The sequence below is a fragment of the Ascaphus truei genome, chromosome 4 (genome assembly GCF_040206685.1).
Source record: "Ascaphus truei isolate aAscTru1 chromosome 4, aAscTru1.hap1, whole genome shotgun sequence".
In the NCBI taxonomy this organism is placed as follows: Eukaryota; Metazoa; Chordata; class Amphibia; order Anura; family Ascaphidae; genus Ascaphus; species Ascaphus truei.
This window is the reverse complement of record NC_134486.1, coordinates 86,957,544-87,029,632: the sequence shown is the minus strand read 5'-3', so window position 1 is coordinate 87,029,632 and position 72,089 is coordinate 86,957,544. Positions and strand designations below refer to the sequence as shown.

The window sequence follows — 72,089 nt, the reverse complement described above, 5'->3', positions numbered from 1 at the left end:
ACACATCTACACTAGTGTCAAAACACACAACAATAAACAATAATTCATTACCGTAGCGGCTATCCGCTTATGGTAAAGAAGCTGCATTAATGTAAATTTTAATAATAGTGTGCGGGAGCAGGGGGTCTCTTGAGCTGAACCGCATTGATTTCTGGCTCAGGGACCCCCTGCTTCCCGAGTTACAGGCCCCGGTATGGGGCATCGGATGCCAGTGTCGCCGCCATCTTTATAGCGTCCAAGACGCGACGTGGACGTTATAAAGATGGCGGCGACAATGGCACCGATGCCCCAAACCGGGGCCTGTAACTCGGGAAGCAGGGGGTCTCTGAGCCACAAATCAATGCGGTTCAGCTCAGGGGACCCCCTGCTCCCGCACACTATTAATAAAAATACATTAAAACAGCTTCATTACCTTAGCGGCTATCCGCTAAGGCAATGAAGGGGTTAAGGCACAATAGCATGTTTATTGGGGACAATTGCCCCCAATAAACATTGCAATATACAACACACATCCTTCCCTCTTCCCCCCCCCCCCCCCCCCGCCCCCTAACACATACAGTACAGTAATGGGCAAAATTACTATTATCCACATATGGATAATAATGCATTTGCCCATTTTAAATACATGAATCACAATAAATACAGTAACTACATATTACACTTACCTTTTCCAGGCACCCATGATGAAGGCCATCTTCATCCTCATCTTCATCCTGCTCATGTCCCCTCCGGTGCTGCAAAATATACAAAAGAATAAAAATAGCCAATGTAATGTCCCCTAACCCCTTAATCACCTTAGCGGTCATTAACCGCTATAGTCATTAAGGGGTTAACCCACCCTCACCCACCACTCGGGAGGCCTATACACGCTCCCCCACTACCCACCCCGTGAGGCCTAACCACCCACCACCCACAGGGAGGCCTACCCAGCCTGGCTTGGGGACAATACCCACTTCCCCCACCCCCATTAAGCACAATAAACAGCACTATATTTAATAAATAATACATAACCCACCCTCTGTGCCCCCCCATAAATACCTGATTTATTCTTATACATACAGGGTTAACACCCCAGGCCCACAGGAGTCCCCGGTGGTCCTGACGGGTGTCCGTAAGCCTCACAGTGGCCCAGCAAAAGGTTTCAAACAGGGTCTGGAGGCCTACTGGTTGTTCCCGCCAGGCGCCGTGGTCCACCAGGTGGTCTCTGCGGGTCACTGTGGGCCCCAAATGGGTTCTCCACGGATAGGCCCGCAAGTGTCTGGGGGGCCCCGGGTCAGACCCGCAGGTGTCTGAGGGTCCTCGGGTGGTTCCCACGTGGGTCTGGGGGCCCTCGGATGGTCCCTACGCGTCCGCGGTGTCCCCACAGATGTGGGGCCACTGGTTCTTCCCCGCAGGTGTCCTCCGTGGACCCGGCAGCCTTGTACCCGTGGGAAGTGCGAGAAGACCTCAGGTGGTCTCCAGAGGTCCCTGCAGACCTAAGGAACCAACCCTGTATGTAAAAAAAATAAACCTGTCCTACACATTGAAATAAATAAATTCTCCCCCCCCCCCCCCACCCCCAACACATACAGTACAGTAATGTGCAAAATAACTATTATCCAGATATGGCTAATAGATTATTTGCCCGTTATGAAACACATGAAACAGCATAAATAAAGTAAATAAATAGAGTTCTATTTACCCCCTGGCAATGAGATGGGCAGTCCGGTCATCAAACGGGCTCCGTTGGCAAAAAAAACATTGCAAATATTTTCAAAGGCCAGTTAACCCCTTATTCACCTTAGCGGTTAATAACCGCTATAGTAATTAAGGGGTTAACCCACCCTGCACCGATACCAACCCTTCACCCATTCATTTGTACAGTGGGTATTATATATATATATATATATATATATATATATATATATATATATATATATATATATATATATAAAGCAGAAAATAGCCGTGTTAGTCCAGTTGCGATAGTGCAGAATAAATGAGTTCTTCAGTATTAGGTGATACCTTTTTTATTGGACTAACAATTTATGTCATAGGACAAGCTTTCGAGAGTATGTCAGTATTGCTTGACCTGAAGAAGAGAGGATAACTCTCGAAAGCTTGTCCTATGACATAAATTGTTAGTCCAATAAAAAAGGTATCACCTAATACTGAAGTACTCATTTATTCTGCAATATATATATATATATATATATATATATATATATATATATATATATATATATATATATTTGGAGTATCTTTTATCTTTATTATTGAACTTTTCACTTTGGAGAACGGAGAAATTATCTTTGTACTGTCGGGACTCATTGCGATCACAGCGTTTGCTGCACTGTCAGTGTTTAGGCTGACCCGGAAGCCTTCCATGGATTCTACGCATTGCGAGTGAAGACGCTGACCCGGAAGCCCGCTACAACGAGTGAGACACTTGAACAGCGAGGAGGTGACTGGTTAGCTTCGATACACTGAAGAATTACTACCACGGATTCCCCCCAACACAGTGACATAAACGGCTTTCTATCCGGAGTTGCAGTCGAGTTCCTACTCTACATGTTGGCGATTGAGTATATATCTCATACATGCGATTTATTATTCTCAGTTTGTGAGTGAACAGTTCATATTTTACCAGTCCCATATATAAAATTGTTAACCTTACTACACTATGAGTGCGCCTGTTTTTTATTTTTTTTCTCCTTTATATATATATATATATATATATATATATATATATATATATATATATATATATATATATATATAAAACACCAATATATATATATAACACCAATATACAAATAAATGTTAAAGGATTACATAAACATGTATAAATTAAAACATGGAATCTTAATCTCAAAATCACCACATTGCATCTTAAAATTAAACCAGCAGCACTTTAAAAAATAAATTATATCTCCTCTCCCAACAAAGCAGCACCTAGACAAATATATATCAAATGTCAAACAATTGCATTTTAGTGTGTACATGATGCAATTAATCTGTGCATCATGTAACACTATGCAAAATCAAAGTTCAAAATAAAATAAACTATGAACAACATATAATGCCATCCACAAAATCAAATACAAACTAAGCAAGTAAACATAAATACATTTACCATCAAGCAATGAATCAATTTCTAAAACCAATTACAATACAATACAAATCAATTATACAATTCACTATTCAATTCCTAAATCAAAACCATTGAGAAAAAGATTCAACTTCAAAGTAACCACCATCATACAAATCTAACTACCAACAATAAGCCATTATTACAAAGCAAGCCCCTGAAATAAACTATTGCAAAATCATGATATACTACAAGTAAATAAATATCAATTACATGACACACAACAATTCCTAACCAAAGCTTCCAAATACATGTTAAAAACATAATTAAACATTTGCAATACAATCATTTATTTTCCCTGTATGTTTACCAAAAATAGCTAAACATTACATATAGGGGCAATAAATGAGCATAAAAAACAATGACATTACATCCAAAAATCCAATACAATACAGCCATTTAGTGTCCCTGTATGTATGTATGTATATCCATAGGGACATACATACATTCAGGGGCATTAAATGGACATGAAATAAAACACATGAATAAAAAATAAAAAAAACCCCGTAAAAGTAAAATAATATATACTTTTCTTTTGTTTATTTATCATTAGATGGCCGACACAGCGAAATCCAGGGGAACCGGTAGCACTCGAACCAATCCACAGGTAACCATAAAATAATAAACCCTTACAATCCACAACTGTGTCTTCTTTCTTCTATTTGTAATCCATTTCGTCAAAGGGGGTCTTCATCTGTATTCTTCTTTCGCTCTCTTCCGAGGTCTTCTTCTCTTGTACCGCAACGGCCTGGTCCTCTTCTTCCTTGAGGAGGTCAGTCCTCCTCTGTGACTGGCTTCAAAATGAGACGACATAGGCTTTTATAGGCCTATGACGTCCCATTTTCGTCAAATGGTTCCCACGGCCCTGATTGGGCCGTGAAAACCATGTGAATTTGTATAAGAAATTAATAAATTGATGACATCATTTAAAAGGAATGAAGCCAGCCAATCAGAATGGCTGAGCTTCAATTGCCTTTAAGATGACATCATCAAAACAAAGATGGCCGGTGACAAATGGTACGGTAGCCAATCAGAGCGTGGGAACGAAATCCCAACTCTGATTGGCTGAAGCAAAGCCTCTGTCACATGGTCTACTAGAGCCAATCAGAGTTGGGATTGAGTTCCCACGCTCTGATTGGCTACCGTACCATGTGTTGCCAGCCCCAGAGGGTGGGTTAATGACCGCTAAGGTGATTAAGGGGTTAGGGGACATTACATTGGCTATTTTTATTCTTTTGTATATTTTACAGCACCGGACGGGACATGGGCAGGATGAAGATGAGGATGAAGACGGCTTTCATCGTGGGTGCCTGGAAAAGGTAATTGTAAAATGTAGTTACTGTATTTATTGTGATTCATGTATTTAAAATGGGCAAATGCATTATTATCCATATGTGGATAATAGTATTTTTGCCCATTACTGTATTGTATGTATTAGGGGGCAGGGGGAGGGTGGTGTATTTAGTTAAAAATATGGTTTATTTTTTTGGAGGCACAACATTGGTACCGCAGGCCCGCGGGGACCCCGGGACGGTCGCGGGGACCCCTGGACTCTGCGGGGACCCCCGATTGGTCAGCCGGGGACACCCACGGGACCCCCGGACACCTGCGAGACCCCCGGCCTCCCTCGGGGACCCCAGCGGGGTCAGCCGGGGACACCCGTCGGCCTGTTGTATGGGTGTTGCGCCTGCAAAAATGTAAACAAAGAAATTTTTCTAAGCCCTGCTTTTTTTATCACCAGCCTTTAGCTGGTGAGCTTTGTTCAGCGCAACTTTCAAGTACGATAAGTTTGCGTAGCTTAGTAAATCCCGCAGAAGGGCAGAATCCAGCGCAAACAGCTGATCGTACGAGCAAAGTTGGACTTTGAAAAATTTCTTGAAAAAAGTCAGTTTTAGAGCGCAAAGTGATCCTCCAACAAATCAGGGGAGCTGATAATGTATCACACATAATGTATATTTATAACATCATAAGAAATCTTTATATATCAATCCTTAAAGAAACACTCCCAATTCAATATCCACATTGAGCCCCCCTGGAGTTAGGGTTTTCAATGTGAAAATCCAATAGGTTTCTCTTTTTGTTAACTGGACATTGCGATCCCCTCCCCTCCAATGGGGTGAGACTTTTTCTAGGACCGTAAATGTCAACCCTGTGGGATTTCCTTGATGGTACTTAATGAAATGTTCTGACAGGAGATGTGTATTAACCCCCCGCCTGATGTTTCCTAAATGTTCTAAAATTCGTACATCTCTTGAGGTTTCCCCTATGTACTCCAGGGGGGCTCAATGTGGATATTGAATTGGGAGTGTTTCTTTAAGGATTGATATATAAAGATTTCTTATGATGTTATAAATATACATTATGTGTGATATTATATTAATTATTAATTATGTTTTCTTTTATGTCTCCTTTTTTTGAGAAATACCACTATCGTCGTTAATGAAGTTAAAAATAAAGTTAGATTTAGGTTTGAGTTTTTATCATTTTAACAATTTTTTATAAATTTTATATAATTTATTATGCTGTTTTTATATGCCACATTAGGCTATCATTTGTATAAATTGTACCTCCTTTTGGAATCATAAAAAGAGGTTGTTTTTATTATATGTGCCGATTTAGGCAAAAATGTATGTAAACAATGCCCCATTTTTAAATGAATGGAGGTGTATGTACCTAATCAACGCCCACTATCTCTGTTTGCATGTGAGTCATAATTGTTAGGCCAATAGAATGTTACAGAGAGGGAGGGCCTTAGAGTATTTAATACCCAGTTTAGCAGCCAACAGATACTCCTGATGAAGCCGTAACAACGGCGAAACATGTAGAGTGTTTCAGCCCATACTGAAGAGGAAGAACAACTGAGGTCCACCCCTGTCATCAGATCCGGAAGTTCGCTTAACAACCGGAAGTGACGCGAAGGGAGTGCCTGGCGTGGACGAGAGAGTATTGCGGTGGATACCTATAATATCATACTGCCTACCTCGATCATATGAAGTGTAAGCCTGCATTTTTTGAATCCCTTTTAATACTAAATACCATCTGCACTATATGGTCTCTTTTCTTCTTTTTTTCTCCTTGGAGGTTGGGGGCTGGTGGCTGCTGTATACACAGGGAACATCCACCCCTTAAGTTGGATGACTGCCTGAATTTGACTGCTTTATTGTGAGTAGTCATTTTTGAGCTTTGTTTGCACAAATTTATTCACAACTGTATTACACTATGTAGTGTTTCTTTATTTCATAACTACGAGACGAGCTCCCCTGATTTGTTGGAGGATCACCTGGTGCAAGACGAGTGGAACAGTCTTTATCAAGGGTTGCAGTTTGTTTCTAAGTTTCTTAATTTTTTCTTTAGATCACTTGATTGTTATTATCACACTGCTTTATTATTTACACATATGTGGTTGAATTGTATATTGTCACATTTAGGGTGTGTTTAGAGTGCTATTGTTAGTTTTTTTCACTTAGAGCGCAAAGTGCCTGTTAGCACGGCTCTGTGAATCGCGCTCAGTGGAACATCACATTCTAAGAGCACTTTGCGCTCTTAAAATGACTTATCACAGCTTAGTGCACAGCCCCCTATGTGTGAGAAGTTGCTTTTTTATATTACCAATATGCTCTAAGATGCAGATTTTTAATGGACGTATGGCCAGTGAGATCTAAATGTCGGTAAATATATCTCATAACGTGAAGGGTCTGAATAGCCCGGGTAAACGACGTACTGTATAGCATTAGCAGATTACAAAAAGAAACATGCAGATATCATTCTGCTCCAAGAAACACACTTTAGTAAAAAAAAAAAGCCCCCCCAAATATTTTGATAAACATTTCAGACAATACTTTCTGTCCTCTGCGGGCTGCAAAAAGAGAGGAGTGGCGGTGGTGTTCCACAACAGGTTCACCTTCTTAGTGGACCAGGTGAAGAGAGATAAAGGGGGCAGGTTTTTGATATTAGTAGGCACAATCAACAGTCAATCTCTGATAGCTAATTTATATGCCCCCTGTGAGCAGGACCCTTATTTTTTCACGTCGTTCTTTAACATTCTGAACTAAATGGCAAAAGGATCCATAGCCGGCTGTCCAATAGGAAAGCTTCTTCTCCTGCACCGGTCACATGGTCCCAGCTCACAGTGCAGTATGGAGTCCTGCAGCTCCCGCGAGGGCTCCACATTAATGTGTTGCCGCCCCACCGCCCCCGCACCTCTGCTTACCTGTTCAGATGTCCGCGCGGGCTTCCAGCAGGTAAGTAAGAGATACTTTTCAACTACCCTGACATTACCCGGATACCCGGCGCCGGGTCCACTTTCCAGCTGCTGGGTCCGGGTAATTTCCGGGTAGCTGAAAAGCCGCCGGGTAACGCCAGGTACCGGGTAGTACCCGGTACCCGGTACATCACTAATCTACACTCCAGACGGGCCCACGCGGCTGTGGGTTGGTGTTTATTTAATCCCCACCTCGGCCTCGCGGTCACGCCTTGTTTGTGGTGAGCACACTGTTACAAAGACCCATAAGACTGCAAAAGTTACAGACCAATCTCTTTAATAAATACAGATATCAAAATCTATGCTAAAATGTTGGCCAACCGATTAGGTCACGTCCTTCCTAGACTAATTCACCCAGATCAAGTCGGATTTATTAAAAATAGGCGTGCGGCAGATAATACGAAACGAATCATTGATCTAATAGAGATAGCCAATACAAAAAAGATACAAGTTATGGTGTTAAGTCTGGACGCAGAAAAGGCATTCGACAGGATTGACTGGCTATACTTAAAAGACACACTTGGAGCATTCGGTTTTGGAGGTAGAATTTTAAGAGCAGTCCTAGCGCTGTATTCCAGTCCGGCTGCAAGAGTTATACGTCGGGCTTCCCATTGGATATTTTGAAAATCAAAAGTGGTACGAGGCAGGGGTGCCCACTCTCCCCTATTATTTGCCCTTTGCATAGAGCCGTTGGCCGCCCAGATACTTAATAATCCAAATATAGCCTAGCCTTCCGGCACCTACTTCTTTTTCCTGGGCCTTTCCAGTGTCAGTCCTGTAAGGCAGCGGTGCGCAAACTGGGGGGGCACAAGATTATGTAGGGGGGGGCGCAGGCTGCGTGGCGGGGAAACCTGTCGGCGGGCAGAGCTGTGCACGGACGGCCATAAGCTCCGTGCAGAGGCTGCTTCCAGTTCCCTGTCTGTCTGCCTGCAGAGGGGCGGGGCCTTGCTGCGGGGCCTTCCCTGCACACAGACAAGCCCTCCTCCTCCTGTCTGTTACCCGCCCGCCCGTTTTCAGCAGCACATGGGGGGACCAGAGCAGGTTTAGTTACTCCATCCACCCTCCAGGTGTGTGTGTGTGTGTGTGTATATATGTGTATATATGTGTGTGTGTGTGTGTGTATATATGTGTGTGTGTGTATATATGTGTGTGTGTGTGTGTGTGTGTGTGTGTGTGTGTGTGTGTGTGTGTGTGTGTGTGTGTGTGTGTGTGTATGTGTGTATGTGTGTGTGTGTATAGATATGTGTGTGTGTGTGTATAGATATGTGTGTGTGTGTGTATATATATATATATGTGTGTGTGTATATACACAGTTACTGTGGAGGGTTTTAGTCACTTTTTTTACCCACCATAACCTTAATAGTCGTGGTGATTACCTACTCTTATCTCATTTGAGCAAATGTCAGTAAGCCAACTCACACTGATGAGACCCATCAAGGTTGAAACATGTCTGTGAGTGGGTTAACTGACTTTGCATCTTCCAAGTCCTTGCTTAAAAGCTGTGTCTAAAGCAGCATGCATTGACTAAGGGTTGCTCATGTAATGTGAGCATGAGATAAAAAGTGGCACTGTGTGCTCATTTGCATGTCACTTCCCAGAATCCTTGCTGCAGTGGAAGTGCTGTTTGCTGGGTGATAATGGTGAAAGACAGGGTTGCAGACCTGTCTAAGACATGCAAATGAATATACAGGAATATTTACAGTTGCTATATATATATATATATATATATATATATATACACATACATATGTGTGTGTGTGTGTGTGTGTGTGTGTGTATGTGTATATATGTAACGGGTTTCCCCCCCCCCAATCTCACATTGGCCCGGGTAGTCTAACCAATCCCCATTACGTGTTCGTGTTTGGTGGTGCACCTGTAGGCAACAGGACTCCTGAGTCTCCCGCTTGTTGGCATTAGGGGATGTCATCAGGACAGGTAGCTGAGGTAGTGGGTGCGAGTTCAACTTACATCATGTGCTGCGCCTCCACCTCATCAGGATCTGTGCTTCCGCAGGGGGATTGTCCTGGTGAGGAACTCCTTCTTGGTGGTGACTGCCACTGCTGAGTAATCTCACACTCACACAGTGGGGGTTTCATTAACAAGGTCATCTTTATTGTAGATTGGGATGTAGCAGACTGCCCCATGCAGCTGCCGGCTCTAGCCGCACATCTCTTCGTGCTGTCCCTTTGCCAGGTACGCCCTCCTGTATTGAAGTGGGATTCCCTCTTCTCCTAGGGAGACCCTCTCTGTGCCAGGTCCCTGGACACAGAATGGCTTAGACAGGCTTGATTGGTCAACCTGTACCGCTAGTTACTGCACTAGGGTCACAAAGTGTTCCTACAATCCCTTATGCAGGAGAATACAATTTACCAGCTACTTCACACAACTGCTGGAACCCCTCTATAACTGACTGTGTTGTGCCTTATATACTTCAGGAGGCAGGCGCATCTCTGATGTCACTATCCAGGGACTCAGAGCATACAGCCACTCCCCTCCATACATAGGGCACCTCACCAGGGTGTGAGGGGAAACCTCCATAACTACTGCTGGCATACCGGTATTTATCAGGACTTACTGCCAACAGAGAGGAAAGTAGTATACCATTATTATGCTTGGCTATATACTCCCCCTGGTGAATCCCCACCGTCCCGGCTGGGTCTAAATTTGGTGTACCTTGCGCCAGGAAACACTGTGAAAGAACACACAAATTACATATAGAACATCATCACGGTTACATAATAATGTCAGAACATCACGCTCACTGACCAGCAGGGCGTTAAAGAAAAGATCAGACCACCCTTGTCCGGAACCTAATAATAGTGTCGAGGGTCTGGTTTCTTCACCCCCCGTCCCGCTGCATCGGTGACTGTCACACTATACTCTCGAGGCAGACCTCTCTCATTACAGTACACCGCTTTGTGCATGTAAATACTGCGCCCGATTTTCCAAACCCTCATCAGTTGAGAAACCCTCTGCTCAGGCTGAACTCCCTTAATGGCCCCTCCTTATTGACAATGTAGTACTCTATGTCAGTACGGAGCCACCTCTCTCGATTATCCTCTATTTCTCGCATCAGAGGTTCGGGGACATAAGGGTACTCAAGCCCATGAGACCGCTTATACTTCGCCATAATGGCTCGTTCAGCTCGGCAGGCCCGAGTCAATTTAGTTTGCCCAGCCCTTCCCGGTAACACCCATGACAGGGGCTCGTCTGACTCCACCAGATCCTCCAACCCTTCGGAACCCTTGGGTTTAATAAAACCCCCTTTAATCCGGTTCCACCTCACTCTCAACTCTCTGAGGTATGCCTCATCACTGAACTCCCCAGGAGCCCACCAATGGTCCACTATCCCATCCCTTTCTAAAATGAAATGGGTGCGGTCTATCCATGCGACATAACCCTCATATAGTGGTGCCCACCATCCAGTTTCCCGTACCTCCTCTGAGTTGGATTCTAGTGGCTCTTCCTCTTCAGGCCCGCCCGATGATACCCCTGAAGTACCCTCAGATGGCATAACCTTTCCCCGAGGCTGTGATCTGTGTCTACCCGTGGTACTCAACACACTAGTACAATCACTGGGTACCGACCCGTGTCGGGAAATCCTCCCCCCACCCTCCGATCCATCATCAGAAGTTCCCCAGTCCAGGCTTTCAGTCCAATCCTCGGTAGGACCCCGGGAATCCCCTGACATCCCCAGGCTAGAAGTAGACCCGAATGAACAAGTGACAGGGACAGGGGATTTAACTAGGGCCTTGGGACTAACTCTGGGAGTGGACAGGGTTGGGGGACGGGGCCGGACGGTAGGTATCGGCAGGGTTACGACCTGCTCCTCAGCAATACCTGACTCGCTTACGCCACAAAATCCGTTCTTTTCTTTGACAGCTGGGCTCCTCTCTCTCCGGCTCGAGCGCCCATTCCGTCTGTCAGTAGGGGATCGACTTCCACTGCTCGACCGCAGAGGCGCGATCATCTCCCACTCGATACCGCTCTGGTCGTCCGGAACGGCCTCTGGACACGCACGTGCTGCGACGCCATCTTGGGTTGGGTCCCCAATCGAGACCTCTTCCTCCACGAGGACATCCGGCAACGCCCGTCTGCTACGTGGTCCACCCTGGCCCTAGATCCGCTCTTCTTTCACCTCCACCCCCTGGGTCTGCGACAAGCACTGGGCTGGCCTACTGCTTCGCAGCGTCGGGGTAGATCGACCTCCTTCCGACCCGCTAGTCACCACGGCAGTGGAACTCCGGCGATCGGGTTGTCGCGGTACTGGAGACACTCGACTCCGTGTCTCCACACCACGCGGGATAGCATCTCGCCAAGGTGTACCACTGGTATGGTACTCGGTTAACAAGTCCTGGGTATCAGCCAGTCGGGCACACTCCTCGTCCGAGGACTCCAACTTACAGTTCGGGCGGGACATTCCAGTAGGGGACCGCCGATGGGCTCCTTTCCGGTCACCTCTCCGATGGCTGCTTTTCTCTGCCTTGAGAATCCGGTCTGATTCCTGCTCCGCGGGACCTGCACTCTCCCTCCATAGTGCACCCGGAAGCTCTGCTGCCGACATCGGGGTAGAATCTTTCACTCCCACGGCTTGTACCGGCACAAATGTTGTCATGGGCCACATATACTGCAGTCCACAGTGAGGGCATCGAGCCTCGCTGCCCACAGCTCCACCCGGCAGTCTGCACTGCAGGCAGAGACAGACCACTGTCTCCACACCCTCTACGCGGATAATCAGGAAGCCTCCTGGAACCGAATAGGGATGGGTAGAGATCAAGGGACTCTGGTCCACTTTCTCAGAATGTTCAGCCATAATCACCAACGGAGGCACTCGTCTTAGAGGTCTGTATCGATCAATGGCTCTTCGCAACTGAAGGGCAGGGGCTGGTTAAGCAACCCCTCCTCCTACTTTCTCCATCGGCATCCGGCAGAACTGCAAACCACTCCCCCTGGTTGAAACTAGGGGGATGTCTCGTAAACTTGTAGGCTGACCCAGCACAGGTGCAGAGTGAGTCATAGTCCATGAGGGCGCGGCTCCAGCTTTCGCGCCAAACTCCCCAGCAGGGTGGAGTTTTCTCGTTGCCGCCAATCCTGGCCAACAATTAGCAAACTGCAAAGTTGCAAGACTTTCTGCAGCTGGCCCACGCGGTGGCCCGGGAACGCGAGAACCGCCATTTTGGTTAGTACTGTCTTTCTTCATATTTGAGGTAGCGTCTGGCTGTTTGTGTATTGGTGTATAACAAAGTCCATTTCGTTCCTCCCATCTCGCAAGGCTGTCATCCTTACTAGTCTCGAGGGTACTTTCCCGAGAACATAGACAGGACAAACACGGCGCAGCCACGGCTTTCACGCCATTCCATAACAAGCTCACAAAAGTCTCTTCTGTAGCTTGTTCTTCTTCCTCAGTCCGGCATCCTGGACCTTCCGCTCTTTGCAGATCCTCCATTCTGACGGTTGTTTCTCGATCACTGTATACCGGATTATTGTACATGGAGCTCCGCTCTGCGGGGCAGCTACTACATCAGTACAATAAACATGCCTTGTGCACCACCTTATGTACCTAACGTAGATCTGACTCGTGTTTGCACTACCTCAGGCTAGGCTCACTCTCTCAGTGTCTACTGTATCTCCGTCCTCCCAGTCTGTGCTCCCTTCGGTAAGTGATCTGGAATGGGCTAGAGTACTCTGGGGCTTCCATGCAGTACTTGGGCGTCTACCTCTCTTGGTCAGCCTAGTGCAGACCCTCTCCAGGATTCCTGACCACGTTAACAGGCTATCCCTTTAGGCATCCTACCCCCAGCGCTACCTCAAGGTGACTCGGACAGCTATAGCCCCTCTCCAGACCCACTAACTCCTCTCAGGTTCCCAGGTCGTCCCTGCGGTTCCATCCCAACACAGCACAAAGTGGCAGGATACACGTTCCCTGTTTCCTAGCGTGTGCCTAGCAAAAGCCTGTCCTATTAATAGGTCTATCATCTCAGCAGCGCCTCCAATTGTAACGGGTTTCCCCCCCCCCCAATCTCATATTGGCCCGGGTAGTCTAACCAACCCCCATTACGTGTTCGTGTTTGGTGGTGCACCTGTAGGCAACAGGACTCCTGAGTCTCCCGCTTGTTGGTATTAGGGGATGTCATCAGGACAGGTAGCTGAGGTAGTGGGTGCGAGTTCAACGTACATCATGTGCAGCGCCTCCACCTCATCAGGATCTGTGCTTCCACAGGGAGATGGTCCTGGTGAGGAACTCCTTCTTGGTGGTGACTGCCACTGCTGAGTAATCTCACACTCACACAGTGGGGGTTTCATTAATAAGGTCATCTTTATTGTAGATTGGGATGTAGCAGACTGCCCCATGCAGCTGCCGGCTCTAGCCGCACATCTCTTCGTGCTGTCCCTTTGCCAGGTACGCCCTCCTGTATTGAAGTGGGATTCCCTCTTCTCCTAGGGAGACCCTCTCTGTGCCAGGTCCCTGGACACAGAGTGGCTTAGACAGGCTTGATTGGTCAACCTGTACCGCTAGTTACTGCACTAGGGTCACAAAGTGTTCCTACAATCCCTTATGCAGGAGAATACAATTTACCAGCTACTTCACACAACTGCTGGAACCCCTCTATAACTGACTGTGTTGTGCCTTATATACTTCAGGAGGCAGGCGCATCTCTGATGTCACTATCAAGGGACTCAGAGCATACAGCCACTCCCCTCCATACATAGGGCACCTCACCAGGGTGTGAGGGGAAACCTCCATAACTACTGCTGGCATACCGGAATTTATCAGGACTTACTGCCAACAGAGAGGAAAGTAGTATACCATTATTATGCATGGCTATATATATATATATACACACATATACATATGTGTGTGTGTGTATGTGTATGTGTATATATATATATATATATATATATATATATATATATATATATATATATATTTTTTTTTTGTAGCCCGGGTGGTGAAAAAGTGATTCCACCTCAAAAACCGTGCTCGTGATCCACGCTGTGAGATCAGGTGCGCTCCACTTGTGACTATAGGCTCCGGAGAGCTGCAAGTCCATGACATAGTCAGTCCTCTTCAGCCACGATGGCCAGGAAAAGTTCTGATGTTACACCGACGTCGTCATCCGAAGAATCCGACGTCCATCCTGTTCCCTCCTAGTGCAGCAGACGCCGCAGGAGGGTCCAAGTCTTTAGGGCTTTCGGCTGACGCCTACTCGCCCACCGCAATCTTCTCCCGAGGGATGGCGACCACCGACCAGCACACAGTCTTGCATTCTCCGAAGAAAATTAGGTGACTGATAACCCAAAAAAAAGGAAAACAAATTGATGGTGCGAGTGCTCCAGTGCGCTGTGTGATGCAGTGCAGGAGGTGCTCAAATATATATATATATATATATATATATATATATATATATATATATATACCATAATACTGAGTTAAGTTATGGTGAGTATAAAAAGTGACAAAAACCCTCCACAGGAAAGCAAATATGCAAATACAACTGTATGCTCATCTGCATGTCTTAGGCAGGTCTGCAACCCCGCCTTTCCCCATTATCACCCAGCATACAGCACTTCCACTGCAGCAAGGGATTCTGGGAAATGACATGCAAATGAGCACACAGTGTCACTTTTTGCCTCAAAAAACATTTTTAACATGGTTCCCTATAGGCTTAAGCTTGCTGCATGGTCACAGCTTTGAGCACAGCCAGGGTTAAGTTGCATACCCAGAAAACCACCCACAGACAGCTGTTTCGACCTCGATGGGTCTCATCAGTATGGGGTTGATTTTAACTGGATATGCATAAGAGGCTATGGGATAGGCTATACCATAATACTGCACCTTAACCCTGGCTGTGCTCAAAGCTGTGACCATGCAGCAAGCTTAAGCCTATAGGGAACCATGTTAAAAATGTTTTTTGAGGCAAAAAGTGACACTGTGTGCCCCTTTGCATGTCATTTCCCAGAATCCCTTGCTGCAGTGGAAGTGCTGTATGCTGGGTGATAATGGGGAAAGGCAGGGTTGCAGACCTGCCTAAGACATGCAGATGAGCATACAGTTGTATTTGCATATATATATATATATATGTATATATGTGTGTGTGTATATATATGGACTGCAGTGTGTGTGTGTGTGTGTGTGCGCGTGTGCGCGTGCGTGTGCTGTGCCTGTTGGTTGTCTGTGTGTGTGTGTGTTGTGATTGAGTGTGTGGGTGTTGTGATTGAGTGTTGTGTGTTGGTGGTGATTATGTGAGTGTTGGTTGTGACTGTGTGTGTGTAGTGATTGAGTGTGTGCTGTGTTGGTTGTGTGTGTTGTGATTGTGTATGTGTGGGTGTTGTGATTGAATGCAGCGTTGCACAAACTGAGGGGGGGCGCCCCAGGCGCAAGATTATTTAGGCGGGGGGCTTGCAGCAAAACCTAGCTGCGCAGGCAAAAAAGATGTGTGCGCGCGGTCAAACAGAATAGTGCAGGTGGGGCCACGTGATTCGGAGGTACGGGGGAGGAGCACGCCCCAGCGCTGTGATGTCAAACGCCCCTCCCTCCGGTGTCTGCCCTACAATAGCGCTGTGTTCCTGCTCTCCTCCGCTGGCAACCTGCTTCGCTGCGATCCTCTGCAAGTGAAAGGGTCGGCTGCACCTATATCAATCATACTATGAATGTACAGAATTAAGGTAAAAAAAAGTGTAAACACTTCCCCGCTCGTGATTACAAAATTATGCAGGACACCCTGTGCTCATGCTTGGAGAGTTGGTGATGTCACCGCTCTCAGCGGCAACGTGGACGCAGCCTAATTTTGCAAGAGCGAGCTGTTGAAGTATGTAAGTATTTAGGCTGCGCTTATAGTGCCGGCAACGCGACTTTGCCCGAAAACAAATGCATTGTCGCCGCCGCGTGCGCTTATAGTAAGCGTGACGTGGCGACACGATTTTTTTAAACCGGCAATATTTGATTTTTTAGGGGCTGTCGCCTCATGTGACAGCCCCTGAACCAATCAATGGCCTGGTCGCCCACGCCGCCGCAAAGCGAAATACAACTTTCGCTAGCGGCGACGGGTGACGTTGCGGGCACTATATGCGCGGCCTTAGACATATTTGTATTTACATTGTATACCGTTTAATAAAGGGTTTTTTTTTCATGTGATTTTGATTATATCAGGCAGGGGGGGGGGGGGGGCCGAGAAATTTCATGGATAAAAAGGGGGCTCGGCATAAAAAGTTTGCTCACCCCTGCGTAAGGTGCAGGCAGTGGAAAGTTTAATTCCTTCTTTAGGCCCGGTGTGTGTTACAGCCTTGGGTGATGTCATCAGCATCCAAGGGCGGGTCTAGCAACTGTCAGAAAATGTCAACCTGAGAGAGGGATACTGGTTGGTTCATCTAGGGAGAGTGATCAGTATTCAACCTGCCTTGTTAAGGGGCAGGGTTACAAACTACAGCTCTCTGGTTATAAAAAGTCATTCTCCAAAATTAGCAGAGCCCTGGAAGATTCTACCTCCTCCTCTGAGGAGTGAGCACCATCTAAGCCCTGCACCTCACCAAGGAGATGGAGGAGGGGTACAGCAGGCCCGAGAGGGGTTTAATTCCTTGCTCAGGGCACTGCCTGTCTTTATCAGAGAAAGCCAGGAAATACATGTCTGTGATCTGTAACATCTACCTGCAATAAAACCAAGAAAGACAATGCTGTCTGTGACTGTTTCTGCTGTATGGAGGAATGACAGTAGGGGCTCATCCCCTGGTCAACCACAGAGGATCCCTGCTGGCTGGAGGCGCTGCACCTATGGAGAACTAAGGTAAAACCTGTCCCTCCTGTCCTGCTTCTCCCCACACCATCGCGGAGCACTCAGCCTTCCTATTGCCAACAGGTACACATCACCACACAGAGTAGTCAGGAAAAGGCATACCCACCACAATCTCACTTAGGGGTAGGGGTAGATGGGCTACACAAACATTCCAGGAATAGATATTAATCAACAAACATACAAGGTAGCTCTTTATGCGGACAATGTCTTCTTGATGTTATTTAGGCCCCTCACCTCTTTGCTCAATCTGTTTGACCTTTTAGGGAGATTTAAGACAATATCAGGCTTCAAAATTAATCAGAAGCCCTAAACATAAATTTACCAAAGGAGATAGAAAAATGAATAGCCATTAATTTCAATTTCAATTTCAATAGGCAGCACAAATATATCAATTATAGTATAAAACCCTCTACAAGGCGAACTTCCCCAAACTTTTACAAAAATTGAGAGAGGACATTAGAATCTGGTTGACCCACAATATTTCTTGGATTGGTAAGTGTGACAATAGCCTGTCACAGGTATTAAAGTTACACAAATCACTGGGTTGAACTGAACGAGTCTTAGATATAATAAAGTATATTTATTCCTTTGGATAGGTGAACACACGAATAATACAGTAACAAACAAGAAGTACACTTACTTTGGGGTTGGGGAATGAGAAGTATGAAGCATAGCAATTCTCTCGCAATTAGGTAGCATTCAGATGATATCAGAAGACAAAGGATAAAGGGTGAACAACAGTTTATAAACCTTTTGTGCCCTATCCTTAACATTGAGTACCGTGGATTGGTTTTCAATTACCTCTAGCCACTCGTTAACGTGGGAACACTTTTTGACACATGCCCCCCTGCTAGTTGGTACATGCGCAGTAGAGCTCTGGGGTCTCATTTCTATAACCCCTCCTCTACATCAGGAATGCCAGCTAGTCTACCAGTTTGGGGTCCTGGCAGGATATTCTTTGTTGTGAGGTGTGAAATGGAACACTTGAAGACTTTGAGTAATCTCCGCCCTCATGCAAACAGTGGAGGTGACAAACTCCTTTGAAACATACTTAAGTCCTAGACATTGGGTCGCCTTTCTGGCCATATGCTACCCTGGTATGCAAAGGAATTTCCTCTGGGTTTTACCCATACATTGAAACACAGTATGATAGATAAAACATGAACATATTAAAATATCCGGTTCTGTTAGGTCCAGCAGGTCCAAACTTCCCAGTTCTCAATGCCGGAACTGGGACACCCTATGGTCCAATTTGCAACTTGCTACGACCTTCGGAACCGGAGATACACAAATACACTTAAAACCGTTTCACATTTTAATACACAAATCTCCGCTGTAAATGAAATCACGGTTTTTCACTAAATCCCCATTGAAAACAACGGGCTTCGCCGCCACAGGCTTTCAATGGCAAACCGCCGCTGTTGGCGGCTATGGGAATCCCCGCCATAGACTTTCAACGGGGCGACGCCGCCGCTGAAGTCAATGGGGTTTTTCCGCCGTAGCCGGCCAATGGGGTTTGGCCGCCATTGGAGTCTATGGGAAAAATCCCGAACTTTCAAGGGGGTCCATACTCCGTCGCGTTGGTCCAAGAGGGTCAAGGATGGTTCAGCAGCGATGCCGGAGCAGTGGCTACAGATACCCCAAACCCTGATCCTCTGGGCCCTCCGGAACCGTAGCTATGGATTACCAAATTTCAGCTTTTGACACTTAGCCGTTTTCCTGAGCCGGTTCTGCCGCCGCCATTGGAACCTATGGCGCGGCCCGCTCTTATCGGTTCGACCCTTATCGGGGGTCCATGATACGGGAACCCGGTTGTGGTCGAGTGGGGGGAGGTCTAGGAACTAGGGACAGAAAGAATTTTATTTCTATGTGCCCTAGAACTGTTTATTCCCACGCCACTTGTCGTTGAACTTGACTTGTAAGTGATCAAAGCTCTCCTATTGAAAATGTATCCGCTTTGCGGTTAAGCGGTTTGGACGGCAGCCAACTCGTTCCCGGAAAGCTCTTTCGAGGATTTCTCCATTGAAGTCAATGGGCCCATTGACTTACAATGGGAAACCACCGCTCTCCCTCTCGGACGCCATCTGCTGGTCTTCTCAGGAAACAGGACTCAACAGCAAGATTCGCCATTGAAATACATGGAGTCCCAATGGCGGCCTATGGGAGCCTGCAAAATGGTGCCTGAAAGGCGGGAAAATTACACAAAGGGCTATAATCACTATACAACTATTAACCCTTGTGCTCCCGGATGGATCCTAGCGTGTGTGTGATGCAGACACTAATCAAACCAGATGTTACAAATAAACGGGAACAGGGGAATACACATTTACATGTCATAACGGGTAAAATCACAGTCCTGGACCTCAGCCTAGTTAACCCCTTGTCTCCCTGGTGAGGTCAGGGGATGGCCAAATGGGGTGTAACCCCTTTAATCCCAAGCCACCCCCTTTCTCCCTCTACAGTAAGATCTATAGTGTTAAAATGAATCTACTCCGGCACAGCGGTCGCACACGTCCCTCCCTTCTCGTCTCGGGTCCCGCCACCGTTCTTCGCCCCCACACTGACGCGGGTGCCATGGTGCGCACAAGTGGCGTGCAACCGGGTTGCCAGCATGATACACGGGTTACGTGTGCTCTCTAGAGGTCCCACCCCCACTCCTAATCGGCTGCGCAATAGGACGCACCTGCACGATCCAGCAGCCTATCAGTGAGGGCTCCTCCACTTCCTGGTTGCCTCCCATTGGCCGGAGGTCCTATAAATACCTTGTCAGTACTCTCCTGCGTTGCCGAGCATAACTCCTGTTTTGTGACACTGCATCTCACCGCATCCTGCCTTGTCTGCCTCTATCTTGCTGCCTGACCCTGCCTTGGACTTTGACCTTGTGATACTCTCTTGCACTGACCCTGGCTTTGGAAAATGACGATCCTGCTCTCTCCTGCACTGACCCTGGCTTTGGATACGACGACTCTGCTCTCTCCAATCCTGATCCCGGCTACGTACCCCAACGATCCGCTACTCTCCACTCCTAGATCCGGCAAGTACCACGTTTATGTAATCCTCTATAACCCCGACCCTGCTTGCAAGACTATCTATCCTACACTCAAGACGCGCCCTCGCAGTTGTGGTCGGCGTTCTATACCAATCCCTACCTCAGCCCCGCAACCTGGTGAGCTACGCGTTACAGTACCTTATCGAAGACATCTTTGAATTCAGCATAGACTTCGGCTAGAATAAGTTTGTCCTCCTTGGGGATCTTTATATATGAAACCAGGTAACCAAGAGGTTAACTATCCAGGCGCTTCCAAGAGTCTATAGAAGACAGCTGCATCCTGATAATAGGTAAATGTAATGCTGACCAGATCCCAAAACAACCGATTGACACAGTCTTAGCAATAAACAAATAGCTCTCCTTAGAGCACCAGTGAAATTGTAATTGTAGACTCACGGTTCTGAAAAGGGATGGGAGGCCAGTAGTAAGAATAAACAGCAGCACCGGCAATCTGAGAACCGGTTGCAAACTTGGCTCTGCTCGCATCAGATGTATCCCTCTATGTCCTGGAATGACAGGAACAGCAGCCGTCCGGCGCGCAGCCAGTGAAGATCTGCAGCATGAAGACACTCCCCCCGTGGGAGGCAGGAACGGCGCGCAGCCCAAAATGAAACCGCAGCAGACAATGGTGATGAAGCACACGATTTATTCAAACATCAGGGTAAAAGAGTCTGGCTGAAACGCGTAAGAGGATCCGCCAGACTCTTTTACCCTGATGTTTGAATAAATCATGTGCTTCATCACCATTGCCTGCTGCGGTTTCATTTTGGGCTGCGCGCCATTCCTGCCTCCCACGGGGGGAGTGTCTTCATCTTGGGGATCTTTAACCCGCAGATCTGTTGCCTCGGACTGATACAAGACTTGAAACATTGTGGACTCCACTGTATTGGCCTCTAACTTGCTGCTGTTGTAGAGAAAGATTTGCAAAATCCTGGCGTAAAGAGCTGACCTGCATCTCTTAGGCCAGGTCCCCGCTGGCTACTGCAGCGCCGGATGTGGCGGACACTGCAGGGACAAGAGACACCCCACAATGGGGCCGGGGCCGATGCAAGGGGGGGGCGCTGCGCCGATAGAAACTCCTTCTCGCATGAAAATTGAGAGCAGGAGTCGTGACGGAGCGCAAGGCCACGCCCCCCGGTGGCTCAGCCAATGAGGACGAACCTGCCGGGTGACATCACGGCTGCGCCCCCATCATGCCCCCTCCCCCCCATGTCTTTCCCCCTGCAGCTCTCTGCAAACCAGGGGACTCGGCTGCACACGCCGCCTGCCTCGCAGACGCGCAGGCAGCGGGGCCGCAGTCGAAGAGAGCAAGACGGTAAAGGGGATTTTCTAGGCCCACCTCAGAGGGGTCCACGTTCATTGGGTTGAGCATACTGTAATGCTTGTGCTCACCACGAACAAGGCGGGACCCTGGTACTGAGGTGGGAAAGTATTAAACTGCGTAACCACAGCAGCGGAGGCACACCTGGAGGGTGGATAGTCAGGATAGCCGGGTCTGGATTGGAGAGAGTGGGTTAGTCGTAGTACTTGCCAAGGTCGTAGGTAGTTGCCAGGTGGGTAGTTGGAGTCCGGAATGCTGTGGTCTAGGGTTGGAGCGCAGGAGAGTAGTCGAGAGTCCGTTAGCCGTGGTTAGGGATGGAGAAGAGCAGAAGGTCAGCGGCAAGCCGGTGTCAGTAATCCAGAGAATGGTCCAAAGTCTAGCTGGGTCGGTACACACGGAGGCAAGAAACAACAAGGTGAAGGCAGTAACGAAGACATGGCAGGCACAGGGAAGTGGGAACACAAAGTTACCTATTACTATGCTCACTAAGTGTGAATGCACTAACTGAGCATATGTAGCAGAATGGAACCAATGGGACAGGGGAGGAGCAGAGGTGTGTGCACAACGGAGGCAGAGATAGGCTGTGAATGGTGCAGGAGACAGGTGAGGGTGATCAGAGTTGACGAGCAGCTGGGGAGTGGTGCACATATGCGCGCCGTGCGTCACAGGTGGAGGGGCGGAGCTATGCTCCGTGGAATTCCTGAAAGTCCTCCATCGCCGCGCGCTCTGTAAGGTGCGTGGGATGTTGCACAGCAGGGGGCAAAGAGGATGCACGCCGCGGGGGACGTGCCCTGAGAATCCTTGCAGCAAGAGGCTGTGCAGTGGAAGGTAAGGAGGGAGCGCGCCACGGAGGACGCGTTCCCCGATTCCTTACAGATCCCATAGAACTCAATAGGAATTTTCGCCCGAATGGCCACTTCTGATTATATTGAATTTACCCATTTATCTTCTATCACTGCTTGCTATTTCAATAATGATACATTATTGCTGCTTCATCTTACAATTTATCTCTTCAATCCATTTACCTTCACTTTTTCTGCTGAGGGCACGTCCATGCAGTTCTTCTCCATGTCTCCATTTATCATAATTATGTTGAATATTGTACATCTAAAGATATGAGACATCATGTGTTTGGGTTGTTTTGCAAATTATGCTCCTCACATATACTTTCCTGGGGAGGGGTGGGAACTCTTCTTTTTTCCCCTTCAAATGCTTTATGGAATAGGCCTATAATAAGTCTCATTAATCTTGTATATTGCTCCATCCTCTTCTGTTATTTCCCAGTCGGAGCATGGTTTTGCGTTATTGGAGTTATCGTTTGGCTATTGAAGTGGTGTTTCTTACAATCTTTTCATTTGTCCTTGTATGATATTTGTTAGATTTTCCAAGTACAGGCATACCCCGGTTTAAGGACACGCACTTTAAGTACACTCGCGAGTAAGTACATATCGCTCAATAGGCAAACGGCAGCTCGCGCATGCGCCTGTCAGCACGTCCTGAACAGTAATACTGGCTCCCTACCTGTACCGAAGCTGTGCGCAAGCGGGGGGACTACCGAGCCTGTTACAAATGTGTTATTTATATAAGTTATGCACGTATATGATGACTGCAGTACAGTACATGCATCAATAAGTGGGGAAAAGGTAGTGCTTCACTTTAAGTACATTTTCGCTTTACATACATGCTCCAGTCCCATTGCGTACGCTAATGCGGGGCATGCCTGTACTATATATTTTCAATATCTTTGTGAGCCAGGTGTTGATAGAGGGAATTCTTACAGTTAGGGGCATTGTGGCTCTAGCAGCGTAAAGACAGTGTAAGGCCGAGGATTTCTTTCATTTCTATCCAGGAATGAGGTCTCTGTTTAATAGTACAAACCAGGGGTCCCTGGGTAGTTTGACAGAACAAATCGGTTCAATAGATTTTAAGACTTGGTCCCAAAAGGGTCTGATGAGAGGGGAATCCCACATATATGTAACATCAGAAGACCTCTCTGGCGCTGAGGTACAGACAGGCACGATGGGGCTATGATGGTGAAAAGCTTGGATCTTTGAAATGATGTGACCTCAAGAGGAGACAAAAATACCATACACACTACTATAGTGCATTATCCTGGGATATAAACTGATGAGCAAGGTAAGCAAAGGCAAAGGATTTAATACATGTTAAAAATAAGTAAAAATACACGTGTGAGCACACACAACGTGCTCACAGCAAATGACATTGATGGGTAATGATCTTAGTGACTGGTGTCAAACCCTCCTCCGCCGTGGGTAAAAATTGGACAAATGTCGCAGGACTATCTTATTGCACTTCATTCACTGTTGCTTTTTATATTTATCAATCATTTATTATTTTTAGTATATCATTTGGTGGTTTTTAATATATGTAACATCACCCGCTATGTCCAAAACCCCTCCAGCATATGTCAAGTGTATTTGGGAACATGTTATGTAATCTGTTTAGTTTATAATGCTATCTTCTAATAATTTTACAGATTTGGAGGATTTACTGTATTTACTCCACTCATGGTGCTGAGCCGGTGGGTCCCGACTCACTGTGCTGAGGCACGCACATGCGCGATGTTCACTACATTTGGTTGCCATGGAAATTAGAAGATCACGCTACCAAGAAACAGAGGACACCATCATTTCCCTACTAGAGACGGACGCCCTCCTCCCACGCACATGCACACAAGGACTTTAGTTACATAACATGTTGACATGCCTCTGCCACTCAAGATGGCCGCCGAGCACCTGTGATTTTGCCTGCTGCTATGGGTCTCCTTGATTGATCAATTAGCTCCCTCTAATTGACTTCACATGGTGAACTTTGGGTATAAAAGTCTTCTGGGTGCCATTGTCCTTAAAGACCTTAAAGACCAGTGGGCTGAAACGCGTCAGAGGATCCGTCAGTACACTGTGCGAATAAAGTTCTTTTAGTCACTCCACCAGCCTTCCATCGTTCTCCTTTTGCGGCTGTGCTTTGCTTTTGCCTCCTGCGGGAGGAGTTCCTGTGTTCTTGTTACTGTTGCTAGCACGCCGGGCTGTTGCCGTTCTACGCGCTACACCGGATATGACGCATCTCCGCCGGTCAGGTGACCACCCACTATGAAGGAGCTATCACAGAAGGGTAGGCGGCTGGATCAATTATCAGAGGACCGTGTTGATACGGCGTCATACACCACACTGACTGTGACGGAGGCGTTACCGGAGGATTGGCGGCTGGATGGGCGTCATGAGGATCGTGAGGCACGGCACTACACACTTCATTCCAACGTGAGTCTTTTTATCTCAATCTTATTGGAGCTCGTTTCGAGCCAGTTGCTGGAAAAGATTATCTCACTAGTGTGCAGTTTGCTGTGACCTATATCCCCAGAACTATATTAAGAATATTAAGAACATTCAACAGCTATTTCTTTGCTTTTGAGCACCTGATGGGTTAACTGTGGTTCACCCGTCCATACAGCAGTATAATAGATACACACAAATATGAAGTCCGCAGCACACTCAATAGAAAAAGGATTATTTAATCTCAATAAATCATCAGGCAATCACAAAACCTCCAGAGCAACGTACGTTTCAGACCACAAGGTCTTTTCTCAAGCTCTGTGGTCTTGTGGTCTGAAACGTACGTCGCTCTGGAGTTTTGGTGATTGCCTGATGATTTATTGAGATTAAATAATCATTTTTCTATTGAGTGTGCTGCGGACTTCATGGTTTTGTGTATGCTCTTTGAGCATAAGTGTAGTTTTGCCAACATAATGTAAGCTGCACGGGCATCGAATCATGTACACCACAAACCGGCTTTCACAATTCATGTAGTCCCTGATTTTTATGGCTTTGCCACTGTGTGGGAGTGAGTAGTTTTTCCCCAGGATCATGTGCTCACAGTTAGCGCAGCCGTGACATTTATAAACATCGGGTGGTCTTGATAGCCAATTGCTAGGACTGATATATTTGGACACTGGATCTGCTTGTGTTAATGAGTCACTGATGTTCTGTCCCCTTCTGTAGCAGAATAAAGGTGGTTTCGTAAAAGTCTTGCCAATTTTTTTTATCATTCGCCAGAATGTGCCATTGTTACATAACACTATTCTTGATGGTGCTCGAAGCAGTGCTGTAGGTGGTGTTGATGTTAAAGCGGTCAGTCGTATCCTGCTTTGCTGTAGGTCCAATCAATCCGAAGTAGCAGAAATTCGAACGGGGGACTTGTGTAGTCCCTATATGTGTCAAAATGGTCCTGTATGGCTTCCATACCTTCTTCATGCCCAATATTAGTCTATAGGCTGGAGACATCCATCGTCACCAGCAGGGTGTTTTTAAGGTCCTGTCTAACGGCTCCCAGTTTATCAATAAAGTCTGTGGTGTCTTTGAGGTAACTTGGCATCTTGACCACCAACGGCTGTAAGTAGAAGTCCACGTACTGGGACAGGGGGTGGCACAACGAGCCCCTCGCCGAGATGATGGGTCTCCCAGGTGGTGTGGTCATGGACTTGTGCATCTTGGGTAGTATGTACATCACCGAAGTTATAAGGAACTATTGTGTCAGGAAGTTCCCGGTTTCCTCCGTGATACCCCTGTTGTTAATGCCCAGTTGTATAACGGTGTCGATCTCTTTCTTGTATGTGGTAGTTTGATCTCCATTCAGCATCTTGTAATGTTGTGGGACACCCAGTTGTTTCAGTACTTTGGTTCTGTACTGCTCGTAGTCCATGACAATGCCGCCCCCCTTGTCCACAGCTCTGATAATGATTGATGTATTATCCCGTAATGCTTTAAGGGCTGTTGCTCCTGGCTGAACAAGGACCAGTGGTGATACACACAAATTAAGCATTTCATACACTCTCAAAAATCAAAACAAGCGCTAACTGTGAGCACATGATCCTGAGGAGAAAAACTACTCACACCCACACAGTGGCAAAGCCATAAAAATCAGGGACTACATGAATTGTGAAAGCCGGTTTGTGGTGTACATGATTCGATGCCCGTGCAGCTTACATTATGTTGGCAAAACTACACTTATGCTCAAAGAGCGCCTTTGCCTACACCGCTCCTCTATCAGAAAAGCCTTACAGGACAATAGTTTGGCAATGCTGAGATGTATGCCCATACTTCAGGCGCACGCCCGCCCTCGGGGTGGTGATAGGGGCAAACTGTTGTTCCAATTAGAAATGAGGATGATCTTTGAACTATATACCATGGCCCCTCAAGGCCTCAACGAAGACTTTAAGCTTGGTTGCTTCTGTAATCACACCCTGCTGATCTCTGCTTGATCCTTTCCTTGTTATGTGCTCAGTATCTTTGCGCCATGTGTTTACTGGGTGGTCACGTTTCATGTTCTTGGGGGATTGAACTGTTCCATTATGCTATATACTTTTACTTATTCATACCTCATACACTTACTGTAGCTTTGCTCTATGGATGCACAGCCCTCCCCCCCTAAGTGTCACCTGACATCGTAGCTTGGTGTCATTGACCATACATCAGTGTTCCCTGGAACCAGTTGCCCACACATCTGGTAGCATTGTTTTTATTCCCATATGTTTTTCTCACTGGTATTTCCCCCGCTTGTTTTGCCTACAGGGAGATTCCATGCTGCTGCAGGCACTCGCGCTCATGGTGCTGAGCCGGCGGGTCCCGACTGACTGTGCTGAGGCACGTGCAAGCTCGATGTTCACTACATTTGGTTGCCATGGAAATTAGAAGCTCAGCTCACGCTACCAATTAACGGAGGACACCACTATTTCCCTACTAGAGACGGACGCCCTCCTCCCACGCACATGCACACAAGGACTTTAGTTACATAACATGTTGACATGCCTCTGCCACTCAAGATGGCCACGAGCACCTGTGATTCTGCCTGCTGCTATGGGTCCCCATGATTGATCAACTAGCTCCCTCTAATTGACTTCACATGGTGAACTTTGGGTATAAAAGTCTTCTGGGTGCTATTGTCCTCTAGCACTTCCCTGAGGAAGGTCCTCACTGGACGGAAACGTTGGATTTAAGTGTGCTGTTGTATTTCACTAATACAGTTTTTTTTACTTACCTTTGAGTGCGGTTTCTTGTTTTCTCGCCTGAGAAACATTGCTTGTCCTATTGATACTTATGGAGCATGCACCTTGATTTACATTATTTTCATGTTTTGCTTTTTGAGAGTGTATGAAATGTTTAATTTGTGTGTATCACCACTGGTCCTTGTTCAGTCAATGGTATTTATCGTGTAGGACAAAATAGATTTTGATTTAGCTTATGAACATTACGTCTGATATCCTTGTGGCTCCTGCTTCCTTCCACCTGACAAAGTCGTTACGGGACATTACAAGATATAATTCTGGGTTGTCTAAGATTGGGGACAGGGGGGACGGGAATGGAATATACGGGCCGTAGTGACCCAGGTCTTTATCGTGTCTGATACCAAAAGGTGGTCTTTCAGCTGGCCCAATCTGTATGTTTTGTCCATCCAATAGAATGTATTGAGATCAATTGGTTTGACAAGAGTTTTTAGATTGAAACCATAATTTATGTTTAGTATTTTCATGCCAGTCTAATAAGCTAGTTAATAGTGTGGCCTTGTGATATACTGTACTTGAAAATCCAGTATGCCCAGACCACATGCCTGCTTAAAATGGGTCAGGATTTTGTTCTGTAATTGGGGTCGCTTCTGAGACTATATACAGTTCTGTGAAAAAGAAAGTACACCATCTTTGAATTCTATGGTTTTACATATCAGGACATAACAATCATCTGTTCCTTAGCAGGTCTAAAAATTAGGTAAATACAACCTCAGATGAAGAACACATGACATATTACACCGTGTCATGATTTATTTAACAAAAATAAAGCCAAAATGGAGAAGCCATGTGTGAAAAACTAAGTCCACCCTTACTGCTTCCATAGTAATTAAGATGCTAAGTAGCAGACAGGTGCTGCAAATCAAATGCCCTTGATTAATTGATCATCAGCAAGTGTGACCACCTCTATAAAAGCCAAAGTTTTAGCAGTTTGCTGGTCTGGAGCATTCAGGTGTGTTTTAACACAAGGCCAAGGAGGAAAGACATCAGCAATGATCTTAGAGAAGCAATTGTTGCTGCCCATCAGCCTGGGAAGGGTTATAAGGCCATTTCCAAACAATTTAAAGTCCATCATTCTACATTGAGAAAGATTATTCAAAAGTGGAAAACACTCAAGATGGTTGCCAATGTTCCCAGGAGTGGACGTCCCAGCAAATTCACCCCAAGGTCAGACCGTGCAATGCTCAGAGAAATTGCAAAAAAACCCAAGAGTTCCATCTCAGACTCTAAAGGCCTCAGTTAGCATGTTAAAGTTCATGACAGTACTATTAGAAAAAGACTGAACAAGTATGGTTTGTTCTGGATGGGTTGCCAGGAGAAAGCCTCTTCTCTCTAAAAAGAACATGGCAGCACAGCTTAGGTGTGCAAAGTTGCATCTAAACAAACCACAAGACTTCTGGAACAATGTCCTTTGGACAGACGAGACCAAAGTGGAGATGTTTGGCCATAATGCACAGCGCCACGTTTGGCGAAAACCAAACACAGCATATCAGCACAAACAACTCATACCAACTGTCAAGCATGGTAGTGGAGGGGTGATGATTTGGGCTTGTTTTGCAGCCACAGGACCTGGGAACCTTGCAGTCATTGAGTCGACCATGAACTCCTCTGTATATCAAAGAGTTCTAGAGTCAAATGTCAGGCCATCTGTCCGACAGTTAAAGCTTGGCCGAAATTGGGTCATGCAAGAGGACAATGATCCCAAGCACACCAGCAAATCTACAACAGAATGGCTGAAAAAGAAAAGAATCAAGGTGTTGCAATGGCCCAGTCAAAGTCCAGACCTCAACCCAATTGAAATGCTGTGGCTGGACCTTAAGGGAGCTGTGCATAAACAAATGCCCACAACCCTCAATGAACTGAAGCAATGTTGTAAAGAAGAGTGCGCCAAAATTCCTCCACAACGATGTGAGAGACTGATAGTCATACAGAAAACAATTACTTCAAGTTATTGCTGCTAAAGGTGGTTATACAAGCTATTGAATCATAAGGTGTACTTGGTTTTTCACACATGGCTTCTCCATTTTGGCTTTATTTTTGTTAAATAACTCATGATACGGTGTAATATGTCATGTGTTGTTGTTCATCTGAGGTTGTATTTACCTAATTTTAAGACCTGCTAAGGAACAGATGATTGTTATGTCCTGATATGTAAAACCATGGAATTCAAAGAGGGTGTACTTTCTTTTTCACAACACTGTACATACATTCTGAATTGCGCTCCCCTACTTCCCACAATGTTTTACGAACACTGCGGACCGTTCCTCAAAGGGTTTTTTGAGCAGCATTTATATACACTTTTGTTAGCACCTTTTTGCACAATTGTCACTTGTATATTATATGTGTGTTTATCACTATTTTCACTGAATTTAGATATTATCATATTTATTTATAAAAATGTTTTACCAGGAAGTAATACATTGAGAGTTACCTCTCGTTTTCAAATATGTCCTGGGCACAGAGTTATTATAAATACATGGTTACCATAAAAGAACAGGGTTATACAGTCAATTCAGACATTTCATGGACAGAGTTGGAAAATTGGGTACAGGGGATAAAGGGCTTGTGATTTTCAGATTTAAATAGAGCAGCTTTAACATCACCAAACGGCTCACACCCTTTGGCATGCCAAAGGCTGTCCGCCTTTGGGGCAACGCAGATGTACACTGGGGTGGTTGAGATTGAATCTGTTGCAGCTGTGAACAAAAAGTTATTTGTGTCCTCTTGGTTCATTAACATTTCAGTGGGTGGGGTTGACGTTGCACAAAGTACAAGCACATGTTAACCCTTAGCACGCTGGTCCTAGGCAGAGGGGAGCAGTTCTTGGGGAGTCCCATCAGGCTGTCTGCCTTTGGGGAAACACAGATGTACACTGGGGTGGTTGAGATTGAATTGCAGTTTGTCATCACCTTCTAAAAGCACCTTTTTTCTTTATCATTGCTGCTTTAAAGCAGAAAACCACTAGAAGACTTTGCATTTAAAGCGGAAATCCAAGCGTGCAATTTTTTTTTTTAACATAAGTGTAACCCCGTGTCTGCTATTAGCACAGGACATGGCCCCTTTAAGAATTACATTCCACTGGACCATGCGACTGTGCTTAGCCAGTGGAATGACAGTTGGAAAGGGAGCCGAGGGAGTGCAGGCCCATCCTGCACAGAGATTCCATGCAGGATCCCTAAGATAGAAGGAATGAGCGAGCACGAGTGTTGCCCCACTGAACCAGTGCATGCAGCAGGGCCCAGCAGAAACCAGGATCTGACAGTGCAGAAGGAAGCAGGCAGGCAGAGGCTTCTACACAAAGAGATTAGGGAGCCTAGCTGTGCAGGAATTACACCAGGTTGGTGAGCTAACCCAAAGGATATAAACTGCATATATTGCCATCACAATTTGATCTTTGTGAAACACCAGGCCTGCAACACACACACACACACACACACACACACACACACACACACACACACACACACACACACACACACACACACACACACACACACACACTTCAAACGATTGTGCTAGCACACCAGGATCTACAGGCCAGTACCCCATGATTGGGAGGCCAGACAGAGATAAGTTATTATTTGTTTGCGCTGCGTTCGCAATGTTGGTATTGTTTAAGTATATATGTGTATGGAGTGATTCTGAGATTGAGTCACCGTACTGATTCATATGAGATATGTAACACCACAAATTATAGCCGAGTATATAAAGCTTATTATAAATAATTACCACTGTGTTATGTCTAATCATTACAGTCTCACACAACATGTACCACACAATATAAGAATTAAAGAGTAACCCATAGGACTCAGGCTCCCACCTCAGTGATAGGACATATAATCTGAGGTAAAATAAAGAGGGGTTACATAAGATTGAAGCAGGGGGTCTCCAGGACTAAACCATATTAATTTCAGTTTTGAGGACTCCTTGGCTCCAGAGATATTTACTGTGGAAGGTGCCACCGGTGCTGTCCCCTCAAAGGGAAACAAAATGGAGGTTTAAATCTCCCACCTGACAGGAACCAATAGGAAGCTGCAACGTCATCCATCGCAGCACCTTCTTCCTTAAGTACCTAGGGAACTGAAAGTAATGTGAACCTATATACTGTACGCTTCCACCATGTCCACAGCACTAGTTGCATTAGAGGTGCATCCTGCCATAGTAATGGAGCATCTCATTGTGGTGGGCCACAACTTCTGCTGTTATTTCCAACACCACCACGCCACTTGGCTTGATGCCTGATATGAAAAAAGCAGTGTAAATGATGACCACCATCGAGTTCTGTTTTTGTGGGGAAAGTACCGCCACTGATGTGGCCCTCTGTGAACCTATTACTTCATTGCCCTCCTTTCTCTGCTTTTCCTCCTTTTCCATCTCGGCCTGGACGCAATCAGTTAGCTTCTCCTGGCAATTTTCCAGTCTCCTCACCATGGGGCAAAAAGTATTTCATTGTGTCTTTGAAGGGAAGGTCTAAAAGTGTAGCCTGAAGGTATTCATCCCTCAGTATGATACGGACAACACATAGGTTATCAGGCATTCCAGCAATATAGCTACCATTGCCACCATTTCATCATCACCATTATGCTGCATATCCTTTAAGGTTTTTCAAGGAGAAATCGGAGGGATGATCTGGCTTTATCACTGCTCACAAGAGCAGTGGCTTCCTCAAAGGGTCTCAGCAGCATACACAGCCTTCCCATCAGATGCCACGGTCTAGGCTGCAGAAATGCCCCATCCAGCTGCCTGGTATGCTCCATTATAGAATCATTGATCTTCACCTTTGACTGCTCATGGAGATGCTCAAGTAAATATAATAGGTGTCAGCGCACCTCCATTTTTAGCAGGTTATAAGGCAGGTTGTTTTGCTCCTGCAGCCTAGACAGGGCATTACAGACTGTGTAGGATCTGCTAAAGTGAGTACATATTTTTCTGTAAATTGACAAAATAGTCTGCACTTTCCTACACTGAGCTAGGAAACGAGTGGCTATAAAATGGATTACTTATTTTGTATCATCATGTTGCCTTGTTTTAGTGCTGCAACCAAGTTGGAACAATTCTTCCCCGCAACAATCCCAACCTCAAATGCTCTTAGTTAAACACCGCTCTATCACTTTATGTAATTTTTCTAAGACATCAAAAGCTGTATGAGCCTTTTCTCCAAAATTTTGCATACAGAAAGTAGCATGCCTACAGAACGCCATGCTCCTGCAGACACCGATTGTTTCAGACCATTTTGCTGTTTAAACAGCATTATTATTACATGGAGTAAAACACGCCCAAATGGCGAGCAAGTCAGGTAGTCAATGCATTTATGACTACGAGATGTACTCTATTGGTCTGACTGTGCAAGAGCTTCAACCACTGATGCAACAACCTCGCTGTAGTTTGGGAAGTGCCTTGTTAGAGAAATATGATCTGCTTGGGATGGACTAACGTTTCTCTCCACATTACTTAATACAGCTGAACCCCGTTATAACGCGGCCCTCGGGCCACCCGATCACATTATCAGGGTCACACCAATTTAAAAAAAAAAAAAAAAAAGGCTGCCACACGCCCAATTTGAAGCAGGCGCCAGCAGCACCACCAAAAAGTAGGTGGGGGAAGGGGGGGGGAGAAATGTGTAATTTCTATAATAAATGACCCCATACAATACTCACTGAAAACAAATTGAATAGCAACTCCTTAAACTCACTCTCACTGGATGCAACACCTCGCTTCTTGTGCACCGATTGCACATACTGTAAGTCCTCTGGTGTGGAAGTCACTGGATCTCACAGTGCTGCGCAGTGTGTAACAGCTCCCGCAATGAGAGCGAGTCACTGCCTCCAGTAAAATGCTGGTATAGCCCCGCGCTGCTGGTTCCCAGTCTCCCTGCATTGTGCACATGGGCTGAGCTCTCCTAATAGCAGCAAGGCCTCGATATCAACAACACAAACAGCCCTGACACTCACTCTCTCCCGAGGACGCCAGTAGAGCGGGTTACAGTGAGAAGCCACCTCCCAAAGGTCACTTACATAGCACGCCGGCTCCTCCGCTCCATCCGCAGGGTGGCTGGAGGTGAGTCACGGCCCACGAGCCCCGCACGCTCTCATCCCCTTTCGCTTCCAGAGTTTGGAAGCCTTGGTGACGTCATCCTCATCATATCCAAGACAATGCTCTATCCCACCAAGCGGCTGCAGCAGGCGGAGAGCGTGTGTGCATAAAGTTTGCCCCCCCCCCCCCCCCCATTTTTATTTTATATATTCGGATTCGGTTTCCACGCTCATACCGCGTTATAAGCAGATCGCGCTATAACAGGGTTGAGCTGTATATCTAAACCCTGAGATTGTACAAATTTAAAAAGGCAACAAATCTATAGCAAGCATTCTTGCTAACTTGCCATGTGTCAGGGCACTCCAGGTGCAGGTGGGACCTCAGTGGCCGGAACAGTAGGGGGCAAGCAACTCATTGGGGTCGGAGACAGGCCGAAATGTAGCATAGTCGGGGTCACAGGCAGAGGTCGGCAGCGAGAAGACAGGAACAGTACTGGGGCAAGGGGGTAGAACTGGGACAAAGGAGCAGGGCAAGGAACAGACTGGGGCAAACCTAATTGCAGGCAAGGACCTTTATTAGCAAGGACAAGTACAGGATCAGGAATCAGGCTGTGGCAGAGAACCATAGTGTACCATACGCCTTTATTTTTTTAGGGAAAGATGCACGGATTCACATTATGGTCTGTATGCATTTGTGTTCCTCCAATTAAGAATCGTGTTTTGCTGTGTTAATCACCACCAAAAATTGTTATTGCCAACTGTGCAATATACTGCAGGTTCCAGACTATTCTAGGTTATTTCCGTTTTCTCTTTTATTGCACGGAAGACTTGCCCTCTACTAAACACTTTGGCTGATCCTGAAACTAAAGTAACCTTAATTAAGTAATAATCCCTGAAGAACAGGGTATTACTGGCCAATAATGCCCTGGCTGGAAGAGTTGAAGGCCCGAGGCACAGCCGAGGGTCTTTAACCCAGCCAGGGCATTATTGGCCAGTAATATCCTGTTCTTCAGGGATTATTACTATTATAGGCTAAATGTAGGCATTTTTCATCAAATAGACACTTTTGTATCGATATATAAATCTGAACTACACTGATGCACCTGTGTAGGAAAAAGAGGTAAAGTAGCAAATGAGAGGGGAAGAGGTGAGGGGGATATATGGGGGGGTGGGAGGGGAGAGAGAGAAATGAGATAGGTGAGGGGGGAGAGAGAGGTGAGGTGGAGAAGTGGAGGGGGAGATGGGGAAGACAGTGATCAACTACAACTAAATAAAATCCAAATACAAATTACCTTAGCACAAGCTATAGAAGTGGTGAGAAATATTACTTTATTGCAAGTAACAAAGTTACCAGTTAGGACCCGCCAGCTTCTGAGAGTAGTGCAGCTGTGAGAGGGAGAGACTGCATATGCTGCCGTGCAAGGAGGGGAGCGGAGGTAGAGCGTAGACCGGGAGAGGTACTTGCAGTTAACAGTTCTAAAATTGGCAGATTTTTTTTATTTCAAATTCTCAGCGCTCCTCCCTTGCATCTCTGAAATGCGAGTTGGCAAGTTGCCAAAAATTCCAATCAGAGTAGGGATTTCAATAATGCCCGGAATTTTACTGCTTAAAAGCCTATATTTTGCAGTTAAACCTCCGATAATCAGTACAATTTGGAGATGCTCTCATATTGCTCATTGCGAAGGAAAAGTGGAACCTTTAAAACTCTTCATGCACAATAAGCGCTTACACTTCTGTAATTATGTCACCTCACTTGGTCGCAAATCAAGCTCACTTTTTGGATGGAGATTTTATATGTCAATATTTAGTTACCTATGCACCATTTGTAGCTTTTAGGATTAAGATTAAAAATGGTATACAAAAAAATAAATAAAAACAAACACTCATGTAGCCCAAAATGACCATCATGCACGGTTACCTGAACACCCCCTCCCCCCTACAACTATAATACAATGTACCCAATTAGCCCATGGTAAGTACAGTACAAGGAAATCGTAAGCTTACTTTCTAATTGGTTGGAGTTCTGTCCTGCTTTTGAAACTTCCCGGTATAATTACCCATGAATTATTTTTCTCCCTTATCAGAATGTTTAAACAAAAAATTAGTCAAACTTCAGAAAATAGATAATTTATCGGATTCATATTTACACAGACCTTTGCTGGGGGTGTTTATTTCAGTTTATCTAACAAGTTGAAGCTCTGGTTCCAACATTATTTCTGCACTGGCATTTCTATACTGATAAGACCTTACTGGAAACGGTGCATAAACAAGCTCCTTTAGGAATAAAGCCGACATTTCACAAACCACCAAAAAGGAAGAAATAAATGTAAACCAAGTTTATTTTGCTTTTTAAGTAGTAGTGTTCTTAAAGCACTACAGCATGGTAAACAATGTAAATTAGTACAAGTCATCTCAAAAGCCAGAGTTTTATGAGTTGTTAAAAAGATGCAGCCTATTCTAACAGGATAAATATTTTTTTTTAACCATTTCACTTCTCGTTAATGAAGGCTCACAAATGAGCAACACTCCTCATTGAGGAAAACAAAAAGCTGTTGTCGACAAAGCGACAGCACACACACAAAACAAAAAACTGTGTAAAAATAACTAACTGTACTGTGTTCCCATACTTTCTGAAGTCGCTTTACAATGGGATGATATGCACATGATCTTGCTGCAAAAGTTTCTATCCAACTTGCAGTATGTAATCTAGCCCACCTCAGCCCAAAATTTTATTGTTCAGAAAATGCAGCAGTGCCATACTTGTCTACGCAAGTCAATTTGTTGCGGTCATTGAAATTCCTCCTAGGCTGCATTTTAAACTAGAAAGAAAAATACTCACTTAATTAAAAATTGGTATTTTCTAACGGGGGGAAAATGCTTTTGCAATAGACTTTAACAAATGTAGGTTCTAAATAATTTTGCCTGTCCTCACCCCCAAAGCCACGAAATGGGCATGAAGTAATATTAAAAAAAAAAAAAAGCCTTAATTTGTAACTTCATGCAAACCTAAAGATGACCAAAGTTTTAAACAATGGAAGGATATTTCACAGAATTTCTTATACAAAAACGCATAATAAGAAAAAAGGGCCACCAGGTGACTTTAATTTACAAATTGGCATCATTTTGGTCAACAATAATCCAAGTGATGATGTTTTCCTGAACAAAGTTGATGTTCAGTGGGAGGAGGGAAAGTAATGGCATAATTTAGCTTCTAAAAACTAATCACACATTTCTTCAGGAATTTCATGTGGATTAAGTATGCCAGGAACAGACATTTGAAGTTTGTGTTTTTCCTCTTGGGCTTGTCGAAGGGCTGTGTCTCTTTCTTCCAGAAATAGGTCTGAAGTGTCTTCCCCAGCGTATTCCTAAAGAAATTATATACAAATGAGAATTTAATGTTTCTAGCCAAGATTATACTAGGTTAAAAAATAAATACCTTTAAAGTCTATATTTCTTGCCTCCCCAAGTTCAGTTCTCCAGCAACCAACAAAGCATATAACTAGGCAAGTTGTCTTAGTGATAATTAGAGCTAGCTAGAGAATAATTGCAAATCTGGCCTGTTAGATGCCAACTGAATCATAATTCCCTTTCCTCAGATAGGAGCCTCAGAAACTTGCCTTGAACAATATGTAGGCAATTGAATCTGTGCACAACTATACTAGCTTAGGTTGCACACTAATTGTATTCCTTATATTTTTGTGTTATCGTGGTTTTTGTAGTTAGTTTTTTTCCACATTGCAAGGTTACCAAACATATGCAAAATGCTTTGTGTGTGTTTCATAGTGGATTATTTTTACTTCGCTGCATCTCCAGTTCATGTTCGTTGGGATTGCACCACTGATGTTGCTCAAATGACCAATGAGCCACATTATACTAATATGAGCCAGGGTGGCTCTAGTTTAGGGCTGCTCAGTTTCAGTCTTCAGGCGCTGCAAACAGATCAGGTTTCAGGGCAACACATACTTAAGGCGACATACTGCAGCGTTGCACAAACTGGGGGGCGCGGCTCACTTACCTGGCTTCCGTGTCCACTCGTCTCCTGGGATCATGTGACGTGACATGACCCCACGGCCTCATTTGACGCATGTGCCATGGAAACGCGACGGCAAATGATGCTGTGGGTCATGTGACATGACACCGAGGTGTCATTTGACGCCGCAGGGGGGGCACGACACAGGGGGAGAGCAGGCGGGCGGGGGGCGCAGCAAGTTTGCGCACCCCTGTCTTACTAAACCAAATAGCCTAGCCTTAATTATCACTGTGTTAGAGAACTCTTTAAAGCCTGGTCTATTTGTAATCGGCAACCCTAGCTCGGGATCAATGTACTAGGAACCATCGCACAATGACTATCCCATGTACAGCTTGTGCTGGTCTTGCCTCTCCACTACATTAGTCACAGCCTGAATAGGAAATATTGAACAAACCATTTAAAATTAACAAGATCAAACAAAACCTTACCTTTATCTGTACCAGAAAATCCCTAAGGTGTTCCTTGAAAGCTGGAATATCCTGGTTTAAACTGAAGAGGCCAGTCACAAAAAGTTTAACTTGAGCACTATAAAGAAGAAAAAATAATACATGTAATCTTCTAGTATAACTACATACATCTGTCCCAAGACTTACATGTGTGAAGAACGGCTCATGTGCATTTACAGGCAGCTCAAAAAAATAATAATTTACACACTACAGCAACGATTGGGTACTGGAAGAAAAAAATGCTTGTAACAGGCACAACAAAAGCCCATATAAACTGGGCATAACAATTTTAAGGCTATACAGTAACAAAGCAAAATGGAAAGTCAAATAGACATCTGTCACTATATTATACTTTTATAGCTTCAACAAATATACACCCATTACTGCACTAATAAATTACATATACTTACTCTTGCAGGTGAGGGAATGCAGATTTTAGGAGATTGCCCACATATTCTTGAACAAATAGCTGGTTGCTAAGTGGACTTGCTGGATTCAAGGGTGTATTTATCTTTCCCTCTTCCACCAAGTTAAACATGTATGCCAGAATTGAAGCATGCATTGTTAAGCCTGTAGAATGAATTATTACGTAGAGATGAAAAATTACAATTCATTTGAACATGTTCAATACTGAAACAGCTTACAAACTTCAGAGCTGTGCACTACAGGTAAAACAACATGTTAATGGACAGTGTGTAACTTATAAATATACGATACCGCTACAATATTTGCCAGAACATTTATTTCAACTCAAACGTCCCTATTTCTTCAGACATTAAGAATACTAGCCCTATGCCAGAACCACAAACTAAATTAGTGTCTCTATTGAGAAAGTATGTCACAAAAGGAGAGAGTGTTGCTAAATACGGTTTTATAGGTATTCACTACTCGCAAAGCTGCATAAAACAACCGGTTGATAAAATGTAACATACCAGCAGTGTGAGAGGTATCCGTAACAACAGAAAAGATGTGTTGAAGTACGTCACAAAAATATGTTTGATAGAAACTCTGTGCTGCAGCTTCCTCTTGAGCAACATTCTGCAGTAACGTGTAAAGAATCTGAAGACCTGTAAAACAAAATATATAATTTTACACTGCAGCAAGTTACTCCTAATTTCTTACACGTTACAAGTAGTGTGTCATTTGTGACAACATAACATATACGCAAGCAGTTTATTTGCAATGCACAGCTGTACCTTAACATTACAACATCCTTAGAAATTGACTAGTTACCTGTGTCTGCAACATTTCGCATTGTGTGTTTGAAAGCCCAAATGATAGAATCCAAAACCAACTTAAACTGGGCAGGAGGGATGGCCAAAAATGCAGGAAAGCAGTGGGAATTTACAGCTTGTAGAAGCAAGAAAAAATTTGTCCGATGCTCTGGATACTCTTCAAAGTCCTGGTGAGAAAAATAAATAAAATAAATTAATCTAAATGTACCTTCCACTTCAGAAGGACACATGATTGTAAATGGTTTAGCATCAAGGAGTTGGTCAGAGGCTTTACGGTGGGTAGTGTACCCAATAAACATTTAGCAATAATAAAAAAAAATGTTAGAGGACATTTACAAACCATTTGGTATCATGGCTTGCATAACCTGGCAAATTTAACAATCTATAAAACAAAACAAATTCAAATATAAATATACCTTGTTTATCATGTTTAATGTGCATTCAAAGACCGCATCAAATATCTGAGGTATTTCAGCTGTAATATGCCCGCCTAATTTGTTTACAATAGTTGCCATTGTGCTAAGTACTTCAGGCTCTCTGGCAGCTGGAACATTTCTCTGGTAATCAATTAGAACAGCATCCAATAGAGGAGGAACAAAGTTTTCAGCAACCTGACAAATATACAGAAATAATTCAATTAATTCAAAGACACACTTACTTTTCTATTATTCATACTAAAGTAACTTTTAATTAGATAAATATGCAAAGACTTTATAATAATACATTTAAAACAAAGCCCAAGACCATTCCTCTGCCTTATATTTTGACAGAAACCACAACATATTTATACTTTAGAAAGATATCTAAACATGTGAAGAATAAAACTTCCTCCAGAACATTAAATACTAGAAATCTATACTACATTCAGGCGTGCCATTTTTGTGCGCGCAGGATTTACATATTTAACGGTTTGTGGTTATTCAAATTTGTTTTATTCTGGAATACATTACTATACATTTATTTGGGAGGAAAATATGTAATACCAACAAAAAAAATAAAACAAGCCTTACCATTTGAGGGTCATTGGATCTGCTCACCCAACCAGAAATTAGTTTTAATGTTTCCCTTTTAACTGTTCGCATACTTCTTATCAATGGTTGCTTTGTGACCATTTCCCCTGAAACAGTGAAAAGGTCTTTATAGTTTAGTTTGTATATCTGCAGGTATATATTTATTTGCTCATCAGTATGAACGTAGCAAAATATACTCACCGTTTGCCTGAATAGCTGCAGAAATATTTTCACTTAGGCACTTGTACACATTTAGCATATCCAAGTAAATTCTTCCCAGCTGAATAACAAAGGGGTGACCAACAGCTTTACACGCTCTTACATTTGTTTTCAAAATGCTGCCAAGTTGCTTGACTGTTTCAGGATCTTTCAATATATCAACATTCTAGGAGAAGAAAAAAAGTTGTATGAAGTTACAATAAAATATGAAATACTCCAAAATAGACGTGTGCTCTTCTGAGGTGGCATAATGATTATAAATTCATTAACATTAAAAGAGACACAGCAGAACGAAAAATATGCTTTTTTTGGGGGAGTGGAAAAGTGGGTTAACATCTGTTAAAACGTATGGCGATTGGGCTTGGAGGATCCAAATTTACATTGTCTTTAGTAGAGCCACTTAGCCATTGTATGTGTTACGTTTCTGTACAGAGTACTTCAGTCAACCGTAAAATTTTAATTAAAAACAAAAATCTCTTACCTTAGTTGCTTGTTGAATAATACTGTCCCATACTTGATTGGGAAGCAACATATACTTTTCTATCAAATGTTCCTGCACAGTTTGGTCTGTTTGTGCTCCAATCATGTACCCAACAGCTTCATAGAAAGTGTGTACCTAGAAATGTAGGCCAGTTTTAAATCCTTTACTTTATATACACAATATATATTTTTTTATAAACGCTCAATTTGAGCATGTCTGAGAAAAAGTTCTAATCTAGCTGACCAGTTTTTCATTCAGTCCGTAGGCAGAGATATAAAGACAAAAGCTAAAGCGTTGTAATTACATACATTTTTATGCGAAAGTAGACATTAGCTTAGGTCATTAATTATGTAGGGCCAATCATAAGCTCTGCTACAATTTGTACAACAAGGAGAATTTGAGACATCTAACCAAATTGCTGATTTACAATTGAAAAGCTCTGATATCAGTTACTAGGATTACTTCTATACCAAATTCAAGAAGCAATGAGCAAGTCACTAGTTTATGCAAGACATTTCTTTGTATGTATGTATGTATGTATGTATGTATGTATGTATGTATGTATGTATGTATGGCTAAACAGCCGTAATACTTGTTCTTTATATGATGTTGCATGTAATACAAACAACACAGAATGAGAAGTGCTTCAGACATAAAAGTAAAATTTAGGAAAAGGAGTCCCTGCCCCAAAGAACTTACAATCGAATAGATACAATTTGTAGGTAAATGGCATGCTTTATTCTTGAATCAATATTCTGAAATGTGCCCCTTGTAAGTAGATGGAAAATTGTAAATGTAACATGCTGGCACTGCAGGGCCTTATAAAATGTACTTTTTGGAAATGTATTTATACATGGAGATTTTTGAATTGTATTTGTTACAGTTGGCCGACAAGGCTTCAAACGTTAGAGTAATATGAGAGAGAGAGAATGAGAATATATTGTTTTATTCTGCGTGCCACTTTATAAAAATTGTTTGTATGTAAATGTCATGTTAATGGAGGGTATACAACTATTAATTCTTTTTATTTTAATTTCTACCAAGAGTGGGGGAAAAAAACAACAACTATGTGCTACACAAATATCTAGAGAAGTGTTCACAAATGTACCTGTTGTGGTTGAAGATCACAGATTATGGTATTTATATTGTTCAGGATCTCATCAATAAAAGGCATTACTTCGCCAACTTGTACTTGAACAAAATGCCTACGACACTTTTGTGCTATCTTGATGAAGGTATCACAGGCCATGTCCTGTACACCATCATGGGTTTCTGGGGAAAAAAAATATATATAAATATTACGATCATTAAACCCATAAATTAATTAAAAAAAAAACATTTTAAAAACACCCACTAAAAATAAGTGATCTTTTTACCATGCATGAACTCAAACAGCTTGTTTACTACAGTCTTCAGAAACTTCCAATGAGCTCTCAAAAATCTTGGATATTGACCCACAATGTACATAATATTTGATGCAATGATGGCTTTGTTGTCTTTGCCACGCTTTTGCTCACAGAGGCCGAGAAGATCCTGCAATAAAACAAGAGGCATCACCACGTTTTCTTGATGTATCAATACTTATTTTGAAGAAAACGGGTTGTAGTGAAATGTAACAACACAGCAATACACGTACATGAACTACACTTGTTTAACCATGAAACACTTGTTTGGTTCAATGAAACAAGCACAAAAACCACACTGTCTCATCCACTAGCTTCCACTTCTACCTACACACGCAGTCTTTAAATCTTTGAGGGCAGGAGGGGCCACAGCACCAGAGTGTAAAGGTCCCCCAGGCTCTCCCAATCGCTCAGTCACTGACAGAAAGGGAGTCATTCAATTCAGATTGCATTTCAGAACGCAATCTGTCACAATCTATGACTTGGCTAAATATGTCTCTGGGGTGCGAGACTCCATGACATTGTAGCTACATCCATAGGGCCACCCAAAGAGTTAAAAAAAAAAAAGCTCCCCAAGCGCCTCCCCCCCCCAAAAAAACCAGTTTATACAATGTGCCCCTGATGCACACAGTTTATAGTTTACCAACTACAGAGGGTATTTGTCCAGAATAACAAGTTGTCCACAGATGTAGCGTGGAATTCCCACAGCAAACTTTGACTGTCAGGGAACTAACACAGAAGATTTGGTTGGCTTCAAAGGGGACATTGAACATCATTCATTAATACAGCTTGGCTGTCACATCAAGAACCTGTTGTGAGCCAGCCACGTTATGATCCTTCTACCACCTCTTCTGGCCAGGCTTCTGTTGCTCACATCAGAAAGGCCTTGGAATACTTCCATTAGGAACCAAGAGAAAGAAAACTCTTAAAGGCTAAATGCCAAAGCAATCCAAAAAGGGATTACAAAATGCATAGTGAGAGTATTAAACACTTGGCCATGTTACTGGTCCAATACAATTATGCAAGTTCTCAAGCAATTATTTAACTCCTAGCTGCAACACATGATCAGGTCATGTACGAGGCATAGGCCAACATGTTGTCTAGGTACACGCAATAACTCCCACTGTTCAATTTTTGAAGATTGCCAGTCACTTACTTTTATAACTGTAACCAGAAACCTTTTTTCATCTTCCTCATGCATGGCTCCACTGATTGATCCTATAGCCCAACATAAAGTATTCAAATTTTTCCACGACCACTCTGTGCCATTAACTTGGTTGTGCAGTTTTTCAGTCATTATCCGTTCTGTATCCGCATAATCCAGGTGAGTAAGGTATACTAAACATAAAAGTTGAAAATTAATGAAAATTCAATTCAAATGTGCTTTGGTTTAATTGCAAATATAAATATATAAATAGTTCAATTTTTTTTGTACTTTACTCCATGGACATAGTATGAACCAGTAGATTTTCAAAAAGCAGGCACCACTGTCAATGGCAAATCCATTTGCCGACTCATGTAGATATGAATAAGTGAATGTTTAATTTTCATAGTTGCAATGTTGAAATATTAAAAACATACGTAAACGGGGGTATTGTTATCAAGGGAAAGGCAACAGCAGTGATCACAACTGACCAGCCCAAGCATTAGCATAACGATCTGATTTCACTCTAACGCATCATCTTTTCGCAGTGGGGGATACAAACAAAAACAAAAATATTTACCCAATGTTTCCCTCATATTCTTGTACAAGTTGATGGAATCTGTATCCTTCATGAATTCTCGAACCACTTCACCCTGATCATTCTCTACAACAAGAACTTCCTCTGGTTTAGCCATTCGGCTTACCATCAACAAACGAACCTGAAAAGATTAATAAGGTTGAGAAAAGTTGACTTCTATGTTTAACTCCTAGCGACTGTAGGCATTCAAATATAGTTCCCAATATGCAACATATTAAAAGGAGCTGTGAAGAGCTGGAAAGTTGGAGGCACTTTGCTAGGAAACTTTTGACCCACAACAGTACCATGTAATGCAAACAAGTTGCTCTTAACATCTTTCACCACAGCTTTCTGAAGTCACAATTTTCAGTGGTTAAACAGTGCGACTTTGCATGTCTAACAAATACAGAATAGCATAAGTATATATATCTACATATAGTGGCGAGTGGTTGTATGTGCTCATTATCATTGCTAGTTCATAATTTCTGTACTGCATTTGCAATTGTAAACGGAAAAAATAAATAAAAAACCCACAAGTTAAAATGTTTGATCTTTTAGTATACTTAACAATTTAAACAGATGCTCATCCCTTTCAGGACAAATACTTTAAAGTAATTGCATTGATGGGTGCCAGTAACAATGCAAGCAAACAAAAGCAATGTGAAGAAACCCTACGTGGCAGCAAACAAGTTGTATAATGTATTTCACGACACCTTATTTCATTCTCAACATGGTTTGCAGGGGTTTTTTTTTAAACCAACATCTTTATTTACAGTTCCTAACTGGGTCAGAAATTTCTGTTATGGTTGTTAGCAGAGAAAAACCATGATTAACATAAATAATATTTGAACAAATTATAGCTCAAGTAGTGTGCCATGTAGGAACACAAAAATAGGAAACAACGGCTCAAAAAAACATTACCTTTGATAAAACTGGCAAGTAAAGCTGCCTTCTGGGAGGAACATCAAAATGCTGACTACCAGAAAGTAACGGAGAAGCAGAGGTTGAAAACGGGCTCTCTCTATAAAGCTCTGCTGCCAAATGGTTCCAATATTCGAGGCATATCTTGAAGATTTCTGTTTCTTCCACTTCAGATACCAGCAACATATAGTGAAGAGCCTATAAGAAGTTGTCAAGCAAGAATATATTTAGCCATACTAAAAGTGCAAGTCTAGGATTTCTTTACCATAGTGTGCAACTGTGTTTCCACCTGTTTAATGTCTTTCCTGCTTTTTGGGTTTGGGATTTTCCCCCACCCCCCCTAAAAAAAAAATTTAAGTTTCAAAATCAAAGTTAACATGGCTGATATTAGTGGGCTTTAAAGAGCCTTCCCTGTTCAAAAAAGCGATGTTCCAAAATGAAAGCAAAATAATGTGGGTGTCACAGTAACAGAGGGGGAGGATCTAGAAGTGGTATCAGTTATTGCCAATTGCCATTTGTACACCATAACTCGCACCACAATGTTTTCATTTGAAAAAACAAACAAAAAAACACTACGTATAAAATACAATTTTTAAAATACTATAATTCATAAATCTTGAATAGCATATATTTTGGAAAGCTGTTGGTCTGTTTGCTATGCATTTGGACACCTCTAAAGATATCGTAACCACATTTTGCATGATGGTTCTTAAGGTTTTTGTTTTTTGTTTGCATACAATTGGACACCAATTTTAAAACAGTTGGAAGATCGAACCTGTCAAAACTGCACTCATTTTGACCAAATTCACCAGGATTGTAAGTAGCTGGTGTAAATATAGAAAATCCATGTTTTGCACATGGTGAACTTTCATGTTGGATGCTCCTGTGTAGGAACTAAAAAAAAGTGTATGTTTTTGCGCCTGATGGAAAAACTAAAAATATAGTTTGTCCAGTAGCATAAAAATAAATACATCTCCCCCCCCCCCATTAACAACATTTTTTAATTATCCATTTATAAATCTGTTTTTTTTGTTTCTTAGAATTCCTGAGCAACGCCGGTACTTTCAGCTCGTATATTCTAAAAAGTAAATAGTTTCTTGTGTGATGGTAAACATGCAAACACTGCTTGAAGTTTGCTTTGGCACACGACCAACACAAGGATAAAAATGATATGGCACAAAAAAATGAAGGACCTGGAAATCAAGCAAAATCTGCAAGATTCCTAGTCAAAACAGGTGAATAAGGCATTTTTTTTTTAAAATACTATACACCAAATATTTTAGGATAAACAACTGACACAATGGGATCAAACATGGTCACTAGAGCAGTGGTTTCCAATTGTTTTTGGTTAAGGAACCCTATAATTACAGAAATTCTGCGGAAGCCCAACCATCTCTAATAGTGTGTCTGAGATCGGATGCATTGTAAGGAACCCCAACCCTCTCTAATAGTGCGTCTGTGATCAGGTACATTGTAAGGAAAAGAAGAAAAAAAGAACTCTGACGCATGAACCCAATGATCCCTATCAAATAGTGTGCTTATGTGGCGAGGTATAGATTAATATAATATATAGCTTAATCAAGGTTTGGGTCTAAACATTTTGTTCGTGCATTTATATTTTATATTGTATTTTTAATAAATGTATATTTTGTACTATATGTATATGTCTTGAATACTTTATCCTTAGGCACCTCGGCACAGTAAGTTCTGTCATTAATATAGATCCCTTAGTTTATACGCCAGGTTTTTTCCAATCTATACTTCGGCACAGTACGCTCTGTATTTGTTGGAGATCATTCGATTCATGTGCCAGTTTCTCGTTTTCCTATCTGTACACAATGGAATCGAGATTCTCTACACACCGGTGCAGAACATCAATTTTCTTAAAGGACCCATCAATCCCTATGCTATGAGGTAACCTTAAAACACATTAAATTATAATAACTACAAAAAAAAAAAAAAAAACGCTATAGCGTTCCTTATTTTTTCAGCATTGTAAGGAACCCCAACCATCTCTAATAGTGTGAGATCAGGTGCATTGTAAGGAACCCCAAACCTCTGTAATAGCGCGTCTGAGATCGGATGCATTGTGAGAAACCCCAACTCTCTCTAATTATGTGTCTGAGATTGGATGCATTGTAAATTTCTGTATTCGGTACAATTTTCAAATGACCTAAAAATTGTACGGAACCCTTTAGGGATGCCAGTAGTCCTAGGAACCCTGGTTTAAAAAAACACTACTCTAGAGCAGGGCTGTGCAAACGGGTGGGGGGGTTCTAACATTTAAATAAAATGCCGGGCAGAAGGCGAGGCCTCTATGCCTCTTACCTGCTCTCCGGCCGATGCCGGAGAGAAGGTAAGAGGGGAGGGGGAGGCCCCAAGTGTGCACAACCATGCTCTAGAGCAGGGGTGCACAAACTTTTGCTCCTGCACCACCCTGCCTCGTCCCCCCAATGCTCACACCCCATCCCCCTGGCTGAGTGTGGCGTCAAAAGCCGCATTGATATGGAGACGCTTCTAGACACCAGCTAAAGCAAGGTAAGGTAAGTTGAGGTTGCAGAGGCCTCACGCGATTTCCTGGCATTTCATTTTACTGCCTTGGGGAAGAGCGTGGGGCCTCTGCAACCGCCCGCATCCCCCAAGGAAAGTCTCACGCTCCCCAGTTTGCACCCCTCTGCTCTAGAGTATAGCCAGCAAATCCTTTGCCATGTTAAACCCAGATTTTCATTAGTGGGAAAAAAATATTTTTCTACCACTTCTGCAGGGATTTAAAGGAGATTGCCAAATTAACAGTTTGCAGATCAAGACCTTTACCACTGACCTCCATTAGAGTTTCTCTTAAATTGAGTCTTTTTTCTATAAGTTGTCCATGTTCTTTAAGAAATGTACAGAGAAACAAACTGAGATTTTGAATGAAGTTCTGCTCATCATCCTTTCCATTAGAATAGGCAAGACGAATATTTGTGTTCAAAGGAAGCATCTTAAAAAAAAAAAAAAGTTTAATATTTAACGTATCGCTATATGTACAATGACATTTCCCAATAAATTATCTACTGTGCAATCACCACGTTATACAAAATCCATTTACACACATTAGGAACAGTACCTTATCCCTCCACCCCCACAATAGACTTGTGCAAGCAGATTAAGGTCAATTTTACTATACTACAGAAACAGTAGCAATTTACTAGAACAATCATATTACATTTAGTTGGAGCAGTAAAATCTGCATCATTGGCCATTTAAATTAGATGCACAATCTTTAAGATACTCAACGGTTGATTTCCTATTGTGCAGTGTATTCACTTTACATAGCACTAACAGCATTTCCAGTCTGTGCTAAATGGCTCATACATAGTCAGTAAAATTGAGTAGTTATTACACTTGCAACTCAGAGATGGAACCAAGTCACTGAGCAAATATTTGAACATATGGTCCCAGATTATCAATCAAGGAAGTCTTGATCACACAGATAGCAACCAAAGCCAGATATACAGATAAAGTAGTCGGAAGCACCACTCTGTAAAAAAAAAAAACTAATTCCACACTATGGTTTGTTATTGAAAAGTATTACCTGTTTAAGCTGCATCATCGTCAGTGTGAAAAGGGTTACAAACTGCTCCTCATACTGGCTCACGCTGACACCAGCTATCTCAGTGAGGCACTTTAAAGAGACATTTCGGAACATCGGAACATTCAAAAACTGAAAGTAGAGAGGACATTTCACTCTAGGAGTTAAATTACATTACGGCAGTGTGCCGTTGAACACAGTACAAATAGAAACAGGGGGGAGAATTTGGGTCCCTAAATGGGAGGAAAAAAAATAGATTTGTTTTAAATCCTGAAATTCATTACGTAGATTATAATCGTACCTTATATATTAAGGTGCTGATCAGTTTGGTCTCAAAGATGTATCCCAGTGGTATCCAGTTAAGAAATCGAAGCAGTGTTTCCAAAGTTGCATGGACAAGAGGAGCATTTTGTGAATTTTCCTATTAAAAAAAATAAATCTTTAATTTAAAAAAAAAAACACTCCCATTTGTATTTGTTTCGTTTGTTGTAAGTGTTTAACAATATGCACATCCTTATATCTATAACTTGGGAAGAGTTTTATTTAGCTGGCAAGTTTAGGAATCAAATTCTCCAAGACCAATATAGTTACTAGAGCAATCACTGGTAACACTGTAGGAGCAGCACACAATATGTAGGGGGAATATTTCCATTATCCTTCTGGATTAGAAAGATGTATCACCTATAGCTCCTACAGATACCCCTAACTGTTGAAAAGTGATGTCAGAATAAAACCTGGTGTGGTTTTGAGAAGCAATGGTGCTTTATGGAATGGACAAGCAAATGCAGTTACTGGAACATTGCAAAACTGCATTTGAACAATACTATAACTAAGTACGCATGTAGACTTACCATTACAAACTGACACAGCTGAAATATCTGGGAGAATTCATTGCACATACTGTACACAAAAAAATAAATAAAAGGGGGGAAAAGGATATTAATTGAATGTCAAAGCAGCAAGAAACAAGAATTTTAGGAACACAGGGGCCCAAATCAAGTAAATCCAGTCAGTACTATGAGAGGAGGGGGAAAAACAGAACATATTGACTATTTAAGTCAAATGCAATATCTACGTTGCTTCACTGAAGCCCAGTTTGTATAACATAGAAAACTAGTTTTAAAGGTGCAGTTTAAGTTGGCATTATCTGTTGGACTTGAAACAGTACTAAACACGATAACCTCTTGCACATTTAACAGTCAAAAACTAAAAAAAAAAATGCAATTTATTACAGTTCTTCCTAACAGAAAAGGAGTCAGAGGAGATTACAGATTATGGTGAGCACACACAAATAATGTACCTGTCTTTCAAATGTTTCGCTTTCACTTGTGTTATTTGTCCACTGGAAAAATCAAATACTTCTTCGCTTAAAAGTTTGAGAATGACCATGTTGTTCTGACAAAGGCTCTCACTGGTTCTGCTTGCTCCCACAATGTCACTGATAAACGTTGGCCAATGTTTTGGCCATTCCTGTTTCAGTATCTAAAAATTAAAAACAGTCAATTCGCAAAAGCAAAAACATAATAGCAACATTTGATTATGTACATATATATCCATCAAGAATTAATAATATCAATACCTGTCCAACATATATTTGTAAACATGGTCTATTTTTCACTTTAGCTTGGAAGCTTCATGTTTGTTTTACTTTTATTTTGCCCCAGAATGGACAAACTAGGTGGGACAAGTGTATGGGCCATCAAATACCATGTTTCTATGCACCAATAATATGAATATTACAGTTTCAAGAGACACCATCACATTTGTTTGTATCTATGGTTCCGGTGCTGGGACAGGATTCCATAAGACTAATCATGAAAAAAAGCACAAATTAACTTCTCACGATTTCAGTTTATCTGTACGTTATCTTTATGCTAAAATGTATGACGAAATATTTTAGAAACCGAATTGAAAATCGACATACCTGAACAAGAATCATGTTCAATTTCCCAATATACACTTTCTCTTTCTAGAAGGAAAAATAAAAATTATTTGTATTCTTTTATAGTCAGACGTCGATCCCTAATTCGAGAAGCAGAATAGTTTACTTGCCTCCACACATGTTGCATCTGAAGAGGTCTTAATGATTAATCCAACAACATACTTTTTTATACCTAAAAAAAGAGACATTAAAAATACTATTTTATAACAAATGCCTTAACAAAAGATGTATGGTACACTCTGAACTACATATCAAGTACTTTTTCATCAGTGTCACAGGAGCTCTAAAATGTTATGCTCAGATCAATTTAGTAACTCCTTAGTTTATATTCCATATTTACATTGGGAAACATTGAAAAGGAAACTAAGCCATCACCACGTGGTCTGAACACTTGGGACACTTTCAATTCTATTTTCTGTAGCTCCTTAGTATTATTTCTACATAAAATTGTAATTAGTCAAAAGAAACAGAATAAGTGTTAAGAAAAACGTGATTGTGATGTGCAAATCGCAAAAACCATGTTACACACTTAAAATGTAGTTATGTATGCATATTTCTATTTTGAAAATAGCACATGGTCACCACAACAATTGATTATAAAATAATTGCCCAAATGAGTAATTATTATTAACCAGTCATCCTTTGCATCAGGGAATATAACATTACTGCCTATCAAACATTCACTGCATGGTATGAGGAAATATTTTACTCGAGAAAATATATACTGTATATATACACATACACATTTTTTTTTTTTACAGTCACTGGACATGCATTTAAAACCTTAGTCTAGAACTATTCAAGTTTGTTATAACACATTTTGACAGCTGGAACTGAAGAGGATCTGTGAATGGAGCAATGACCTTTCAACAATAAGAAATAAAGACAATTAGTGCATGGTGTTTTAATGTAGCCAAGTTTCTGGATTATATCTACATTAAAAATTGACGTGTACCTTCACATTGGTTCCTAGGAAGAATTTTCCATCTCGTTTTTATCACAGTTTCCAATATTTGCAGTCCATAATACTGAAATTGGAGAACAGAAGTACGTGAGCATGTCATTATCACTTACAGTATGGCTAAGGATTTTACAAAACTCTCAAGGAGCCACATTCAATCAACTCATTCACACATTACATCCAAGACATTTTTAAAACTAAAAACATGTAAATTCATCTATAATCCCATTAGTTTTTCATGCACAATTCTTCCTTTTAAAATCTTATTATGCTAGCATCCTGCTGTTTGATCATGCTCACACCAGGAAGAGGAATCATAAAAAAAATTAATAAAAGCTCTTTGGTAGCCAAATGGGCTTCCAAGAGAAGAAAGAGCAGTCGCATGTACAACATAAGTGCTTGGATATTCCAAAATATCAAAAGAGATCCTAAAAATGTGCAGCTTTGGTGTATTACAGTTTCCTATTCTGTTTTCTCTTTTTTTTAATTTTTTATTAAAGCTTATAGCATAATAACAATTACTGCCACTGGCAGCTTTCTTCACTGGTGTGACTAAGTGCAGCAAGAAAACTACATTTCCATCCCCATACCTCCCCACAGCATATTTAGGTTTTTATGTTTAACACCAACTTTGAGATGAACTTTTATGGCTCAGTCAAAACAAAAAAGTGAAATTGCAGTGGCTCAATGCAACATTTACCTTTCAGGTATTTTCATTTTAATGTTTACACTTTGTAAATAAAATGGCAGACTAAGTTAAATATATATTTTTTAAATTAGAAAATAGCTTGTTTCCTACAAAAAGGTCCAGTTCCTCAAACAAACAAATGAACTAAAAAATGGCAGTGATATGTAAGGTCAAAAGAAGATTGGCAGATTTTTTCCATTTAAATCAGACATGTAAATAAAGTTCTTAGACCTTTTTTGAAAGCCAACCCTAGAAAGGTTTGTAAACGTTACACCGGGAAGTTTAGGGTGAGCATGATTCACATGATCTCACATTGTTTTGCTGGTCCTTTGTTAATCATTTTCCCTACCAATGACAGCATGCTCAAATTTAGGTATACTTCCTCCCTTGTCAATTTAAATTCCTTTCATAGACTTTACTATAGCATTGGAAACAAATTGCCAAGAATACTTATACCGGTCTGATTTAAAGGCAGTTACATAGGATCTAACCTATTAAACATATTAGTACCATTAGTTCAATTTGTTACATAGGACTGATGTTGGGAAAAACAAAAAACACAAAAAGGATGTTAAGAAGCCAGCAAGCACTACCACAACAAAAACACTGCAGTACCGAACTCTGTGTTTAGCTCAACAAGACCATTATCAGCACAAGAATACTAACAAAATCACCCATGCATATTAAACCAGCAATATATGCATCATGTAAACAATATATTTACAACTTATTTAACAAGTTTAATTCTGCAAGGACCAGTAGTATTATACATTGCAAAGCATGTTCATAGCAATAAGCAATAGCAAACACAAAATGTACCACAATAAATGCACAATGTGCAGAGCTGCAATGTGGTGCAAACCAAAGCAATGCAAGTCTGGTTCTGTATCACTAACATCTGAAACGAAACCAGAGAGCTAGTATGGTGTGAGGTGCACATATCTGCCAGCTGCTGAATTCACTGTATGAAAGCTTGAAAACAAAAATTCTAAAATAAGCACGAGAAGAGTTGTGAAAAACTGTGCTAAAGCCAATTGATCGGAAGCATACTACTACTACTACAAAAAAAAGTACTTAATTCCATTTTAAAATACTAGTCCACAACAATATACAAAAATTCCTCCTATATTCTCCTCTGAAAAACATTGAGCAATTTAATTATAATCACTGAAAATCTGATCGTTCTTGCAGATGATTTATAGAAAGCTGGTTAAGGGTGTTGCATAGACCAGATCTAAAATGTTCAAAGGTCTTTGTAATAGACCCCATTTGCTAAATAATCGAGAGCAGAATTTTCTTGCAGACACAAACAGAAGCTTTGACATAATGCTCCCTTACACATACAACATACCAGTAATACCAATACCTGAAAGGTAAACTTTTCAGACTTGAAATATTTCAATCTGTATAGTTTGACTTTGAATAAAAGTTCATCCTACAAAGGTTAGTCATTATACAACAAAGTCGATCAATATAACTTCAACCAAAGGGATCATGTTAGCCTTTTACTCTTAAATAGCAATGTGCAAAATGGATTATGTATTTGCTGTTGAATATAAGCAGTAATGTTTATATATCCCCTCACTTTATATTCAAAATGTGGCTTATACATACAAAATACTTTATTAAATAGTAACGTTTAAACTTCTCAATGTTTTGTTCCAGGCCAAAATAGTAGGGCTCTGAATCAGAAACATAAGTTAAATATACATTTCCATCAAGTATTCATTGACTAGCACAAACCTGGGAGTACATCTTTGATACACTTCAACCAAGTGTGCAATTAAGTTTCAGGTATACAGAACTAATACAATTTATTACATATTAAATAAATGTGACTTGTCTTGAAAGAGGTAGTCCCTCCTAGGACAAAAGTGAATTAATAGTAGCATCTTTAGTAGGTTATTATTTAAGCATATGTCCGATTTTTCCAACCTATATATTTTTTTATGGTAAAGAAAAGTTTTGGGAGGCAAGGGGGAATTGTATAATCCTTATCCAATGTTTTATTGGTGATAAGACAGATTGTCAGCCTTCAAAAAGTATTGCTTTGTCTATTGTTTGCATTGTAATTATGAAGCTATTATTAGTAAAAACAGATGAGCATAAGTAGCTGGTATGATTTAATTTAGTGGACCTAGAATAGAGGGAGACAGTTTCTTTACACTGCAAATAAGCAAAACTTTTTTAAATAGTTCTAGGAAAGCCAATAACTTTTTTTTTATATCGTTATCTAGAGCTAACCCATTCAATTGTAAATTGAGGGAACAGCGATCAAGTGGGGTTGTTGCTTACTATACAACCCTAAATAGGCAGCCTGGATGTGTTTATCTACACTGTTGGACATACACAAAACCCAGTCCCACCGTATTACGCACTTATATATTCAATTGTGCCAACTGGAGTGCTAGTGGGAAAGGGATCTCAAATATACAACAATAAACAAAGAAGCCTCAATGTACACGATTTTCTTCCTCATAAGTATGGGTCATTTAGTTCATTTCCTCCCCCCCCCAAAAAAAACATGTTAAGTCAATTTTAAACCGGGTCCTTTGTATTTTCTCCACAGAGAAAACAATGATAATCAATAGCATGGGTTACGGGGACATGTATTCGATTGCCTAAGGGGTTACAATTTAAAACCACTATATGTGCTATATGTGAGCTACAGTGCATATAAAACTGGTTAATAAAAAACAGAAGTGCCCTAAGTGCAAATAATCTAAAGAGTGCAAGATATAGATATATATCCCAAGCTTATCGCTGCAGCAAAGGTGCACTGTAGCACATATAATGCTTCTAAATTGTAACCCGTTAGGCACCTCATACGTCACGCATCACATGCTATTGACTATATCATGGTTTGTTTCCTCTTTTCTTCATGCAGATGACAGTATAAAATGAAGTGGAGATACCTGCTGAAGACTACCTTGAAGTGGTTGCAGGCTTGCATTAGGCCGCGCGTATAGTGCCCGCGACGGGCGACGTCACCGCCAGTGAAAGTTATATTTCTCTTTGCGGCAGCGGCGCGGGCTGGCATTTGATTGGTTCAGGGGCTGTCACAAGGCGACAGCCGTTGAAAATTCAAATATTGCCAGCTTCCAAAGTTCGCGACGCTCCGTCGCATTAGCGCTTACTATAAGTGTACGCGGCGGCAATGCATTCGTTTTTGGGCGACGTCGCGGGCACTATACACGCACGGCCTTACAGGTTACATGTTTTGGCCAAAAGATTAAATAACCCAAACATGGGAAGAAAAAAAACAGAAATTAATCAAATAATTTGACACACTGGATGTGCATTGGGGCTTTTGTTTACTGCAATCTACACTGTTGGTTCAGAAATACTCAAGAAGGCCAAGAATATAGACATCTTTGTAATGTCAACTAGTACACAATTTACATATTGTTAGTTCTATTTCTTTGTATTGTCCTGCTACTATTTTATAAAGATCCGGGAACATTTATCAACCATCAAATACATATGGATATACCTATTGATTAAATTAGCACTGGTCATAAGAAATACTGCTTATACTAATTTTTTATGATCAGCTATTTAGGTATGACTATTCCGAAACTGGCAACAGCAAATAATGAATGCTAAGAAAATGATCCCTGTGGCAGAAATTTCTATTTTACCCTCACATTAAATATATGCACGGAAACCACCCATTCCTCCCCACACCCACCCATGAAACAAAAACAATTGATGAACAGAATTCAGTTAAAGGGAATCAAAAGGGTAGACCTTGTGGAGGCCTGCTGTCAAAGCCTAGCTGTGTCAGTTGCACAGGAAGACACCCCTTTTCTTCCTATTACAAGCAATCAACATAATGGAACATTATGATTAATAGCAGGTAGTGTTAACAACTTTATAAATAAAAATTGCATAAAAGCCAAATGTCATAGTGCATAAACTTTAGCACCAAATTTGCAGTTTATGTAAATTGAAGAGTTCTTTACCTGTTGCTTTCTTTCTGTTCCTCTAATCATGTCATTTTTCACAAGACAATTTTGAGTTTTTAAAAATACTGTTGATAAATCAACTTAAACATTAGTAATGTCTGTCAGTATAAAAGCAAAAATGACCAGGCAAGCAAATACTGTTACTAAGGTTAGCACTTTGAGGAAGTTCTGAAACAGTTTCGCCAACAAAGAATAAACCTTAAATACTGAATGGGTATGATAGGATTGGACTATCTATTCTGAAACTGAACACTAAAAAGTCCTTTATTTTATGGTTGTAAAATATACACTAGTATAAAATTAATACACACGTATCAATATGTACCCATTTATACATGTAAAAATCTTTACAGTATGTGTATCTCTAAATCTATATGTAAATATCTGGATTACTTAGAAAGCACAAGTGAAAAAGATCAATTTTATAATTCAGACACGTGATCTAGCATTATATTCCTTTAAAATGTTAGAACAATACACTCTTTACATAATATGCGAGTGAGACACAAAGGGTAATTTTTCTTTTTTGTCTTCTAAAAATAACACTGCAAATAGCATTACTGATGTCTACACCATTAGGTCATAGTGCAAATCCAGAAAATAGAAAATGTGTATTAAGATCATTACGCAGACTCGTGTCTGCAAATATTACTTATTAAAAATACTTTGATATGCAAGCTCTGAAAAACAGGTAAAAAACTTTCACATTTATATGAAAGTAGCAAAACTGGGATAGTTATTTACACATCTTAACAGATGAAGTACAGTGTTCAGTGGCAAATTTATAACAACCATACTCTCCGTGCAACCAACATTTTTATATATATTTTTTTAAATGGCTATTAATTTTGGCTATCCTGTAGATATCATAGTTTAGTAGCAGTCCCCACCAAACAATTTTCTTCTACCTTCATTCTTAAAGTAGAATTCATGAGAAGAAAACCAAAAGCTATATAATTAGGCTACAACTTAATCGACTTTGTTTTCACAAAAAAAAATTCTACGTTTAAATTGTTTGTTCATTTAAAGGAATGAACAAAATTACACAACTTGTAGTTTCAAATAATGAAAAGCTACAGCTGAGTAATTAGACCCCTTCCTCAAAGTTGAATGGAAGGAGAAAGGGGGGTGAGGTTTTGGAAGGGTGGGAGGGGAAAAAAAGTCATTTTAAATTCATATGTATGCTTACTTTGGTGTTCATGTTCTGTGAAAACTCTAGAATGGTGTCAACTCTTGTCCATGCATCAGGATGTTCTTTTAAGTGAGTCAATACTTCCTGAGCCATTCTTTGCTATGGTAACAAAATAAAAATATATGAATTACTATTATACCCCAAACAGTGACAAGTTTTCAAAATGTACTCAACTGCTGCACAGGTAGAAGTCAAGTTGAACATTTTGGGACAGACTGCGCCCCTTAAAAAAAAGAAGTTACTAAACATTGAAATGCATCTGTACACCTCATTTTACTGTAAATGTAATTTGTTGTAGCACATGTGATCTATATTTTGTCCTTGGGTGTCGGCCATCATTCATATGCAAAGCCATTTAAAAACAGTCAAGTGCTTTGGGATTCATTAATAAAGAATATGGCTTCTGCCGCTTTTACAATAGCACACACCTGCCTTTTGCTTGCCATCTGAAAAAACACACCTGGTGCAACACTTTAGCCTTCATGTGTCAACTGGTACAGGAACTGGAAGGTGGCTGGCCAATGATTCCCAAGAAGAAATTAAGGCACTCAATACAATTTTCTATATCTATATAAACACATGCATACATATACACACAGTTTGCCCATTCATTCAACCAACATGAATGATATCTGCAGTCTGTTTAAGTGACTGGAAACAGGCATGTTTTTTTCTAACTTTTTTCCATTGAGGGAGAAAGATTGTATATTTGCTATATTTCTTTAGTAACTTATGATCAGTAGAAAATGTATATTTAGACCAATATCCACCTTTCATATGGTAATATAGGGTCATTTATATAAAGGATTTATGTATGACCACACATTGCATACAGTACGGATCACACGCTCTTATCACCAAAGTGGATCTTTCATTTATAAAATCGAGCTGAGCAAGTTACACCACCTAAAATAATATTTAACACTTGGGGCATTCGTAAGGATAAATATACCCCAATATGGAGGATTTATAGTAAAGCTAGAAAAATTGTTAACGCCATTACCAATGAAATTGCATTTGAAAAGTCACCAACACATAGCTATGAATAAGGTCATTCACTGTGATTGTGTAAGTTGTATTTAGAAAGAGGTGCAGAACTATATACAAGACAGGAGGCCACTCATCGACCATGTTGGATGGCGCAGTAAAGTTCACGACTGCTGCTTCAGAACCTTTTTGGAAGCAGAACTGTTAACAGCTCTGCTTCCCCAAATCGTGCCCCACAATGTCTAGCATAGAGCTACATAAGGCATTGTGGGGTGTAATTTTGGAACACACAAACACAAAAAAATAAATAAAGTTTGCACATTGCAACATCAAATCCAAACATACTTTCTAAATACACTACTCAGTACTCTGATATATACTGAATATAGCAATTCTACATCATATTGTATATTCCAGCAACATGTTGGTGCAACCAATGCAATTGTATGCCTTTCTTCATATGTTATTCTGAAATGTGGTTTATACACACATTACCTGTGCTCCTTCTCCATGGTACAAGCAATTCACCACATTGTCCAAAAGGTTGATGTCCAGTTTCTGGCTGAAATCCAGCAGCTGACGAGCTGCATGGTCTGCTAACATGGTCATAATTGCTGGCATAGATTACTGAAAAATGCAACATAATTCACATTAACAAAAATAAATATGCATACCAAAAGTATCTTACTGAAATATTAGTGTTGGAAGAAGTAGTCTAGAAGCATTTACTCAATGTGAGGTTCACAAATACAATATTTCGTTGCAGTGGAGCATGGAATTTACAATTTAAAAATAAAATAAAAAAAATTCACTCCACAGTACTTTCAAGTCAATCCCTTCTGTCAGTCACTTTTCTCCTGGTTTAATCTTGACCCATCTAATGGCATCACACAAAGCCCAGCATGACCATGTCATGTCACAAAGCCTGGCCCCTCTGTATTGCACTTACCAAGCCCAGCCCTGAAATGATGAAATGAACAGCAGTTTGACATGACATTGTGGGGCCAGACTAAACTGTGATAATGGGAACATTACACCTGTTTGCCAAACACAGCAAAAAGAAGCAATCCAAGAATATGAAGACAAGAATCTCACTTGCCCATAAATTATTTTTCAGTCACCACAATTATGTACAATATTCACTTTTATAAGTTTCAACTTTAATGCAAGCTCTCTCATCCTACCTCTCCCACTCTGTCACCTTCAACAATTCATCCTGTCTGCCCATAAGGCTAAGTCCCCGCTGGCGCTGAGCGCGCTCATGCTTGGAGAGCGCTCCAAGCATGAGCGCCGGGTGTCCTATTGTACACAGGAGCAGGGGAGGGGAATTGCGGGGCAGCTGAGCACGCGGCAAGTATAGATTTTTTGTTTTGCCAAGTGCCGATTGCGGCTGAAAGTGTGTGCACGGGCACCGCGTGGGTGGGGACTTACATATATCTATATATGCAAGTCTCCTCCGCAAGCGCCGCCCGCTCAGCGCTAGCGGGGACTTAGCCTAAGCCTCTAAGTGGGCGTGCCCCAAGGCTCCATCTTTAGTCTTCTCTTTTCCCTGTACACCAGGATGCGCGGCAGTTACAGAGGTCCCACGCTCTTCCCCAACACATTTAAATTAAATGCTAGGGGATCACAAGGCCTCTGCAACTTCCCATGGGTGACACAGCATCAGTGACATGTGATCCCGCAGCACCATTTGACGCCGAGACAGGGTAAGGTGGGGGCGCAAGCAGACAGGTGGCACAGGGGGAAAGTTTGCGCACCCCTGCTCTACATTCATGACAGGTAATTTTTTAATATTTAAAATTACAAAGAAAAAGTAATTACTGGTGTTGTGGAATAAGGTCTCCAGTGAGAAAACAAGTTTCCGATTTTATGTTGAGCTCTACTTTCATTGAAAGAGGGAAAAAGAAAGTTATCGATGGGCGAAGATTCGGCTCAGGGGTTCACTAAATGGCTGTCAGTGCGGCAGGAGAGGACCAAAGACAAAGTTCTGTGGGGAAGATTATGTGACCAGGCAGTCACTAGATAGAATTGTTGCATTGCTAGAGGGCAGGGCTCAAAAAGGGGTGTGCCAGACAGTGGCGTAGCTAGAAATGCACGAGCCCCATGGCAAAAAAAATAATTAATATTAATACCTACTGCAATTTTTCTCTCCCCTATCCTCTCATCTCTCCCCCTCCTACCAATACATAATAAAAACATACACCCCGCTCCCCAATACATAATAAATAAAATACACCAACCTACCCAATAAATAATAAATACCCCGAATTAGCTTAGTCTCAGGATGGGACCCGTAGTGGCTGGCGCACAAAGCAGTTGCCGCTTGGCCCAGCTCTGCCCTGCTGCAGGCTTCTCTGCCCTCACACTGTGCCACACGGAGCTTCAGACGTCAGTGCGTCAGAGTGTGAGGGAGAGAAACCTGCAGCAAGGGAGAGCTGGGCCTTGTTTGTCCCCCCGTCGGCCGCAGCATACAAGTGGGAGAGCAGGCCCCCGGGCTTTAGCTACGCCACTGGTGCCACAGCATGTTTCAGAAGAGGAAGGGGATGTGACTTTATTAATGGTTGCTATAGAAACAAAAAATACTTGTTATATGATAAAAAATAACAAAAACTGCTTACGTTTTTAATGTTTCTTTTAATGCTACAAGTATTTTTTCATAGTACAGAATTGATTAATAAAAATAATAATAATAAAAAAAAACACATGTAGGTTATTGCTTTGTCAAACAAACAATTCCAACAATGCTAATAGCAACGGCCTGGCTGCTTACAAAAAATAATTACAAGTTGAATTCCCTGGGGGCCACTGAATGTGGAGGTCTTTGTAAATCATGTGTTTTCTTTACCCTTATCACAGGTGATAAGGTAGGTGAAGAAGATGGACCTTAGCTGTAAAAGAAACATCCGACTAAAAGGGGAGGAGTGGCTCAGTGCATAGACACACTAACTGTAAACAATGACACTGATTTTGAATCATGGGAACCTGGTTCAATTCCCAGTGTCAGCTCCTGGTGGCCTTTTGGCAAGTTACTTTATCTCCCTGTACCAGGGACCAAAAATAGATTGTAAGTTGTGTAAAAAAGTGGCCAAAAAATAAATAAACTCAACCGTATAGCAAACAAACTAAACATTATCCCCTGTGAGCACATTCACGTGTCTCAGACAGGTCTACAACCCTGTTTTTGCTTCTGCAGCTAGAGATTCCAGGAGATTACATGCAAATGAGTATACACGAAACATGTGTCTAGTGAGTTAACTGGCTATGCACTTCTTTAACCAAGCCTGTGCTGAAACGCTGTGTAATGCGGCAGCCATAAGTTTATAGGGAAGTCCATGTTAAAATAGATTTGACGCAAAAAGATGACACTGCATATAATTTCACAAAACCCCAGCAAGCTCTTGCTGGGGTTTTGTTAACCTATTCTCAGCTGTTTCAGCTGTTGGAGGTTAGTGGCTCCTCCTTCCCAGGTTTTAAGCCCGCCCCTCCCCACTTCCCAAGTTAGTAGGTCCTTTCAATCTACTGGATATAGATCCAATGTGGTCCATCTCCCTCCTAATAGAAGTAAATGAGAATTTTAATCCTAATAGAGGTATATTAGTATTTTATCTGGTAGTGTTAGGACTTGCGAACAAGTGTCTGCCTTGTCGTGGCTCGCAAGCTTACAACGCTTTGGCCAAAGGGTTAAATTAAACTAAAGGACCCATTTTCAAGGGAATATACAAGTATTTTTGTCATGTTAGATGTAGCATTGGGCTTCTCTGTCGGTTGTATACTGCATGTAATTTCCCAGAACCCGTAGCTGCAGTTGGAAGCATAGTGTGCTAGGAGATAATGGTGAAAAGCAGGGTTGCAGACCTGTGAGTCATGCCAATGTGCTCAGAAGTTACATTTTTATTCTCTGAATTTGGTACAATATTCAAATGATCTGAAAATTGCAGGGAACCCAAGGGTTCCTAGAAACCCCAGTTTAAAAAATAAAAATAAACACTGCCCCAGGGAAAAAATAAATAAAACCATGACTAGTTAGTTCAACGTTAAAAGTATTTATCAGATTTTGATAAAAAGAATATATGCAATCACCCACATCTCATAGAAATTAGATAAGGTGGGGCTCCTGCTCTCCTCTCTCTGCCATTACTGAATCCTTCCTATTCCTCCCTCTCTTGCTTTTCCCTCCTTTGAGGCTCACACTGTCCAGATCTTCTCACCTCTCCCTGTCCACGTGGCAGTCATCTATCACCCACCTATACCTCTACTCATCCCCCTTCTGCCTTTCTCTCTCACTTTGAATCCTGGCTCTCTTTCTCTCTCCTCAGACTCTCCTGTTCTTCTCCTTGGGGACTTCAATTGCCACATTGATGACCCCTCTCTCCCTTGGGCTTCTCGCTTTCTCTCTCTAGCCTCTTCTTTTGGCCTTCAACAGTGGACTGCAGCCAGCACCCACAGGGATGGCGACTACCTAGACCTGGTTTTCACTAAAAACGTCTCTCTCTAATTTCTCCATTTCCCCCTTTCCTCTCTCTGACCATCACCTCGTTCTCTCTATCTCACTTCTCCCCTTCGGTTCTGCAGAAACCTGCGCTCTATTCACCTATCAGACTTGGATTCCACTTTACGTTCCTCCCTCTCCTCTCTCAGCTCTGCTACAGACCCCGACAACCTGGTCAAGAACTACAACTCTGCCTTATCCTCCTCTCGATCTACATGCGCCGCTTTCTCTCTTCCGTCCTCGCCCTTCTAACCCCAGACCCTGGCTAAATTCCCACACGCGCATGCTGCGTTGCTCCACTCGTTCCACTGAATGCCTCTGGAGGAAATCTCATACTCTCACAGACTTTCTTCACTACAAATTTATGCTATCTGTTTCAACTCTGCCCTCTCGCAAGCTAAACAAGCCTACTTTTCTTCTCTAATCAACAAGCACAAGTCTAACCCACGCCGACTCTTCTCTGTCTTTGATGCTCTACTCAAACCGCCCTCAGCTGCCTCTTCTTCCTCCATCTCCGCCCAGGACTTTGCTGACTATTTTAAAGAAAAGGTAGAATCCATACATCTGAACATTACCTCTGTTTCTTCCTCCCACCATACACCTCTTCCTAACTCTCCTCCTGCCTTCCTTGACTCTTTTTCCACTGTCTCAGAGGAGGATGTGTCACTGTTGATCTCTTCCCCCTATTTCCACCCATCTCCTAAAACCTCTTGGTCCTACTATAATCCCTACCCTCGCACACATTTTTAACTCCTCCCTCTACTCTGGTACCTTCCCATCCTCCTTCAAACATGCAACGGTTATACCATTACTCAAAAACAGCAAGCTTGACCCTACCTGTCTTTCTAACTATCGACCTGTCTCCCTCCTGCCTTTTGCCTCCAAACTCCTTGAACGTCTTGTATTCGCTCGCTTGCTCCATTTTCTCAACACCTATTCTCTCCTAGACCCTCTACAATCTGGCTTCCGCACTGCTCACTCCACGGAAACAGCCCTCATTAAAGTAACGGATGACCTCCATGCTGCCAAAGACAGAGGTCATTACACTCTGCTCATATTACTCGACCTCTCTGCCGCATTTGACACCGTGGATCACCCTCTTCTCCTTCACATTCTCCATACTCTTGGTATTCGAAACAAAGCTCTATCCTGGATCTCCTCTTAGCTCTCCCATCGTACTTTCAATGTCTCTTCTGCTAACACCTCCTCCTCCTCTATTGATCTCTCGTGGGGGTACCCCAGGGCTCTGTCCTGGGACCTCTTCTCTGTACACACTCTCTCTAGGGGACCTAATCTTGGGTTTAAACATCACCTCTATGCCGACACACAAATTTACTTTTCAACAGCCGACCTTACACCTGCTGTACAAACCAAAGTTTCTGAATGTCTCTCTGCTATATCATCCTGGATGGCCCTCCGCCGCCTTAAACTCAACATGGCTAAAACATAGCTCCTCATACTTCCTCCCAAACCTGGCCCTATTCCCTCCTTCCACATTACTGTTGGAAGTACGATCATTCACCCAGTAGCCCAAGCACGCTGCTTAGGGGTCACACTCGACGCATCTCTTACATTCTCCTCTCACATTCAGAACGTTTCTAAAACCTGTCGCTTTTTCCTCCTCAATATCACAAAGATACGCCGTTTCTCTGTTGCTAAAATTCTGACTCAGGCCCTCATTCTCTCCCGTCTTGATTACTGTATCCTCCTGCTGTCCGGCCTTCCTGCCTCTCACCTGTCTCCCCTACAATCTATCCTAAACGCTGCTGCCAGAATCACTCTACTCTTTCCTAAATCTGTCTTCGCTCCTGAAATCCCTCTCCTGGCTTCCGATCAAGTCCTGTATCACACACTCAATTCTCCTCCTCACTTTTAAAGCTTTACACTCTTCTGCTCCTCCTTACATCTCAGCCCTAATTTCTCGTTATGTACCATCCTGACTCTTGCGTTCAAGGATGTCTTCTTTCTACCCCCTTTGTATCTAAAGCCCTCTCCCGCCTTAAACCTCTCACTTACTGCCCCGCACCTTTGGAATGCCTTTCCCCTCAATACCCGACTAGCACCCTATCTATCCACCTTAAGACACACTTGCTTAAAGAAGCATATGAATAGCACTGTGGATTATACTGGACACATGATACATATAGCTTGGCCCCCTGCAGACGCACTTACCAAAATTCCCTCCTACTGTCTCTGTACGTTCTCCCTACCTACTACACTGTAAGCTCCTCAGAGCAGGGACTCCTTTTCATTAATGTTATTTTTATGTCTGATGCACTTATTCCCATGACCTGTTATTTATATTATCTGTTATTTATTTGATTACCACGTGTATTACTACGGTGAAGCGCTATGTACATTAATGGCGCTATATAAAGACATACAATACAGATCACTTTGGTCCTATGAGGGATTGCCACTTTAAGACTGACTACACATTAAATATTATATTTCCAATTATAGTATAAATGTTAACAGTAGCAACCTTTACTTGGACGAGTTATCCAATTGTACGGCATTCTAAAGCCGCAATAACCCCAATATTTTGTTTGTTTGCTCAACTGGGCCTTGGGAGCAGATTCATGCTCTCTAATTCCAAAATACGGCCGAGGTGTCACAACTAGAAAGTCACAAAGTCATCTCCTGATATTGAAATTTTCTATTGGCCATCGGAGTGACCCTGACCATTGTGTCCACCAGGCAAGTATTCCTGACTGGTGGTCAAAACTGCTCGTTGCTCAGGAACTAGGGGATAACTGGAGATTGATGGATGAAAAATCTGATCAGGAGGGACCAACAATTCAAGCACGGTTTTGTGTGTGTATAAATAAAAGGGGGCAAGCTGTATGACTGCCACTTTAAAATTGGCAATCCCTTGCTATCATTTTTTTTTTTTTTTTTAACACAAACCGAACTTGTAGGTCCCCTACGTCTGAATTGTGCTTTTCTTCGCTCCAACCACCACGCACCGAAGCCGGCTCCCAAGATATTTACCTTTTTATGGGCATGCGTTTCTGGTCCCTTTTGGAAGATCAATATGGTCACCATCCAAGCTGCACTCATGGGCCAATAGGAAGCTGCACTGTCAAGAGCATGATATTACGGCTTCCTATTGGATGACCCTGGCTGCAATCTTTCATTTTACTGGCACAAAATAAAGCACACAGTAAGCGAGTTAAAAATGGCTTTGGGTGGACATATGAAATAAAGCCAAGGATTATTAAATAGGTTCTAAGGTTTTACGATAGATAGGAAAATGGGCAGATTATGTGGGCCAAATGGTTCTTAACCCCATCAAATTCTATATAAATAATTTGGGAACAGGGGAGAGGTGTCCCCAGGGCTAGAACTAACACGGATGAAACCATGACCGCGATTAAATCTACCTGAATCAGATATATATCCTCTTCCATTTCACTGCACTATAGATCACGTCCTGGCAAGATCCTCCTAGAAAACGAGCACTCTGCGGGCATGACGTAGCCATTACGTCATTGGGCCCCAGGAGTGCCACACCCCATGACTTAGTGGCTATATATTGGGGAACCCAAAGGGTTAAAAACAACACAACTTTATTAACTTTAACATTTCCACGGTAAGCAAATGCTTGAGGAATTGTTACAATTATCCAATATCCTGTGGTGACAAATCTACAAAGAACAGAGCTTAGTGGTCTGAAAATAATTATGAACCCATCATTGGTCAAAAAAAAATAGAAATAGTGGGTATGCTTGAATTCAGTGTTCACATGTAAATGCAAAGCACACTGCTTTACTGATTTGTATTTTGTAAATCATGTTACTTCCCAAGAAAATCAGTGATAAATTGTTTACAAAAATAAAAATGTTGACCCACAACACTGGGTCCTGAAACCCCGCGAGTTCGCCATATCTGAACAAAAAACAGGAGCCTCTTCTGTTCACTTCATTGATAGCAATTGCCCTCTAAAGAGAAAGCTGAGTTTAATAATCTCCTATTCAAACAAACATGGTTTAAAGATTCAAATTCAAAATAGCAAGAATAAGTTAACATATCAAAAGATTTAAAAATTGGAGAACACCAAGCAAGATCTTTTATACAAAACGTGTGCTTCCTTTTTATGGAAATCAGAAAAAAGTAGGTTTGGATCACACAGGCCCATATAGTTTCATTTCTTTTACAATGCATTACTTATATGCCGGGTATATAAGGCACAGGTTCATCCTTGTGTAACAGGCAGCCGGGTAAATAAGGCCCTTGTTCACGCTAATTTAATGGCTGCTGGATAAATAAGGGGCTTGTTCAGCCTTATTTTGCCAGCAGGAGGATAAATAAGACTTGTTCAACCTAACCCTTGCCTTGATATGGCAACCTAACCAGCACCATGAGCGAGCCCTAATATTCTGGGAGAAAACCATTACCGGCTAAAGAAGGGTGAAGAAGAGGTAAATAGGAGATAAATACATATACACATTAAGAGAATGTAAGATTGCCTGGCTATAATGACAAACAAAGGGAGCTATGTACTGTATAAGCAAATGAGGATCGTTTCACTATAAAACATTCACCACTATCTTATCCCATTCAGGTGACCTAATTACACAAACAGAAAGTGCACAGATGCCACCTAGATTTCACAACTCACTTTACAGCACTACAGGTTGCTACAGCAGGTTAAAATGGGACTACTGTACAGTGTTTTCCTAACTCGGGATCAGTGTGAATTAAAAGGAAACATGTGACAAAGAGAAAGTGATAAACCAATGTAAATTAACACATGGACAGATTGACTTAAAAACGGCAAATAAACAATTCCACAACATGCAATATATGGAGGTTACCACGAGTTGCATTAAACAAAACCAAAGTGTACAGAGTTGCTTTGTTCAGAGTTCGTAACGTTTTAACAACATAAAGCAGAACCCATCAAAAATATCTGGCACCACTGAACAAAAATACATTGCACTAGTAAGAAAAAGAACACGTTATTCATCGGACCCAATGTTTCCTATATTCTATCGTTAACCAACACATTTTTTAAATATGGGTGTATCTTTATTTTGAAGGGCAATACTGCAATGTATTAACTGTTTTATAACTCAGGGAGGGCTACTTTCAGACCCAGTTGCATTCTTTCCTTTGTCAAGTCAAAGACTAACAGCATGCACATTATGTGATTTCTGCCATACGGCTTGTCATGTTTATAGTGTTTGGTCTAATATTACAAAACCACCAAACACATTCAAGCATTAAAAAACAGCAATAAAAAGTTAAATGCCCGAGCAAATATTTTACTTCAGATTCGGTATATTTTGAAGGGGAAGCTGCAACTTTAAGATAAAAAAATTACCATGTTCTTCATATGTATACCCCCATCAATAACAAACAGGTAAAATACAGTAAGGCAAAGTCATAAAAGACTCAAGGGACAAAAAACGCACCCCTCCCCCTACACCTCACGTGGACAGCATTTGGATAACAGATGTAGCCCACTGGAGGCCTACAATCTATACTACACAACAATCCCTCCACTGCTTCATAACACCAATGCTCCTCTAACACACAGTTTTAAAATCAATGGAAAGCGTCACCAGCCTGAACACATTTTGCAGTTTGCCAAAACATAAAGCTTGGCAAAGTAAAAACCGCTGCAATATACACCTAAACAAATCTACAACTATAAATAACGCCCACATTGCACCAACCCACACAGAGCCAAAAAGCATCGGTATTTTGAACCTAGGGCATTATGAAAAGTTGTACAAAACTGGTTGAAAGACCAGTATATATAATATATATACACACATATATATATATATATATTATATATATAAACAAAAATAAAATAAAGTATATATCATAAAAAAAGGTCCCTGGTCATAGCTAGCAATTCCCGAATGGATGTAAAGGGTATCCCTTGCAGGTTAAGGCTGCTAAAGTATTTCCGCCATAAAGTGTGAGTTGAAAGGCGACAACACACTGGTAAAAATAAATATATATGTCTCCTCCTGACAGTTGCATTGAGGCGAGTGTGCCCGGACAGACCGTGTCCCTGCACAGCAGCCTCCCTCCTGCCCCTCCTCCCCGGGAACACGTGATGCTTACGGACCTCTCCACACACAACATATTTCTGGAAATTTCCACTCCGCCAACAGCTCGCCTCCCCTGCACGGACGGGTCACTCCAACCCCGGGCCATGTCCCCGGCCCCGAGGCCACGCTGCAGGAACCCGACTCCCCTGAAGGAGGATTCATTCAAGGAGAGACGCCCGTTCTCTCCCCCCCCCCCCCCCCCACACACACACACACACAACGTGGGCCCCACGCACCCATCCCTCCTGCTCTTTCATTCACTAAAAATCTCACACACGTCCGAGACACTATATAAAAACACAAATCAAATCCATGACCTACAAGTACACAACACAGACAGCAGCCATGTGTGACAAGACACAACATGCAGCACCACCAGACACGTGCATAAGACAGTCCCAGTCACAAGACATTATTCAGATGCCCAAGTAAACACAACAAACTAAGAGGAAACACACTTTGCAGTCACTTAACAATTCAGATGCCCAACAACTAAATAAGAATGCAAAACACAGTTACACAACTCAGTGACTCTCTCCTCCCCACCCCCCACCTAATGTAACAGACATCCTGAACACACACAGGCACACACTAACCAACCCAGATCCTATCCCAAATACAGCACAAGTATACACAGCTTCTAACATTACAAACACCACAGTCCCAGTATATACACAGGTAACACAACCCATGCACAGCATCCCCTCTCCCCCTGACAGGTTTCACTTACCGAGAGCGGGAGTTGCCTCTTCCTCAGCACAAGACAGGGAGGTGGGAGGGGAAGACTGAATTTAACGTTACTCTGTTATAAATCCAACCCACCCTCCCAAAAAAAACCTCTGTGTGCAAAATAAAGACACCTCTTACCAGTGCAGCACCCCGGTATATATGTACATGCGTGAGCTAGGCGGTGACTTCTCACTATGCTACCAAATAAAGGGCGCCCAGCGTGCAGGCCGCGGCGGCAAGGGGTCCGACTGCAACCGAGATCAAAGACGTGTATATATAGATTTATTGTCGCTTTAATTATTATTATTTTTTTCGGGTGGGGTAAATAATCCTCCGTCTTTAAGTGTTTTTTTTTTTTTTTTTTGTTAAATGAATGGGGAGGGAGGTAGGGGGTGGGGGGGAAAGGCCCAAATACAAAATTAAATGAAGATGGGATGTCAGGCTGAAGTCCAAAAGCCTGAGGAGGGCTCCTATCCTCACACCCACTGGGAATAAGAGCAGGGGGAGGAGGGAGGCCCGGAGAGGGTAATACTAGTAGTATGGTGAATGAACGGGTTAATAGTCGCTGCTCCTGTTAGCGGTTCTCCCGTTGGTTTCTCAGTGGCCCTGGCACACTGTATAGGCGGAATCCCCGGCGGCGGCGGGTAAAATCGGTGTGTTTGTGAACCCCCCCGGTGGTAGAGGCGCGGCGGAGCGGGCTGGCGGGCTGAAAGAGGCGCTTCTTCTACTCTAGTGCAACACACTCGTAACCGGCTGAAACCGGTTCAGACTGGGAGATTCCATCTCGGTTTAGTTCTCAAGCCCATGGCGCCGCCGAGCGTTTGGAACCTGCGCCGCCCAGCCTATCGCGGCGTCTCATTGGATGGGGCGTGCTCTCAGGCCAGCTGGGATTGGCGGAGAGGCACGTCTGTAACAATCAGGACGCCCACCCCCTTTCCCTCCTTTTAATTTTTTTTTCTCTTTGCCGCGAGGTGCCTGTAGAAGGGTGGGAGGGAGCGATGACGCACCCGAGGTGCTGAAGCGGTGATTGGTGGACAGGAGGTGTCCGTCAATGGTTTGGTTGCTGTGGAAACAGAATCTTTTCCCCGCCGCTTTGCCCTCAGTGTTCCATGCAGCTGCCTGCTTGAGTCCTTGGCGCTCTGATGCTCTAGTCTCCTCCCTATGTTGGGCTTTCATATAGACAGTGTGGCTGCAGTAGGGTAATAATAATAGTGTCTTGGTGAGGTGAGAAGTGGGAGATGAAAACTGGTGCCTTGTCTAGCAGGAAATGTAACCCTTTCATACTCGAGAGTCCAGCAACTCATTGCTTTTCAAATCAATCACTAGAAAATGCACTGGTAGCAGCTTGATGTCTTCCCATAAATCAACAGTTGCTCACATCAACATTATTATTTTGAAGCATCGAGATACTACTGTAGGTGGAAAGCATAGTTTTCAAAGGGCCCTTTTGTTTATGGTTTCCACATTTACGTTTTTATAATACATGTGGAAGCAAAAATCCAGTATGAAAGTGTGAGCTCATGAGTAATAAATGATTTGTAAATGCTTCGAGCTGAATGGTATCTTCCGCTTGACCACTATATTCTGTGGTGTTTATCATCTCTGCTCTTGGCAGGACGGGAAAAGATGCGCACTGAACTTAGGCCTCGGCCAGGCAGGGAACGGGCGCGCTGGTGCTCAGCCTGGCAATTCGTGGTCGGCTAGGTGCGCGCGCGCTCTCATGGGGGTGCGGCAACGACGTCACAGAGCTGGTTCGCCCTGATTGGGCGAACCGCTCACGTGACGCGCTTGCAAGAAGCAAATTCAAATTTGCTTGCTCGGCAAGCAGCTAAGTGCCGAGCAGGCGCGCTCGCCCGCTTACGCTGGCCACACACATTGTCGCAATGTGTCTCATCGTGGCGAGCGTGAGCGCACCCGTCCGTTCAGCGCCACCCTGGACGAGGCCTAACAAGTGGTGGTGGGAGAAAATGTAACGCCTATAAGGGTGGGTGACATGGTATTATGAGATGTCCAGACAGTGTCCTAACTTGATTATTTTAATAATTAAGTAAGGCAATATCTATCGGAAACGGTAACTATTACACTCTAGTAGAAATCTATTACGTTTTTATGACTGATTTAATTACAGTAATTTTATGTTCAGGCATTTCATGCCAAGGCACTAAAATACGGGACAGACCTTTCCAGGACAACATGACAAGTTCATGAAATAAGGGACAATCCTGTATATATGGGACGTTTGGGAACCCTACTTTTCTTATACTAGCCTACAGCATCTCTGCAAAGACAAATGTATTTGATCAGCTAACTAAATCGAGAATGAATATCGAGCACAAAAAGCACAAGCTTATAATATCAGAACATC

The 72,089-nt window shown here is 42.4% G+C and overlaps 1 protein-coding gene across 2 annotated transcripts; it reads right to left on the bottom strand.

Moving 5' to 3' along the window:
* Positions 1 to 35,981: 35,981 nt before the first annotated feature.
* On the bottom strand, positions 35,982 to 70,565 carry XPO1 (exportin 1). 2 transcript variants are annotated; one of them, XM_075596166.1, is made up of 25 exons: positions 69,726 to 70,565; positions 58,931 to 59,062; positions 57,446 to 57,547; positions 51,595 to 51,667; positions 50,750 to 50,811; positions 50,622 to 50,666; positions 49,998 to 50,179; positions 49,549 to 49,597; positions 48,999 to 49,118; positions 48,701 to 48,829; positions 47,948 to 48,106; positions 45,127 to 45,324; positions 44,209 to 44,347; positions 43,641 to 43,822; positions 42,458 to 42,614; positions 42,190 to 42,353; positions 41,082 to 41,216; positions 40,583 to 40,766; positions 40,382 to 40,488; positions 39,788 to 39,982; positions 39,370 to 39,538; positions 39,069 to 39,203; positions 38,547 to 38,706; positions 38,119 to 38,215; positions 35,982 to 37,025 (listed from the first exon to the last, which is right to left on the bottom strand). In XM_075596166.1, exons 2-25 carry the CDS (start codon positions 59,054 to 59,056, stop codon positions 36,879 to 36,881), a joined length of 3,216 nt encoding a protein of 1,071 aa, XP_075452281.1. In that variant the 5' UTR covers positions 59,057 to 59,062; positions 69,726 to 70,565; the 3' UTR covers positions 35,982 to 36,878. The 2 variants fall into 2 exon arrangements, with proteins under 2 accessions (XP_075452281.1, XP_075452280.1); XM_075596165.1 differs by lacking the exon at positions 69,726 to 70,565 and adding exons at positions 56,039 to 56,102; positions 57,909 to 57,962 and having other exon boundaries at positions 50,622 to 50,811; positions 58,931 to 59,064.
* Positions 70,566 to 72,089: the final 1,524 nt, after the last annotated feature.

Coding starts and splice junctions, on each gene's coding strand:
- XPO1 (XM_075596166.1), bottom strand. CDS start 59,056: ATGCCAGCAATTATGACCATGTTAGCAGACCATGCAGCTCGTCAGCTG. Junction 50,667..50,749: donor CAGATGCAACATGTGTGGAG/GCAAGTAAACTA, acceptor TTTTCCTTCTAG/AAAGAGAAAGTGTATATTGG. Junction 39,204..39,369: donor GCGAAATGTTGCAGACACAG/GTAACTAGTCAA, acceptor TTTGTTTTACAG/GTCTTCAGATTCTTTACACG.